Source organism: Silene latifolia, chromosome Y (genome assembly GCF_048544455.1).
Source record: "Silene latifolia isolate original U9 population chromosome Y, ASM4854445v1, whole genome shotgun sequence".
NCBI lineage: Eukaryota > Viridiplantae > Streptophyta > Magnoliopsida > Caryophyllales > Caryophyllaceae > Silene > Silene latifolia.
In genome coordinates, this window is record NC_133538.1 from 232,845,683 (window position 1) to 232,917,771 (window position 72,089).

General features: G+C 39.8%; 1 protein-coding gene and 1 long non-coding RNA gene across 6 annotated transcripts; both read right to left on the reverse strand.

The window, feature by feature from the left end:
• Window positions 1–21,025: 21,025 nt before the first annotated feature.
• On the reverse strand, window positions 21,026–23,548 carry LOC141634337 (uncharacterized). 5 transcript variants are annotated; one of them, XR_012539059.1, is made up of 6 exons: window positions 23,231–23,548; window positions 22,946–23,100; window positions 22,696–22,866; window positions 22,248–22,361; window positions 21,617–21,830; window positions 21,026–21,438 (listed from the first exon to the last, which is right to left on the reverse strand). It is a non-coding gene; the product is annotated as an uncharacterized LOC141634337 (long non-coding RNA). The 5 variants fall into 5 exon arrangements; XR_012539058.1 differs by adding an exon at window positions 22,459–22,587 and having other exon boundaries at window positions 22,696–23,100; XR_012539060.1 differs by having other exon boundaries at window positions 22,696–23,015.
• Window positions 23,549–27,922: 4,374 nt separating this feature from the next.
• On the reverse strand, window positions 27,923–28,561 carry LOC141630242 (uncharacterized). Its single transcript, XM_074443091.1, has one exon. The coding sequence runs from the start codon at window positions 28,559–28,561 to the stop codon at window positions 27,923–27,925; it is 639 nt and encodes a 212-aa protein (XP_074299192.1).
• Window positions 28,562–72,089: the final 43,528 nt, after the last annotated feature.

Sequence of the window (72,089 nt, forward strand, 5' to 3'; positions counted from 1 at the left end):
GAAGAGAATGGTGCAAAAATTAGAGGAAAAGGTTAAGAAACGAAGGAGAAATCTAGGTTTGAAAGGGTCGACTAAAATGGCGTACAGAGGAGCTCTGTTGTTTGTTGTTGTTGCTGCTGCACTTGAAATGAAGAAGAAGGAAAGTTGAGGGAGGGTGGGGACGGCAGTGTAGTAGTAGTAGTAATAGTAATAATAATAATAATAATAATAATAATAATAATAATAATAATAATAATAATAATAATAATAATAATAATAATAATAATAATAATAATAATAATAATAATAATAATAATAATAATAATAATAATAATAATAATAATAATAATAATAATAATAATAATAATAATAATAATAATAATAATAATAATAATAATAATAATAATAATAATAATAATAATAATAATAATAATAATAATAATAATAATAATAATAATAATAATAATAATAATAATAATAATAATAATAATAATAATAATAATAATAATAATAATAATAATAATGGATTGTGGCGACGAGAGTAACCAAGACCATTGAGCTAATGGATTTGGTTGCGAGGATTGAGGACCCGCAATGTGAGTTGCTTCTTCTTCGAGCTAGTACTGGTATTTCCAAGCTTTACTTCTCACTTCGTACCTGCTCCCCTAGTGTTTTTGGGTCTGTCCATCTTCCTTTTGATGCCGCTCTACGGTCTAGCTTGGAACGTATTGTCACCGCATCAAGGCCTGGTTTTGGGGATTGGCAATGGCGCCTTGCTACTTTCCCTTTTCAGCTTGGTGGTCTTGGTGTCTATGCGGCGGGAGATGTTTTATTTTATGCTTTTATTGCGTCCCGCTTGCAGTCTGCTGGTTTGCAGGCTAAGCTCCTCGGCCCTTCTGGTATTGTAGCTGCTGGCCCTGCTTTTGATGATGCCGCGCAGGTGTTTACTGTGACTACAGGATCTGGTGTTTTAGGTAACCCTAGTGAAATTGCTGCCCCCAAACTTATGAAGAAATTGGCAGACAATTATTTCGCGACGGTTGCTGCTGCTTCAGAGTCTGTTTTCTCTTTGACGCCACGCCATATTGCTTTATGGCAGTCTCAGCAGGGTTCTCACTCCTCTGATTGGTTGCGCGCGGTTCCTATCTCAGGGTTGGGTCAGACTATGAACGGGAGGACTTACCGTTGTGTGCTGGGATATCGTCTAGGTGTTCCGTTTTTCACGGTATATAGGCCCTGTCCGGCTTGCTCTCGGGTTTTTGCTGAGGATGTTTTTGGGGACCACGATGTTTCTTGTACTGGTACTGTGGGCGTTAAACATCGGCATAACCTTGTCCGGGACACTCTTTTCGACATCTGCTATAGATCTGGTATTACTGCGGGAAAGGAGGTTGATATCGGTTTGGTTGATGGACATGGTGGCTCTCTTCGTCCTGCGGATTTACTGCTTTATTCTTGGGACAGGGGGCGTGATGTGTGCGTTGACTTGACAGGTTCTTCTCCTTTGACTCAGACTGGGATGACGGATTTTGTGCCTGGCCGGGTTTTTGCTGATGCTGCTCAGCGAAAGTGTGCTAAGTATGGGGATTTGTGCGCGGTAGCGGGTTACGGTTTCCTTCCTTTCTCTTTCTCTTCACTTGGGGAGCTGGGTTCGGATGCTGTTGCCTTGCTCAAGCGGATCCAGAAATTCTCGGTATCTCAGGATGCGGGGGCTCGGGTGGCCGCTTACATTTTTACTAGACTTAGCTTTGCTATTGTTAAGGGTGTGGGAGCCCAGATTGTCTCTCGGCTCCCCACCAATTTCATGTAAACTCTTATTTTATATTTTAATGAAAGCTGCGCGCATCCCTTTATAAAAAATAAAATAATAATAATAATAATAATAATAATAATAATAATAATAATAATAATAATAATAATAATAATAATAATAATAATAATAATAATAATAATAATAATAATAATAATAAAAAAAGTGATGGTGTATAGCTAGACGGAAATTAAGATACCCAAGACAATCGTGAAAGCAAGTGGTGTGTTGTCGGTATAGGATAGGTCGAGAAAAGATTAGTCTCACAAGTGAAAAAGTGATGGTCTATAGCTAGACGGAAATTAAGACGGGAATTATTATTAATACTCTCACTATTATTATTGTCTGACTAAAATACGTATTTTTATATAAATTAAGTTTTAGAATATTCTTTTTATAAAATCCGTGCTTAAAAAAAGAATTAATTTAATTAATTTAATTTAAAAATATAAAATAAATTAATTAAACGGTTAAATAAATTTTGAATCTCAAAATGGGAAATTCGCGGGTGTTACAAACACCCCACCTCTTAAAAAGTTTCGTCCTCGAAACTTGAAAGTAGAAATCAAAGTTTATATAAAATTAAACTGGAATTTTGGAATCGGTAACCAAAACATTTAAAAGGTTAGTTATCGTAAGAATTAAAATTCTTTCAGAAGTTTCCAATAAAATTTTCCGACAATACCAGATTCTCATCAAAGGAACGGAGGTGCTCCCGTTGCGCATTTGAGAACATCACATTCCAAATCAAAGATAAGGTCAAAAGAAACTCATTTGTATAAATCGAAAATCAAAATACTTTCAAAAACATTAATGAAGAGTTTTCAAAAGTATAAGTCTCATTCATGGAACGAAATTGCTCTTGTTGTGTACACAAGAACGCTAACTTTCCAAGTCAAAGACAAATTTAAAACAAAAATCATACGTCGACAAGCGTTGGGCAAGTTATTAGACGCCTTTAATAACGAGTCCTAACATCCATCAACGTTAAAACCAAAAGAAAAAGATAATCCACTCAAATTTTCTTTTGCAAGAGCCAAATGAAAATTAAAAGATTCATTGTTAAACTTTAAAAGAAGTCAAATTCTTGAAATTTTAACATTAAACTTTGACAAGTAAATCATAAATAAATCAAAGTCATTTAGAAATTAAAAGTAACTCGGGCATAACAATCAAAAATCATAATAAAGAAATCTATACTCAAAGAACAAAATAAAATTAAATCAAATTTTCATTTTCAAACCTTTAAAATAGGTAGAGTTTTGTAAAAGTAACATAAACTCCTAACAACGAATCAAAACTGGTAGCTTGAAATGTTTAAAAAAAATTGTACAAATTGAAAAACAACTTAGAGAACATAACTACCAAGTACGATTGAAGAATTCAAACTTAACCAAGAAAAGACCTACGGCGAACATCCTAGGGGTAAGAGTTGAACTCAGGTCAACAAGGGTGTCAAAGATAGAGTTTCATAGGTTACGAGTATCAAACTTAAAGGAGGAGCATGATGAAGCGAGGAAGAGAGGTATGAACGGTAACACTTATGGTCAAAGAAGAAAGGGAATTAGACAACTAGGAAACGCCAAGGTACTCAAATCTCAAACACAACATCAACCTAGGAGGTCCCGAAAACTTCCTAACAACAAAATTCTTAACCACATCACTCCCAAGGATTTACTCAAAACACTTACGTCACCTCATCCTAAGCTATTTCATAAAACAAAGTACTTCGCTACACTTGTGATTCAACAATTCCCCATTATTAAACGTCCACAAGATCAGAGCTACTAACAAGGTTATACTCATATCCAGTTAGTGTCAACTATGAGTTTGTCAAAATGGTACAACCCTCAATCAAAATCCAAATTCAATAGTTCTTTTGCACAATCTATCATCCCAAAGAGATCTTGTTATACTCTCGAAACCTAACGCATAGATGGTGACATTCTCCAAATCACACGACAACCACCCAAAACATCTAACTCATCTCAGCACAACATCTATCAATCTTAACATATAATTACATCTCAAGAACTCCGGCTATTACCGCAAAGTGGATACCCAGAAGAGATTCCAAAACTAGCAACAACTCTCACCTAACATGGTTCCTATGTAACCATCACAACACTCACGAAAATATGCCGACTATGCTAACCTCGAGCTCAACTCAAACTTCCAAGTAATCACAATAAGGCCCAGTTCCATAACCTTAGTATCATATGCAACTCAACACACAGAATCCACCAATCCAATATACTCACTTTATCAATGAGCTAGGTATAAGAATTACTAAGTATGTCTCACCACACTACTTAAGTCTTTCTAACATCATAGCCTCTCAAAATCAGGGTTATGGGTGAACCACCAACAAACTCCACAAAGTCAAATTATCCAACCAAGATTAACATCCCACAAAAGAAAGAGTACTATCAAAAAGGCGTCAAGGGAGGATAAGAAAGGAAAAAAAGGACAAGTTGGGAGGGTACAAGAGTAACTCCCAAGGAAAAGAAAAGGAAAGAGAGTTTAGAAGAAGAAGTGAGCATCAAGAAGTAAAGAATAAGGCAAGGTACACAAAGAATGAGAAATATCCTCGAGGAAGTTGAAGCATTCTTTAAAGGTTGAACGAATCTTCAATTCCCGGCAATAGGCACCAAATCTTGATCTTTACGTAGGTAGGCTCATGGTCATTGATCCGAGGGCACAACAATTATTAATTGACAATCAACAAACATATTAGAACCAAACAAAGAGCAAACACACTACAGACTACCACCTTAGTTCCTTATTTCTACCCATCTCTCATTTATTATTCAAGGTCAAGTTCAAGTTTAAATTTGGGGTATACGTGTGTGCGTCGGGAGCAACATATGCTCTGATACCAACTGTGACACCCCACGATAAAGCGGAAAATGTAACTTATAAAATTCAAGAGAAAATTTGGAAGTTTTTGAAACTTTTAAAAATTAAAGCACGGGTTCAGTAAAATCCAAAACATAAATAAAGAATGCGGAAATAAAGTTTAAATTATACAAACGTGATAGTCAAGGTGAGGGAAAATATATCCCTCGAATGAAAATACAATAGAAGGCGAGTCTAAACAATCCTAATAAACCGACCACAAGGCCAAGGTGCTCGCTAGCTCTCACATGTCTTCACCCCATGGATGCATCAACTAATACCTGTCATTCATGTAAACATGAACGCCACAGTCAGTGAGGAGTAACTCAAGGTTCTCCAGGCCACAAATTGTCGAAATGAACATAACAAAGAACTAAAACAGGTAAATCATGTAAGATACTTACTTACAAAGGATGTGAATATCAAGTTTATATGTAAACAAGGCAATCAAATGAGATGGAACAAGATAGATCAACATTAGCATGATCACGATTAAACTATTCATGTGAGACAATTAAATAATATGAAAGACACGAATACGGTAATCTATACCAAAGCACACATTTCAAGGAAAAACAACATCGATGTGAGATTAGAATCCGAATCATGTGAAGCAGTTAAGTAAGGGATCAACCAATGCAAATCATAAGAATAGAAACTATAGCGATTATTTGGAAAACAACTTAGCAAACATTGTACGGGACGTGGCTACTAATGTCACATTCATACTTATGGCTTGCATCTCACCATAAGAACGGATGGGAACATCAATCCCGACGATCATATCGCAACTAGAGGGCTTATAGCTCACCCCTAGTATCCGATAGGACCAAGACAAACAACACAAGGCATAACTCTTACCTTGGAAGATAAATACCAATATCTTTAACCAAGCAAGACCTTTACTACTCATATATCAATATATAATTCCCCTGGTAGGACGACAATGGTACTCCCAAGACTCAGTCCTAGTCTAAATCTGGCCAGACTCTCGGGACAGCACAGTTCCGAATTCGACATGCGGCAGGACAGTCCGCATCCAAGACCCGAACCCTAAATCGGAAATCGAGAACCCACAATCGGCAGGACAGTCCGGAAGAGGTGGAAGATATGAGCTAAACCCCCAATCGGCAGGACAGTCCGAAAGAGGCATAAAGATAAGTCAAGCAATACGGTATAGCATAAAGGCTTTATCAAGAATACGACTCAACCAAGCGATACGAATCAACTTGGAAAGAGACTACTACGTGTAATGAACCGATGATAATCCGAGTGAGACATTTCATGCCAAATCATAATCATGAATATGAATAAGTAACCCATTTCCTCAATATTTACGAATTGAATAAGAAATAAATTCCACATTTATAATTAATGTGAGAAAAATATATAAATAAACGATAATTAACGAATTAAGTTATATAAAGCATGAGACGGTATTTAAATCATTCAAATGACCAACTTGCGCCAAAACCATCCATAACTACGACTCAAGGAGCTAATTAGTAACACCCACACATAGCCCTAACGCTAACCATACACGGCCTCAACCCGTGACTAGCTAGGCCACGGCCAAACCACGGCCAAGCTACTGCCAGGCTACAACAGGCCACGGTCAGGCCACGGCCAGGAATCTGCTAGGCCAACAACAGGCCACTGCCAGGCCCACGGTGAGCCTAACAAACACGACCAAAACTCACCCGAATCAACAAGCTTGTAAACCATAAGACGGAAATAAGAGCATTCTTAAGACGACCATATATATATATATGCTCATTCATATGCTTATTTCCCATACGAACTAACCAACCTTTACTACTCTCTGTCCCGTACCCAATCCGACCAAAACTGACCCGAAACAGGCCACCATTACGACCCAAACTCAGCCAACATTTGCGACAAACACCCCCAATAACCATTCATACACACCCGTTCCAAAACACTCCTAAATGCCCCAGAACGCTGTCCTAATAGCACTCATTCCTACGCCCCAAATCAATCTCGACACTTACCCGGTTCATGTCCATTTTTCACACCCTCAAAACCCTTCTCAAGCATGCATCTTTATGACTCAACTCAGCCCCAAATGGCCTCCTAACAGGCCACCTAAAGCCAGCCTGAAACAGAGCACTACACCGCCTCAAACTAGTCCGTTTCAAACATTAATCTGCGACAGGAACCAAGCACAAATAAAATACGAACACGCACCCTTAACTTCACACCAGAGATACCCAAGACAACCGTGAAAGCAACCATTTTACCCGTCATTGAGAGCTATCGACCGAGCTCAAACAGACGAAGCTCATAATAGAGTTTAGGGCTCATAACAGTCCCAACCCAACGCCAATACGAGACAAAAATTACCAAACAAATGAAAGAGAAATGTAAAGAATTGAACTTTATCAAACAAGAGCATGAAAACGACATGTAAGACGGAAATTTCGACATTTGTCGAGTAACCTATCACCGTTACCTCAAACGCTCCTTATTCTTCGAATAAACGGTCCCAAAAGCTTCAATCTTAGACAAGGTCTTCGAAACCTTCGTCATGGAGCAAGAAAACAAAAGGCTTGAGACAAAAACTGCAACTTTTATAAGACAGCAAAATTCGAAACCATCACAAAGATAAGACTTTCTTACCTTAAAAGATGGAGGAGGAAATAAAGAAGAGAATGGTGAAAAAATTAGAGAAAAAGGTTGAGAAACGAAGGATAAATCTGGGTTTGAAAGGGTCGACTAAAATAATGGTGGTGATGGTGGTCCTAACCCCTATCCCCTAAAATCATTAATAACCACTTCACACCACCTCCAAAAACTACCCTATCATTAAAAAACCACCACAACCACCTTCACCTCCATTAACCCTCTCTCAAACACAGGAAAATGGCACCAAAAAAGAGAGTGAGAAAGGGTGATTTGGCTCTCCAACAAGCGGAGATGGTGGCGGCCGTAGCTAATGACATGAGCCCCGACCCGGATTTTCTAGACCTCCAATTTGTCTCCGTCACAATGAAAGGTAAATTCGTTCTCTTTAAACAACGTCCTCTTACCCCGACCCGGTTTATTGATAGGCAATCTATGAGGGAATTAGGACTAGATCAAGTTACCTTAGAATTGTTTGAAGGCATAGGAATGAGGTATATGTACGGGATTTATGAGAAAACCTATGCCCGTCTTACTTGAGAATTCTTGAGATCCCTTGGGATAGACAAGCATCGCCAAAGCCAAAAGGTCGCGTTCTTACACTTCCGTTTGATGAACAAGGACCACTCTTTGACCCTACCGACATTTGCCTCCAATTTCGGGCTTGACACGAGCCCTCCTCACAAGGCCCCTGAGACCTTTGATATTGGGGCCTTATGGAAGGCCATAACTGGATTAGATGATAACATTCGCCTCAAGAGAGCCGCCAATACAGTCCATAACGCGGCTATTCGGGTTTGGCACCGGTATATGGGTTGGACCGTTTTTGGCCGAGAGGAAAACCATAACTTCCGTACGGAGGAGATGGAAATCCTCGGCTCCTATCTTTGCTCCAACCCCATAACCTTCAAAATAGACATTTCCCATCATATGGCCTTAAACCTCCATCGGCTTAGCTATTCCCCGGGCCAAAGGACCTCTATTGTGGTGGGTGGACTCATCACCCACCTAGCCAAGAGATTGAACCGCAAGAGGAATTTGAGTGGGATGCGATACGTTGTGGGGGACACAATGCTATTCAAGAATTACATCCACCACAACCTCAATTGGTAAAAAACTAACCCGAATGACAACCTCGACTATTGGCAAGTCCGGGTGAACGGTGTTGATAGGAATTCTATTCCCCTTCCTAATCCCGAGAAAATAAAGGTGGTGCCCAATTCACCGTATTATTTGTTAGAAATTGAGGATCCTGAGAACCCCTCCATTCCCCAACAACAAAATCCCAACCTTCTCTACGCCCGTGGCCGACCAATCATCCCCGCAAGACCCACCTTGCGGTATGCTATGCCCTCTTCCACTTTTGTTGCCGGAACCTTCCAACAAGGGGAAGGCTCCTCTAGCCATCAACCGTTCCAACCACAACAACCTCCTTCTCTTCACAATGACCTCGTCTCCTTCATGGATGAGATGAGGATTAACATAGCCTCCGCCGCTAGTGAGCGCCTCGGTCTTCAACAACGCATGGACCGGATTTATTATGACCATTCTCTTGGTCAATTCCCGGTCTATGGCGAAATGATGAGGCAACAATACAAGCATCCCTCCAACCTTCATTCCTCTTACTATCTATTCCCGGATGGCGGACATCCGAAAGACGGGAGGATCCTTTACGGTGATATCAATTTGCAGCACGACTATTATAGCGCCCCGGTCTTTCCTGCCCCGCCTTCCACTCAAGGGGAGGGATACGACACGAGGTGGTTCGGGGGTGCCCCTTCCATCTTCACTGAGGGGGGTTCTAGTGGTGCCGGAGGGAACACGAGGGTGTTCGTTGGCATGAGCACGGAGACGGGGGAGTTTGGCTCAAATGCTCCATTGAACACGGATGATTTTATTCGTGAGTCCGAGTTTGGAACCGGCAATGATGATGGCGATGATGATGGCGATGGTGATGGTGAGGAGACCGACTTCGAGTAGAGCCTAGTAATGAGGGCTCTATTCTCTCCCTTTCAATCCAAATGTCAAGTATGATCTCTCCCTTAATCCAAACTTTCTCATTCATATTTAATTTTTCGCATGCATTTAGCTTAGAAATTCATATAGTTGCATCCATCTAGGCTTCCATTAGATTTATAATTTGTAATATATCGTCACATTTAGACATTGCATTCACGTAATATACTTTGCATTGTAATTCAATATTGCATATAGAATAGACCATGCATTGCATTCTTATTTTAAAATCACAAAAAAAATTGAAAAATGACAAAAACCAACAAAAACATGTTCTTTTATTTCTCCACTGCCCTCCTATGTCTATAAATAAGTGTGGGGAGGGCCCAAAAAAAATCCCAAAAACAATCAAAAAAAAAAATCCCAAAAACATGCATTTTAATTTTTATTTTCCTCCACACATTTATCTCCATTTGAAAATAATGTAAATAAATAAGTGTGGGGAGGAAAATTCATATTTAGAAAAATACCAAAAATATGTTATTTTCAATTCAAAAAAATCAAAAATACAAAAATATGTTCTTCTTTTTCTTATTCACTCCCTATGCTTTTGTCCATTGAGGACAATGTACATTTTAAGTGTGGGGAGGGAAATATCACTCTTGTGAATATTTGTTTATAATTGTAAATACCTTTAAATTTGATAAAATTTCAAGAAAATACCTAAAAATTGAAAAATTTCAGAAAAATTACAAAAACATTTGCATTGTATATATATGTCTTATCTAACCTTTGGCATAGCGCATTGAACATTTGAGGCAAAAAGGAGCTAGAAGACCGCTTGGTATAATCCCTCCTATCTCTTACTCTTTTTTTTTTTTTTTACTATTCTTTCTTTTTGGTATCTTGGATATTTTGAAGGAGAATGGAAATTTTGTTGCCTTGGGTGTCTCCTTGGGAGACCATGTGGATTGTTTGGTGTTGATGCGTGCTGCTAGTATTGGTTGCATGTTTATTTTCATGTTCTTTTGATTCCCGCTTACATTTTGGCACATATGTTGTGGTTAGACTTAGTGCACTTAGTTTGTAAATGTTTTGCATAAACATGGTCGAGGAAGGGAATCAAGTACCCCCATGATGAGCTATATGTCCAATTGTGCCTTTCCCCTTCCCGTGACTCGCACCTGTGGCCTCTTAGTTGGCCGAAGGAGGTGGGCTTGACCAATGAGTTTAGACCGATCTTGTGAGACCTAGGGCCGTAGACTAGACCTAGACCTCGATTTAGCCACTCAAAGGTAAGGGTAGAGCCTCCTAGGGTGGGTACATACATATCCCACCCTCATCTAGGTTTGAGAGTAGGCCTCCTCGCGAGGCGTGTCACATCAAGACGCATAAGTGTGTTATTTCGTCCTTAGACCGTGGATTGCATTTCATTTTTTTGTGCACATGTTATGAAACGAAGTCCATCAACATGAACCCCACGGCCAAATTGCCTTGTTTTGTCCCTTCCATTATTCCTTTTTTATTCACCCCCTTGAGCCTTAGCCTTTTTCATTTGGCAAACCCACTAAAATAGCTACATTCCATAATCACCCTTCCATGATCAAGAATTGGTCGGTTTTGTAGTAGTGTTGAAGGAGGTGATTTGGGTCATAATGGTGGATAGTATACACATCCACTTGGGGCGGAATTTGGTTTGCATTTGGCATTTATATAAATAAGAGGTTGAAAAATTGTAATGAAAAACGAAAGAGAAAAGTGTAAAGATTATGAAAAATCAAATAAATGAGTTACTTGTGTTGTATATATGTTTTCAAGGAAAAAAAAGGCAAGCAACACCCCTCCTCATCATTTAAAGGGGTAGAAAAAGTCGTTGCTAAATAAAAGGGTAAATTGATGGTTTTCCAAATGAGTCGGGATTACACAATTTTTGCTTGAACTTGGGAGACTGAGTCCTTGTTAGGGTGTAAACGTTACCATTTGTTGAAATAAGAGGAGTATTTTCAAATTTTTCCAATTTGAGTTAGGTTTATGCAATTTTTGCATAGTTTTGGTCATCCATGCTATGTTAGGGCATAGACGTGTCTCATGTGAATAAGAAATGGGTTACGATGTGTCGACAATTCTTGATTTGAACTCCACCTATCCAAGGTGCTTGCACCAATCCCATTTTGTCCTACTCCCTAGCCCCGTTACAACCCTTGTTTCATATCGTGTGCATTGTTCCATTGTTTGCATTTCACTGGGCATAGGACGGTCTTACACATTAGATTGCGGGCACGCTTTCGCTAGTCGAGTTAGGAGAGTGATTTTGGTTACTATTTGTCACAAAAATCACCTTGTTCTTTCATTGAGTGACGAGTGAAAACCGTGAGGATGTCGTTGGCCTAGGTCCCCTTAGTCATGGGTCCTTTGGTTGAATCTTGTGTCGGTTTTGTAATTCTCGGCGGACTTGCCTATCTGCCCTTACCCCGCTCTTTAATGTGTTTCTTGAGTATTGGTCACATTAGGGTTTCTTGAGCCATGCTTAGGGGGTTGTCACCTCAGTTGGAACTTCTGAGACGGTACTCCCGACCAAGACCGTGTTTTGTTGCTTGAAAGCCCGACCACTTAGATGAGGAAGGTGGACCATTTTCATTAGATGCATTCTATTGCTTGATTATGTGCTTTCATGATGGATGTATCGCAATTTTGTAGCAAGACCCAACTTGCCTTGCAATAGGGCACTTTTCCCTCATGAGTGTCAAATTGTGAGTTGAAGGGGCGTTGAGTACACTAATACTCGATTGGCTTATTAGTAGAATAATTGAGTAATACTCTTTATACTTGTTATAGTAGTGTCTTGTACTTTGATTGAGGACTTACTCGGGGACGAGTAATGTTCAAGTGTGGGGAGGTTTGATATATGATTCTTTTGCACACATATTCCCCTTTATTTTCATACTTTCCGACTCCGTTCGAGTCGTTTTTATGCATCCTTGCTTGCATTTCCTGCCCCAATTACCGTGACTATGACATGATAGTCTCCTTGCAGGAATTGAGGCAGGAACGGGAGAAATGAAGCAAAGAAGACGTGTTTATTAGAGTAAGTATGGAAGAAGGAGGAAAAGAAGCTGAGAAGTACTCCCAGTCGGTAGGGCGGCAGCAGGTCAGCCGGCTGGGGGCACCAAATGTATACAAATGAGCTGAGTTTGAACACAGGGAATTCCCAGCCGGTAGCTCGGCAGCCGGTAGCCCGGCAGCCGGCTACCCGACTTGGAGAACAGTTGAGCATAAAATGGAGGAAAGTTACAGAAACTTCCCAGCCGGTCACAAGGCCGGCGGCCAGTCAACCGGCTGGGAACACACATTGAAGCTAGGAAGTCAACGGAAGAATGAGGAAGTCAAGCATGTCCCAGCCGGTCAGCCACTGGCGGCCGGTCAACCGGCTATGGCTACCTGATGATGCAAAAATTAATTCAACTTTCCAGAAGACTCCCAGCCGGTCATGGGACCGGTGGCCGGTTGACCGTCCGGGAGCACTTTTCCGCATTTCAAAGGCCCATTTGTAATTCTACCCTAATTAGAGTGCAACCTATAAATACCCTTTCCCTAATCAATTGTACACAAAACCCTAGATCTGAAAACTTTCCTTAATTTATCCAATCTTTCCCTAATTAAAGCATTAATCTTTCCTTAATTAATATTAATTATTATTAATTACTTAGTAAAATTAGTTTAGTAGTAGTATTTGTCAATTGTTTACATTTGGTTTCTTGGATTGTATTGGGAGATATTGAAGGATTCTCTTCATTAATTCAATCAAAGCAATCATCTTTACTCTTTGTTGGTACATCTCTTATCTTATTTACTTGCTTAATCAATTGTTTACATTTCAACTTGTCTTTTATCATTGTTAGAATCCTTACCATGTCATCTCCTTTGATTGTTTGTTCTTTTTCATTTGTTTGTTTGAACAATTTGAACATGAGTGAGTAGTAATATTTCTAGGGCTTAGGAGGAGTCTTAATGGAATTGATGGGCATGATTGTGTGATTATTTGAGTCTTTGGTGAAATTTTTTATCTTTCGTAATCTTTCACACGAGGTGTTTGATGATTTGCATGAGTGAAAGCTTGTGCCTTTTTTCATTGTTGCTTAATTCCTCTATTGAATAAAAGTTTGTTGTGGTCTTCTTGTTTGCTTAAGACAGGTGTGATTCTTAATGAAAGTTATCGGTCACCCTTAGGATAATCAAGACATTGATTCATCATCCTAGGATAAACTCTCACCATAGATCCTTTAAATCATCATGTTGCCTCTTAAACCATTTAGATGAACCTGAAAGTCCTAGCCTTTAATCAATCGTATACATTTCCTCTCAATTGCTTGCATTAGTTACATCTAGTAGTTTAATTCAACTCCCTTCCTTTCATTTTTGACTAGACTAGACTCCTAATTAAGCTAAGTAGAAACCCCTCCATCCTCGTGGTTCGACCCCGATTTACACATTAAATTGGGTTAAAATTATTGTTGGTGATAAGAGACTTGACCCTACCTACATCTTACTCATCAAATGGCGCCGTTGCCGGGGATGGCGTTAGGTTATATTTAGTTTATCAAGAGTCTTTTCTTTAGTCTTATCGCACTTGTTAGTTTGTTTTAGTAGTTGAGTGTTTCATTGTAGAGTGTGTGATTTCATGCCCTCCCCTAGTGTGTAAAGACACTAGGAGACTAACGGTTTATTGAGTGCATGCCTAGAAGGAACCACCAAGCTCTACTCTTCAATTCCGACCCCGAAAGGCTTTTTAGAACCTTGAGGACAAGGACCCTTGATAGAGTTCGGAACCTTCCATAAGCAAACATTGATCAACCAAACTCACACACCCTACAAAACATTGATACCACAACCACACTTCAACCAAACATCACAATTGAGACTCTACTAGAAAATCCATTTCATAACTTCCCTATTTCAAATAGCCCACCTCAAACACCACCCCCTCATATACCAAATCCACCACCACAAATGGCTCTACGAGATCACACTCGGCCTAACCATAATGATTCATGTAACCCTATTAATTTTGGCACTTTGGCCCCCAACAACTTTGAGATGCATCCCGCCCAAGTCGGGTTGATTGAGAAGGATTTGTTCGGGGGGCATATTGAAGAAGATGCCCATGCTCACCTCCGAAAGTTCAAGAGGAAGGTCTCAATGATGAAGAAGAACGGGGTATCCAAGGACACTCTAAGGATGATGTTGTTCCCATTCTCTTTGACGGGTAAGGTGGAAATTGGCTCTCGATCGAGTAACCCAAAGTGCTCGGTCGAGTAATATTGGTGATAAAAGTCCTCAATCCAGAGGAAATGTTGCTCGATCGAGTAACTTTGATGCTGGGGATGATAAATTGTTGTCTAAATCTAATTTAGACGATAATTCTGCAATTAAACATATGCATATAAGCCCCAAGTTCCATTTCCAGGCCGGCTATGAAGGACAAAAGAGCAACAATAATTCGGGAGGTTTATCGATCTTTTGAAAGCTCTTGAAGTTAATATTCCATTTGCCGAGTTATTTAAAGAAATTCTTTTACGTAATAGGAATGCAGATAATGTTGAACCGGTAGCTTTGACTGTCAGAAAAAGACTCCATCAAAATTGGCTGACCCGGATAGTTTTTCTATACCATGTCATATTGGAACTTATTTGATCGACAATGCTTTATGTGACTTAGGTGCTAGTGTCAGTGACTTACCTTTATCTCTTGCTAAGAGATTAGGCTTGACCAAGTTTCAGTATACTAGCATGACAGTTCAGATGGCCGACCATTCTTTATCACGGCCTTTAGGAGTTTTAGACGATATACCTGTTAGGATCGGGAGATTCTTTATCCCCGTTGACTTTGTTGTCTTAGACATACCCGAGGACACCCGTACCCCTATTATTTTAGGGAGACCATTTTTGCACACTGCTGGTGCGATTGTAGATGTCAAGGCTAGGACACTTACCTTCTGTAGAACCCGATGCGGTTCCTTCTAATCCTTCTATTGCGTCACATATTGTAGTTGATTTGACACCTCCGCCCCAGTATGGGAGCAAGTTGGAGGAATATCTCTCTGTTACTCCTTCTACAGGTCTTAACAGGTTGAAAGAACCAGAAGGCGGACATGGTATGTTGAATTTGGAGACTGGAATGGAAAGAATTGATGACCCTGGTGGAGGTTTGGACGAGGCTGTGTCGCATAAGAAGCAAGCGCGCGAGAAAGCTAAAGGTGGAGGCAATGACACTGCAAGAAGTTGTTGTTCTTCTGTTGATGCGATGGTGTGGAGGCCTAAAGTCAAGCTCATGGACGCCGAGGGGACTTCATTAAGTCAGAAGCCTTATTGTGAAAAATTAAGCTGCTTTTGAAGATGAAGAAAACAAGGTCGAGCTGGGACCAATCTTAAACTAGCGCTGACCGGAAGGCAACCCGTAATTTAAAACTTTGCAGTTGGATTTCAAACATTTCAGCTTCGTTTCGTTCTAATAATTGGTCTTCAGACTATAGACTGTGAACAATTTAGACTTGGTTTTGGTAGTTTTTGTGGTCGCTTTTTGCGTGTTTGCAGGTGCCTCAAATGACGCCTAGGAGTTCGCGCATTAGGAAGCTATCGATCGAGCATCCTGTAAAGCTGACATTTCGATCGAGTCCTTTTGTTTCTCGTTCGAACTCTTCCGTGACCCATTTTACTCGATCGAGTACTTTGTTCTCTCGATCGAGTAGGCTTGTTCTGATTCGCCACCAGTGATGTGGTTATGAAGCTATTAGCGACCTCCCATGTTACTGGCTAGTTTGGGGAGGTCCCTACTTCGCGTGTTCCTGTAAGTTTTCCGAAGCTTTATTCTCCTTTTGAGTTTGCATTTCGTTTTCCTATTTTTGGGTACAATGAGGGCATTGTACGGTTTGGTTTGGGGAGGGTATATGCATCCATATCTGTGTCTGTATATTGTTTTTATTGCATTTCTGCTATCACGTTTAATTTTTGTATGCAAAATCAAAAAATTAGAAAATTTTCAAATTTCAAAAAATTCACGTTTATTTTTGCATAAAGGTTGAGTCGGAACGGTGTATTTAGATGATGAAATTGCACTATCTTTCGTCTTTTTGCTTAAGCCTTGCATTAAACTAATATCTTTCTAGCATTGTCTTATTGCATAATCTACGAGTTTATGTTTAAATTTAGCTGAACGAATAAACTTGACCTGTAATATTGGCAACCTACTCATATTTTCTAAGATTTAGAGCATTAAAACTGGTGTCATTTATGACCAGTTCCTTGTAGGATTGTGAGTGGTTACTCCTTGCATAACATGTAACATTAACTTGCACGAGTATGAAATTCAATTGCTTTTTACCTGCATACATTCGGGTTAGTGGTTGGTGTCACATACAGGGAGGTGCTTATATTCATTTTCTTCCATTTTTACCCATTAACTCCCTTCTTGCATAACATGTAACATTAAATTACACGAGTATGAAATTCAATTGCTTTTTGCCTGCATACATTCGGGTTAGTGGTTGGTGTCACATGCAGGGAAGTGCTTATATTCTCTTTTCTTCCATTTTTACCCATTAACTCCACATTTAGCCAAATTTGCCTTTTGACCCTTAACTACATCCAAATTTAGCCTGCCTTGTCAAGCTAGTTTAGTGATTGTTTTTGCGGGTATATTGTTTATTGTTCATAATTTGGTTTGCATCAAAAGACGGGAGTTGGTAATATGAAGAAGGAGAATTTATGGAAAAAAAAAGTTGAAAAAAAAAGAAAAAGAAATGAAAATGGAAATGAAAGAATTTGATGTTATCGGTTTTTGCTCCTATGTTATCATTTTATCTTATGAGGAGTTATTTTATTATTCGGTTTAGTGAGTTTGTATGCCGAATTAAGGGCATTTGTGCGTATTTTGGAGATGGATTAGAAGTGGATGTGTTCTATTTAGTTTTGTTAGGATGCTAGCTTGGCTATAAACTTCACATTCCCAAAAATGTCTTGCCTTTCTTACCCATTATCTCACTTTCCCATAATTTTGTAAGCCCTCAACTGTAACGGGACCTTGTTTGGTTGGAATGTATGTGTACGGTAGCTAGAATTGTCTATCATACTATATTGCATGCATGTTTATGTGGGTCGTAGTTAGGTGAGCGACTTCTTTTTCTTTGTCTCTTACAATTACTTGCTTACCCTTCGCTTCATGAGAGGAGTGACCCTTGAGAGTCCATTATCAAAGGTCTTGCAAGGTCGACGGTTCAGCTTTATTATAGACATCTTACACCTCGTTTGCATTTGACAATTTTTGCTATAAGTGTTAGTTTACTTGCATTAAATTGGTTTAAGTGGGCATTTGTAGTTAGCTCTAAGTTTTTATTCCGTTCCATTAGTTAGTTGCATATAATTTGCTTGGGGACAAGCAAAGGTTTGGTTTGGGGAGATTTGATACGTGCATTTTATATAGTCCTTTTGAGCCTCCTATGCACGTATTTCCATGTAATTCCCGTAGTTTTAGGCTACGAAATGCCCCGAATAGTCTACTTTGGTTTGCTTTGTCTTATTGGCAGGAATGTACCAAAGAAGACGGAATTGAGCCTTTTTACTGTTCCTTTAGCTTGCATTTAGAAGATGGAAGAATTGGAGCAGAAATACCTACTGCCTTGGAATGCGTGAAGTCGTCTTGGAAGCAAATCAAATGTCAAAATGAGCTGGTCCAGTAGTAGATGACTCGATCGAAGGCTTTTGCTGACCTAGTCTGCTCGATCGAGCAGTTTGGCTGTTGAGAAGTCCTCGATCGAAGGTTCTGCTGTGTTCGATCGAGAGATGCATAATTGGTGTTCCTCGATCGATTAGTGATGTACTCGATCGAGAGGTTTTTGTTTGGAAGTTGATCGATCGAGGAGTTCTAATGTACTCGATCGAGTACTTTTGCATCTGACGCAAGATTTTATTATCTTGTTATCGTATCTTAGGTTAAATAAATATCTCTCCTATTAATAGGAGAGACATAATTAGGTTTAAGGAAGTTTTGATCTATCATTTCTTTTTTCCCTTTCATCTCAGTTTTAATCTGGTTCAACGTTACTTTGTTTTCTATTTTCCGGATCTTGTTTGGTGTAATTTCTCTTTACTCTCTCTCCATTTAATTTAATTCTCTTTCTTGTTTCTTAATTGCCTTCATTTAGTTTATGTTATTCTCCTTTGTTCATCTTTACATCATGCTTAGTATTGTTTTATCTTTCGTTATTGCTTTATTTATCGTCATGCATAGCTAATTTCTCTATTGCTACGATTAGGGGAGCCATGATAGTAAAGCAATGATGCGATAATTAGGTTAGGAGGTTTACATGTGAGAATTGTTTGATAGCAATATAAGTGTAATATATATATATATAAAACTGGGTTAAAACGCTGTGGATGCATCACGTGTCAACCCAGCCTTAAATACACATATTACTTACAGCTGAATTAAATACAAACGTAATAAATGCTTTATAAATCTCAGCAAAATATTAATTATAGTTTAAAAAATTTTATTATAAAATTATATTAAATAATTACGGTCATTTTATTCTAAATTTACTAAAAAGTTATTTTGATACAAATTCGAAAATATAAATAATTACGTTCATTGTGAAAAATGCTTTCAATTGAGTATAATTTTCATTATATTTATTGAAATATTTATTTTGATATGTAGATATGATTAAAGTGAGTGTCTCACAATGTTTTACATTTACGTAAAAAAAAACATTTTTAGAAAGTTATAAAACTTAAGACTATTAAATCCATTAAAAAAATATATATATTTGGAAGAGTCATTGTATTAAAAACACCTCTTTAAAAAAAACTAGTAAGAGATAAGTTTTTATAGTCTGCGAATGAAAAAAATTATATTGGACAACTTGCATATATATGAGATTTTGATAGGTTTCAATAGTGTGATAACGAGTATGTGTACGAGTGTGTATGTACATACATAGTGATCACGAGTGCATTTGAATAATCAAAACAAAAGTAATGATTATTAAGTAATATAGTATTATAAACAACATGAAAAAAGTAAAAAACACGTTTTATTTTTTTTTAATATCTTTAATTAAATATGTATAAGTCAAATATAAAATATTGATTATGACTAACCAAATACTCCGTATTACTTTTAGTTAAATATTTTATATGTTATCTTTTAAATACTTTGAAGTTAAACATCAAAAAATAATATTTGAGAAAGTTCAACCTATTATATTTACATGTAATAAACTCTTGAACATCATTATATATAATTGTTTAAAAAAACAAAAGGTGCAAATTTCTCATAGATATGTTTGACACATATTACATGCAAGACACAGTCAAAACATTTAAATTAGTTGAGTTTGAACTCTATATGTTTGATAGGTAAATGTCACATGTTATACATAAAAAATAAAAATTACATAAAATTATGTTCACATCATTTTGAATAAATATTAATTGATTTGAGACATAAAGTATCGTGAAATGATATAATTTGAGAACTTATTGTTGATTGTTGTATTGCTCGAATAAATTTTATTTTGATTAGTATGATATTTCACAAGTCACAAATTTATTTATAAAACGTCGATCATGCATAATTAATTATCACTTAATAGTTTTAATTAAAACTCTTATGTATTTTATTTTAAAACATTGAAGTTAAACCTAAAAATATTAAATTTGAGAAAAAATTATTTATAAGAGAAAATATTGAAGGTTATATATGAATTATATAAATTTTCTTCAATTATAATCATAAAATATTAAAACAAGCCGCACAAAGCGCGGGATACTACCTAGTATAACTGTAATTATTAGGTTGAATGCATGCAACTGAAGTAATTAAACTAGTTAAATTGAGACCTAGATCGGAAGATTGGAATGAGCATATCTGTTATGAACAATAGACTACTCTAATGAGGGCGGAAGCTAAGTTAGTAATATTTTAGGACGGATAGCGGACCGGAAGGACCTTTCCACTACCCTTCTCATACCAGACCGACTGACCTTGTCTTAGCTAATTTGTCTAATATCATGGTGAACCGACATCCTGGCATCTTTCTCTTTATTTGATTAATCTCTATTTCATCCTTGCCCTTTTTTTATTGCTATTACTTTTATTGCTTTTAATTCAGTTCATTAGTTTAGTTTAAACAACTCCAACCCCCATTTTGTGACTGTAGACAGACTGAACAACAAGTAGATAGTGACCGCCTCCCTGTGAGTACGATACCCGACTTACGTCTGCTGTATTAGTTAGAGCCGGTTGGTTTTATTTTCGATAGGGTTGCGACAGCCGTGTCAAGAAGAAGACACGACCTCTTTCTCCGTTGTGGTACACCCTTCCTCTACAATGAAAATCCAATACATAAATTATTGAAAGAATGTCATCCTTCATCTTCACAAATTAAGTAAATGGCCATTTACTCAAAGATAAAGGAAAGGACTGCATCTTCCTTTGTGAGTTAAGTTGTATTCCTCCCTTAAAAGGAATTATCAATGATAAAATACTTTCTGTAATATTAACCCAAAATAAAACACATCCAAAAATACAAAAGAAACCTATAGCAGTTAGGGGAGGACACTTTCGATGGGTTTTAAGATGACATCAATTAACTTTATAATAAGAATGACAACAATGAACTTATACAACAATAACAATAAAGCACACTAAAGTCAATAGCGTTGCTTTAGAACCTAGCTAATGTTACACCACCAATCATGTCAGTATTTAGTACTTCACTTTATTTCAATCTCGTTTACATTGTCCACGTCTCCTACAATCTCTAGTTAAGTACATTGTAGAATACTCCCTCGATCCTATTGATACTCTAATGGGATGGGCACATAATGTCGTACGGTTAATCTACATCAAGTCAACAGTACAAATAACATTTCATCACTAATCTCAATTAAGACATCTATCTAAATGAGGCAATATAAATATAATGGAGGGAGGAATACAACTTAACTCAACCCAAAAAGCATCATCCTTGGTGAGTTCTGAATTGTAACCTTATCCTAATAACCAATCCAGACTAACCTTCATCTATTTTGACAAATTTTTGGTGTCTTTCTTCTTGTGGACATGGGTGGTCTTTGTCAAGTGCGTCGTGATCACTGTGGACATGGGTGGTCGACAATGGTAAAATTCAAAACAAGTAAAGAAACCAATAATAAAAATCATTATCCATAAATTAGAACATTAAACCAACTTCAAATAATATACTCGCAAGTGGACAAATTTAAAGTACAAATAAGGGAAACTGAAATTTAAAGTACAAATAAGGCAAATTACCAATTAGGTTTATCATTTGTGATGGTGACTTGGTTGGTGGTGCGTTAGCTGGTGGTGGTGCGAAACATCACAACAATTGTTCAATAGCAGGTTAAGATTACTCGCAAATGGACATTATTTGAGCTCTTCATGGCAAACAGCGTTGTTGCTGGTGCAATCAGTATAATTTTCAACACCCCTAATTTGATTTCGAAGCCCCAAGTTTCTTCAAACCCTAGAATCAATTTGACGCAAAGGGTTAGGTTTCCAAGCTCTAATTTAAGCAAATTTGGAATGGATCTGTCCCTTAGTTGATGGTGAAAGAGTAGGGAATGCGGAAGAAAGAGATGGAGAGACGAGCAACAAATGACTTAATGGATAAGAATATGTGACTTTAAGCGATGAAGTAAAGAATAATTATGTCGAAGGAGATGAAGTAAGCAAATTAATCAAATTGAGAACATCTTGCAGATGAGAAACGTTCCTGGAAATAACCAATCAAAGAATAAAACTCAAAGTGCTTAAAACAATAAACTTTCTACTACAGATTTAACAAAGGCAACATACAGTCTGATGCATAAAAAAATAGCTACAGAATGATGCTATCATAGAAAGGCTCAGAGAGAAGAATATCTAGCAGAGGAACCATTACCATTTGTAATGGCACAACAATGTGCTTGCTGCAACCCTGGGCAAAGATAAAACAGCAGAGACATGTGAAATACTCTCTTCTTGGCGCTGTTTGATGTCCGACTCCTTCAAGACGCTATAATTTTTCTATAAAATGTCAAAATGAGAGAAATAGCCCAAAACAAATAAGAAACCCAAAGGAAAAATGTTAGCTGCAACGTAAGTGCACCCACCACCATTAAACTCCAAATAAACAAACAGTTTGAAGGGTTCTATAGTAACAACTATGAACTTGGGTATTAAACCATCTGTGCGCAAGAGTGATCATGTTACCGTCAATGTCCGATGAATTTATTACGAACCTGTATAGGCATAACCAAATAGACTCGTATTACCATTGGAAATGCTCAATGAGTTATGATTTTAGTATGAATGGTCAAACTTCCGTCCGAAAACAACAGAAATTTTACCTATTCAAAAATCCTCCCAGAAGTGGACTCTCACACTGAGTACCAATCTTATCATGTAACTTCTTATATGAGTTCTCCATTGGATGATCCATGATACTAGCTCCTCCTCACACATGAATGGTCTTGCCAAAGAGTTGGAATGAAGTGATAACAAGGTACTAGCTCCTCCTCCTCGAAGAACCATAATAAATAAACAATATATGCAAACAGAAATAGAGATGGACAAAAAAAACAAATTAGGGAGTAGTACCATTGTGAATGTTGTAGGCAGCCAGTATACGGTCATCTTCCAGTTGTTTTCCGCCGAAGATCAACCTCTTCTAAAAAAAAATAAGATTATGATAGAGACGGAGGGAGTAATACATGACCCACCTTTTTTGTGTAAGAGCTGAGTCTTGACAAAAACTGATTAAAGAGAAAGCACAGGATAAAAAATCCCCAATTCAGTTATTCATAAACCCTAAATAATTTAATGAAATTATTCAATTGGAAGTTTTCGTAGCATGAAGGATGAGTTGTCGTCGCAGATGTGTACCTCCGGATGTGGGAAAGGCGAGGTAGTCAGTGCACTAGAACTGGCTGAAGTCGAGCGAGAGAGGAAGACAAGTGGTCTCCGATTGGGAAGGCGAGTTGTGGTGCGCCGATGAGAGATGTAGACAGAAATACATCACGAACTTCAGATTATGATAGAGAATCATTGTGATGTTGGGGTCTTCCCACGCCATGGTTGATAAAGGGAGTGAAGGATGCAGGAGGGATTTGTAATAGTGACGATGAATGATTGAGGGTAATGAACTTAACATTCAGATTTAAGCGAGCATCACTTGTAGAACTATATGCAGCGTTTTATCATAAAAACGCCTCAAATGATTTATTTGCGGCATTATTTGGTAAAAACGCCTCAAATAGTTTTACAATTTTTTTTTAAAGAAATAAGGAATTTTCTATTTGCTGTGTTTGTCCAAATACGCCTCAAATAAAGACTCGCAAATTAATGTTTTTCTACTAGTGAAGTTTGTATCTTTGTGAGTGGAATTTGCATGTTGATCCTTGGGTTAGTTGGATTAAGCCTCCTAAAGGATTAATCTTAACTTCTTTTGTTTGGAATTGATCTTAATGCTCTTGTGGTTTTCAATTGGGTGACCATATAGGTAGGATTAACTACTCTAACTTAGGAGCAAGTAATCACCATCTTATGAAAGTTGTTGAGTGATTGTTGAGGGAAGAAAAGAGAGGATGTTTAAGCTTAGGAAGTAGTTGTTGAGCCTTGTTACTGTTTTGGTAATTTTCTACCGAATTAGGTTAAATACGGTTAAAGTGGTCTTACTCGTTGTATGTTGATTGAGTTGTTTGTGATAATGCTAAATAAGGAAATAAGAGATGCAAGTAAAGATTAACACAAGAGATTTGGTGACACGGAAAACCCAATGTGGGAAACGACCGCGGGAAGAGACGGTACCCTTCCAATGAGTGCACTTGCTTCGAATATGAGAATGAGTACAAAGGAGACGGAATATAAATCTAGCTAGCACAACGTGTTATGTATGAATGATCATTCTTGAATGAATATTCTTCCTTGTCTTCTTGGCTATTTATAGGGTAGGAACCCTAGACGTGTCCTACTCCGTTTATGGTAAGCAATATTAGTCCTATCATGCTTCTTTCCATAAACGCCTCCTTATACTCTATTCTCCTTGATCTCCGTGGAATCTCCCTGAATTCTCCATGACAACTCCACAACGTGCGGGCTTCTTCTATTCGTGGGCCTTCCATAACTTCTAAACTTTCTCGGCCCAACTTCCTAGACAAAATTAGATGGGCCTGCTTCCTATTAGACCAACTTACGGATTTTGGCCCAAACAGTTTGCCCCTAATTCCTTGTGAGATACGTCTCGAGGTGTCGAATAAGGAATTACCGATTTTTAAACCTAGCGCCGTCTTTTACACATATTCCCAAGCACTCATCATTGCCCCTACTCTTTCTCCTCATTTCTCGCGCTCCACTCCCTCTCTCCTCCTTTGTAATCTCAACTACCTACCCTACTCTTCTCATTCTAAAATTTAAAACCCCACTTCTTCTCTAAAACCCTTCTTCTCCCCCCTTGCTTCTTTGCCGGATTTTGCCATCTTCAACACCGCTCCATTTCGCCAGGTACTCCTCCTTTCTCGCAATCTTTCTTTGATCCTCTTCTTCTTTCCTTCTTTGACCATGGGTAAAACTCGTCACACTGCCTCGACCTCTACTCCGGCCGACCAAAACCCAGATCCCACTTTTCCTTCCCGTAATCTTTTCGTCCACCCCCACGACTGTAACTCCTCCCTGGCCACTGCTGATATCCCCCTGATCAAGGAGTTGCTTGGTCTTGGCGATGGGGTCGATATTGCTATCCCTGAGCCGGGCCAAAAGGCGGACGCCGTCCGTGCAGGATGGGTTTGCCTCTATCTCTACCCCTTAAGATATGGTCTCCGCTCCCCCTTCCCCAAACTCATGCAAGATTTTCTTTGAACCAACAATTTCGCAATGGCCTAAATTTCGGCCACCATCTGGGTTCTCCTTTACTCCCTGTCAGCCAGCCAGAATACTAGCAGCATCATCTCCCTGGGTGAGCTGGCTTATATGTATGAGATCCTGTCTTTGGGAAGAGGCTAATTTTCTTTTCACGGCCGTGGTGAGACTCCCTTCAGGCACGTGTCAAAGTCAAGGGATGAAAAATGGTTTGAGGATTTCTTCTACCTGAGGAAGGCCTCTATACAGCCACCTGCCGACTATATTTTCGAAGATTGGGTAATAACCTCGAGTAAGTAGTTCTCCTGGCTCTTGGTTTTCTCCTCCAATGCTTACTGGCTTACTTTTTGCTTTTGTGCAGGCCCCTGTAACTTGATCGGTCTGGGTGATAACCTCGAGTAAGTAGCTCTCCTGGCGCCTGCTTTTCTCCTCCTATGCTTACTGGCTTACTTTTTACTTTTGTGCAGGCCCCTGCAACCTGATCAGTCTGGGTGATTCAGCATCTGCCCACAACAAATTTGAAGGAAAAGTAGATCTATATACTCAACATATTCATATATGTTTTAATTTAATTGTCATAAAATTAAATGGTGGATCTTATGCATGCAAACTAATAAACAATATAAAGAAGAAACCATCATCTTACATTGTGATTTTCGGATTTATGGGCACAAGTGAGTTCACCTACTCACTTGTTCTTGAGCTTTCCTTTTGGATGAACATTCAAAAATCCCAAAGTAGAGATTCTCCTCTTGATTGAACCCAAGACTATCCCATATCCCCACTAAATAATATTAACTAGATAGTAGTTTAGTAGTTTACCTTAAAATTGATTACTAACACTCATATATTACACTAATAATTTTAGTAATCTTTTATGAACAATTTGAATCAAAAATCTCATGTTTTGATGAAGATTAAAGAGAGAAAGAGGAGAGAATAATTCATGAAATTTTGCATGTAATATCTTAGATCAATAATAAAAGAATTAATCCTCTTAATTGTAGAGGGCTCACGGTTGGAGTGGAGAAAATGGGGCATCTACTTTTCACTTTTTGTCTTCACAAGAAATAGATGTGTAAGAGTAGGTAGGTGTAAGGCTAGTGTAGTGTAGGCTTATTATTTAATTCTATCACATAAAATAATATAAGCACAACCCACTACATACTCTTCCTAATTCGGTCCACCCTCCATAATATGGACTACCATTTTATTTTGTCAATTTGTCATTTGTCACACAATATGTCTTATGTAATATACTACATGTTATTAATTAATTTAATGCATATTTATCCCATAAATATCATTTTATAAATTAATTAAATTACATACAAGAAATTGACTAGTGATACTTGATCACATAAATAAAATGGGTCATAAAATTATAATTCACAACATTTTGTAATTATAATCAACCATTCATTCTTATCTTTATTATTTCTCAAATAATAAACAATTTTAGTAATAAAGCATTTTATTACTAAAAATAAATCTTATTTAATCCCATTAAAATAAGATATCAATATTCTCTCTCACAAATTGAATTGTTCAATTTTAAGGATTTGATTAACTTGTATCGTCATACAATCAATCAACTTTACGGATAAGGGCATCATCCTTTAGGTGTGACCTTAAGGGATCAACTGACCACCACCGTCCCACGACAGTAACGTCAAACTCTAGCAAGCCAATCGTTACCGATTTATGTTGATCAGTTGACTATATAATGAATCATCCCTTACGTATTCTCTATATGAGATTTAATAATGATATTTAAATCATGTGATCGCACTATTGTTGAGGACACATTTCCCAACAATCTCCCACTTGTCCTCGACAAGTGTGCGTCACCAATTCTCTTGTCCTATTACTATTTCCCACTCAATGCAAGGTGTCTTTCGGGTCGTACTTGCAAGTGATCATATCGAGAGTGGTTTCCTCGATCTGGAGAATAACTGATTGACCGGATTTATCAATCATAGATACCTTCCGAGCGTGGCCACGCATTTCCGATTCATTACTCCTCGAGTGGCCCTGAGATATTGTTTTAACCCTGACAAGGGGGTGGACAATTCCTATCGCACTTATTCCCTTCGACTAGCCACATCCATCATAACCCAAAATATGCCCATTTGACCCCATTTACGAAGGTCTTAGTAACACAAATCAAAGTTAATCTAAAACTGTGCCATCTTAGGCGAACAGTCTTTAGTCAAAAGAATCGACTCATTAGAATACTATAGTAGCTCTTGCCACGACCAGGCTATATAAATTTGCCAGAACTCTATAAGCGGTCACTGCCCGACAAAGTGTTCCTAACAGTCTGCCTATGTGATCGACTAGTCATCTCACATGACTCTATGGCACTTGAACTTGCCATCAATCGCATCACACTCTAGTCACTTCGAGACGTCACCTCATACAAGTGACTATGGGCGAATACAATGCTAATCCGTGTTCACTTTAACGGGGTTCAATGTTGTCTCTACAACCCGTTTGGATGTAACAAAGTATAATAAAAGAGTTTTAAAGTAAAACTCGAAGGACAAATGCGATTATCACATATGAATAGTCAATGCCTGATTACTATTTCATGTTCTATAATCTAATTTGATCTTGTATGTAGTTGTTCATTTCAATTCAATTGAAATAACATGACTTATCATGTTTAGCCTTTGAGAAGGTTTTTTTTTTTTTTTTGAAACAACCCCAAAGGCGGGTTTACCTCATCTCATTAATATCACGAGTAACCAACGACATAACTTGTTCGGGTAATAAACTATCCCAAACTTGCCTACCTATTTCAGACGAACTATAATGGGCAAGCTCATGAGCTACACTATTGAGTTTCCGACTAACAAAAGACCAAATAACGGAATTAAAAGCAGAACAAAAATAGAAAATATCATCTAAAATCAAATGGAAGTCACTCTGGCCGTGCTCCTTCCTCTTTAACGCGTCGATCACCGATTTGCAATCGCTCTCGATGATTATATTCGAATGTCCCCTGCTCCTCGCCTCTTTAATGCCTTCGAGAATCGCCATGGACTCCGCAAGCTTTGGTTCCAGCTCCTCCCTCCTATGCTCCGATAAGCCCCACACCACCTCACCATTATTACCTCTGCATACCACTCCTACACCCATTCCCCAACCTTCCTTCACCCCCGCATCTATATTCAACTTCACGAACCCCTGTTCTGGTTTCGTCCACTGCCACTGCTCACCCCGCATTACCCCTGCTGCCTCCACGTTTCCCATATCCACCTCCATCTCCCTTCTCATTCCCTCTACTCTCTTCACCACCCGCAATGCATCCAACTGCTCTTGCTCAAAGACCGCTCTATTTCTTGCTTCCCACATCGCCCAACACCCGAACATAAACAAATCTATCTCACTGTCCTCCAACTCCCTCCACACATCCTCCACCCACTCCCTCACCCGCTCTGATACCCGTCGCTGTGAGTACCAAAGATAAAATTTATAAACTCCTATTAAGACTAACCTAGGCTAGTGGTAACAGGGTCGATCCACAAGGAGGCAGTTGTAAATTCTAGTTGTTCTATGATCAGTCTAAGGTAACTATTATGGGGATTGGTTGAATTGAGTTGGTCTAAGTCTAAAGCAAACAAAGATAATAAACTAAAAATACGATTTAAACAGATAAAAGAAAGGTACTAGGATATTCGGGTCATTACGACTTCCTGGGCAAAGAAACTAGGTCGGTGCGAAATAAACACAAGTAAGGCGGGAAATAAGAGGTCCTCTCGGTCCACTCCTAACAATTAGCATCTCTCGATCTCGCTAAAGGTCCCTAATGTCACTAATACTAACTTTCGTCCTGAAAAGCGACTAATGGCCTAAACTATACCTATCTTTCGATCTTAGCACAGTTTAGTCGAATTAATTGACGGTCAAGCAACCTACCCTACCTTTCGGTCTAATGGGTCAGTCACAAAAGAGGTATCTAACTGGTCGCATGCATTCGATTTGTTAAATACAAGTTTAAAAGCAATTAAAACGAGGGTAACCTTACAAGGTCAGTCGATCGACCAACTATGTCAGTCGATCGACTGACACGCGGGTTCAGTCCGTGTCTAACCTATTGCCGCCTAGCCATAAATCGCCTACATCCTAGCACAAGCTATTTAGCTACTCATGGCGAAGGTAAAAACAACAATAAAACTTATGACTATTACGGAATTCATACTTAAGATAAATAACAACAACGATGAAGCGATAATTGGCTTGGGAATGCTAACTATCAATTCTATACTAACAATGAAAGCAAAACAATGAACTTAAGATTAGGGCAGAACAATACCGAAAATTCCAGAGGAAACAATTAAGAATAAAGGCAGAATTCCAAAGCAAGATTCGATATCCAAACCCTAATTATCCGAACAATCTCTGAATGCAACTTGAATCTAAAACTTTATGTAAAATTATCCCTAAAAGACTTGATAATCAAACAGAAAGTTGTGTTACGTTATATATAAAATAAGCGCAACAACCCTTTCCTAAACCTAAACTTCACGGGCTTTGAGTTCTAAATCTCGTCTGGAATCGAAGTCTGGTCGATCGACTGAAGAGGCTGGTCGATCGACTGAATGTCAGCAAACAGTAGCTTCTGGGAACCGAGCCTTGGTCGATCGACTGAATAAGCTGGTCGGTCGACTGGCTAAGCTGCTGCTTGACTTCTTTTAACTCGTGGACTTGTCCTTTAGCCCTTGGATCGCGCACCAAGCTTGTTCCTTAAGCAGTTCCTTTACGTCATTTGCAATGCAGATTACTCGGAGAACAGATTTGGCTTGATTTTCCGCTAAATTCTCCACATTTCTGCAATAAAGTATAAAAGCACGAAAGTAGAGGAAAATAGAGAAATATGGGCATATATGGCACAATTGAGCTCTGAAATGCGTGTAAAAAGAGATGTAAAACATCATATAAATGGCACGCATCAAATCTCCCCAAACCAAACCTTGCTTGTCCCCAAGCAAGAACTAGACTCGATCTAATGACCTAATGGAACGAGTTCAAACTCAGAGCGAAATGCAAACTGTAAGGCCTAAACCAATTTAATGCACAACCAACAATCAACTAGTAATGTGAATCATGCAAACGAATTACAAAGTCGTCAAAAATCTATGAATCGTTGACTATAGAGACTTATCAAATTGGACTCTCGCGGGTCGCTCAAATCACTCAATCAAGCACAGGTGATATATTTGTAAGATAGAAAGAATTAATTTTGTAGTGACTCTCACCTAACTACGACCTATGAAAACATGCCAGCAATAAATTATGAAGACGACCTCTATGACCGTACATACGCATTCCAACCAAACAGATGACCATTGACACATGCCGAGGTGTAATTATGGAAATGTGAGGTATGGGTAAGAAGAGGCAAAACATTTTATGGTAAAGTGGAGGTACAGGTGATCAAGCTAGTACCAAAACGGAACCAAAGTAACAACATCCAACTTCTTGCTCAATATCGAACGAAACGGTGCTATAACGAGCACAAAACTCACAATCTCCAAACTATCAAATCAATAAAACTCCCCATAAATGAAACATGGGAGCAAAAATCGCCAAAGGCTAAGGATTAAATCATGCGAATTGACTTTTTTCTTTCTTTTTCTTATTTCACGCACGTCAGTCGATCGACCTGAATGAGCAGTCGATCGACTGCTTACACAGTACAGAACCTCTTTTTTTTCTTCTTTTTCGAATCTTTTTTCATCTTTTTTTTTTCTTTTCTTTCTTTCTTTTCTTTCCTTTATTTCATCTTCCCAACATAATCTCAAATAAAGCATATGCCACCAAAAACGCGTAACAATCCCAAAAACTAAGCTACTAGCTTGACAAAGGCAGGCTATGTGTAGTATGTAGTAAATAGGACAAAAAGGGGTATTTTTGGCATAGTGAAGCTTATGGGTAAAATGAGAAAAGGAAACCTCTACCACATGTGTCAACTAACCACAAACCGAATGCATACAGGTATTAAGTAGATCAAATTCATAATTATGCAAATTAAGGAAACATGCCTCATAAGGAGTACTACTCACATTCCTAGATGAACTGGTCATGAATGACACCAGTTATAAGCTCTAAAAACTCAGAATATATGATGTAGCTTGCCAATTTTCAAAGTCAAGTCTCAGGCTCAGCAAATAATTTAACGAAAACTCGTGGATATGCATATACGATTCTACTAACAACATGTTAATCAAGCAAGGCTCAGGCGAAACAGATGCAAATGCAGTGTCATCATGGAAATACTACCGTTCCGACTCGACCTATATGCTAAAATAAACGTGCGTTTTATGGAATTTTTTTGAAATTATTCAATTTTTTTTTGATTTTTGTATATATGTGAAATGAACAATGCAAAACAGAATGTAAACGTGAATGCAAGCAAATGATATGCGACGCAAAACCCTTCCCCAAACCAAATCCCACAATGTCCCCATTGTGCAAAATCATGTAATGAAGAAAAATGGAAAACGGGAGTTTGCGAGAAAAAGGGAAATAAAAACAAAGACGTAAAGGGATAACTTGGGAACTCACAAGACTTTAAGCGCAGCAAGGGAAACCTCCCCAAACCAGCGTGAGCTAGGAGGTTTCAGTAGCCAGCAGTGCTACCAATAAGAATGCCTGAAAGACAGAAAGTACCACGCATAAGACTGAGAGAAACAATTTTGGAACGTAAATATTGTGCAAAAATGAAGCAATAGAAGAAATAGACAATATGACGGAAATGAAGTGGAGTAGAAAACTCCGTAGGTCCGCATATCGACCAAACACAAAGGGGAAAGGTCGTGAATGAACATAGCAAAGAAGCGTGATCGATCGACCTACAGGGGCAGTCGATCGACCAGATGGTCGTGAACAGTAGCTCCTGTAACCCGCAACTCAGTCGATCGACCAAGGATACCAACGATCGATCGGTAAAACTCATTTCTATGCAGTGTCTTATTTCTTCGTAATTGCTCAATGATTGAGCTAATGAGCTCTAAATACCTGCAAATGCACAATAGTACGCGCCCAAAATTGCGCAAAACCCAGAAAAAGTCTAAAATGCATAAAAAATCTAAGCAAACAAAATAAAAGCGAAGTTTTCGCGCACCCAAAAGCAATAAAAAAAATAGTTCGAAAGCAATAAAATGAAGTTTATAACGAAAATTGATCAACTAATAGTTGATCAAAAAGGACCATGGTATGGCCCACTTCGTCGGCTTCTGGCTACTAGAGGTAGCCTCAATGGTGCTCATCTTATCAGTTGCACCCTTCTCAGCTTCAACAGTTGGAGAGTTCAGCTGATCAGCTTCGTCGTCTCCCCAATCAAGGACTCCCTCGGAATCATCGGACTCCAAATCTGCCCATCTCACCTTGGTTGGCTCATCTTCCACTTCCTCGTCAGTCCCATAACTTAGGCATCCAAGACCTCCTCTCGAGACGATAGGCTCATTGCTGCGTGGAGCATCCAATGATTCTTCCCTTCCCAAACCAGCTCCTGCATTATCTAAAACAACAAATTCTTCCTCCTTCTTGCTCCCAATCTGGGGCGGAGGGGTTAATACAGTAGTAGTAATAGGGACAGTCAGTTCAGGAAGCACAAAGTACGATTTCTTTTCAGAAACCGTGTTACAGGTGACAGGCCACATGGGGTCCTTTTTCTTTGCCGGCTGGGCAAAAACAATGGAGTGCTTTCCCACTTTGAAAGTCAAGGTACCTTTACCGACGTCGATGATCGCACCAAAGAAGTGTGCGAAATGGTCTACCCAAAATGATGGGTATATGGTCATCCTCAGGCATGTCAAGGACAACAAAGTCAATAGGGAAGAAAAACTTCCCTATTTGGACGGGTACGTCCTCTAGGACTCCTATGGGCTCGACCGCAGATCGGTCGACCATCCGAATGTCATCTCGGTCATCGCAAACCTGTCGGTTTAAGCTTCCTAGCTAGGCTTAAGGGCATGACACTTATGCTAGCTCCTAAATCACATAAAGCCTTTTCGATAGAAAAGGTACCTATGCTACAAGGACGGAAAAACTGCCGGGTCTTCTAACTTATGGGCGCGAGTGAGACAAGTAAGAGCAAGACTCTTTAGTTAACGCAACAGTATGAACATGTTCAAGTGATTTTTTCTTTGACAACAACTGTTTCATAAACTTAGTATATCTTTGGCACTTGGTTAACTAACTCAAGAAAGGGTACCGAACATTTAAGCTTTGAATGACCTTCTCAAATTCTTGAAGGATACCTGTTCCTTGGTTGGCACGAGTCTCTCCGGGTATGGGGCTGTAAGGAGTACCTTAGCCCTCTCTTCTAATTCGCGCGCGATGTCCTTGGACTTAGGTTGAAAGTCCGTCACCTTCTCTTTGTTGAAGCTGGACCCCTCCTCAGACCGTCTCAAATGAGACCCATTGACCGTCATTGGGTCGAACTTCTTAGTCGGGACTGACCCATCAGCATTCGGGTCTGCCCCTAAAATCTTCGGGACGGTGGTACCCCGAAACAAGTAATCTCGATTATTTGGCATTAAAGGACGAGATTCTTCAAGCATCGGCGGATGATTGTGGTCGATCGACCACCCTCGCCCGATCGATCGGTATGCATGCATTCGAAGCTCCTGGAACCCGTGTTTCGATCGATCGATCGGGTATGTCGATCGATCGATGATTTTCTGTGACGTCTTTTTCTTTGAATTGTTCATTGAAGCTTTCTCTTGGCTTGTTTCTGGCTCATCTTTCTCGACAGCATCCTCAACCATGGCAGGACCGTCAAGGGTAGACCCGCTCCTTAAGGTGATTGCATTTAGGGTCTCCTTTTGTTCGGGTTGAGTGGGTAGGTGTCCGGGAGCTCGAGTGTTACTTTTACTAGCTAGTTGAGCAATTTGGCTCTCAAGTAACTTCATTCCGGCCTCTCTTGCTTGGGACTCCTTTAGCAACAGATTCTTAAGCTCCGAAAACTCAGAATTTTGCGTTTGTTGCTTTGCTGCGGCACATAAGGAGGCTTCGGTATTGTTGTTGCTTTTGATGAGGCGGAACATACGGTTCTTCTTTGTGGTGGATGTTGGGTTGGATTTTGGACATTTTGGCTTCTCCAACTCAAATTCGGGTGGCTCGGCTCGAAGTATGTGTTCGTCTGCCTATAGTGTTGGAAGGCAGCGCAAGATTCGAATGGACTAGGGCAATTTTTCGAGACATGGCCCTCAACTCCACACCTTTCACAGACGAAGGGACCGTCTGTCACAGCGTTGACTTGGTATATCCCACCTTTAGAGACCCCTCCTAGCTCATACTTGTCAAATCTTGCGGAAGAGCCTCAAGTGCGGCTACAGAGGAAGATTCAGCACTCTCCTCGATTTCCTCTCGAATTCCCATACTCGGCCTTGTGGGTAGCGAGATCGTCAATGATCTTCCACCCTTTGGTTGCTCCCAAATTTTCAGCGAATCTCCCATTGGCGTGACATCCAAAATGGCCCTCTGATCGTCGTACAACCCATTGTAGAAATGATTGCACAAACTCCACTTCGCAATCCCATGGTGCGGTATGGTCCGCACCAACTTCTTGAATCGGACCCATGCCTCGTGGAAATTCTCATCTGGCCCTTGTTTAAAGCCCGTAATTTGAGCTCTAATAGCGATCGTCCTTGAAGCAGAGAAGTACTTCTTGTAGAACGCCAATGCCAGTGTATTCCAATCAGTGATCTCCAGAACGGTCTTGTCCAAATCCCTATACCATTCCCTTGCGGCATCACGAAGGGAAAAGATGAACATGGTCTCCTTGATTTGGTCCGCGGTCACTCCAGCTGGTGGGGGAATAGCGCTGCAGTAGTCAATGAAGGTCTCCATGTGCTTTGCTGCATCTTCATTTGCAGCTCCCCCAAACTGGTTTCTCTCGACCATAGTAATGTAGGCAGGCTTTGGTTCGAATTTCCAGCTTCTCCGTAATTCGAACCCTTTGTACAAATCGGCGGCTGTCGGCTCAGAAAAACTAGCTATACTCGCTTCCTCGGCCATGACTGAGATTTCCGGAGAGGTAACTGTTTCAGCCGAAGAGGTGGGTGAAGACTGTTGGTCTTCTTCAAACAGATCGTGCTCGAGATAGCTTGACAGAGTACTCAGCTCTTCCTCTGTCGACAATATCCTTCGTGCTCGTCTCAACCCGCGCAAAGATTTCTCTATCTCAGAGTCAAATGGTAATAATTCTCCACCCTGTGACCTGCGCATAAGAAGAAACTACACAAGGAATATAAGAAAAGTTTAAGGAACAGAAGTCCCTTAAACTAAGAAAGACTAAAAATAAAACCAACTAAAATTAGGACTATTGCCTCCCCAACAATTCAACGCCAAAATTTGATACCCGTCGCTGTGAGTACCAAAGATAAAATTTATAAACTCCTATTAAGACTAACCTAGGCTAGTGGTAACAGGGTCGATCCACAAGGAGGCAGTTGTAAATTCTAGTTGTTCTATGATCAGTCTAAGGTAACTATTATGGGGATTGGTTGAATTGAGTTGGTCTAAGTCTAAAGCAAACAAAGATAATAAACTAAAAATACGATTTAAACAGATAAAAGAAAGGTACTAGGATATTCGGGTCATTACAGCTTTTCGGCGGCAAAAAACTAGGTCGGTCTGAAATAAACACAAGTAAGGCGGGAAATAAGAGGTCCTCTCGGTCCACTCCTAACAATTAGCATCTCTCGATCTCGCTAAAGGTCCCTAATGTCACTAATACTAACTTTCGTCCTGAAAAGCGACTAATGGCCTAAACTATACCTATCTTTCGATCTTAGCACAGTTTAGTCGAATTAATTGACGGTCAAGCAACCTACCCTACCTTTCGGTCTAATGGGTCGATCCACAAAAGAGGTATCTAACTGGTCGCATGCATTCGATTTGTTAAATACAAGTTTAAAAGCAATTAAAACGAGGGTAACCTTACAAGGTCAGTCGATCGACCAACTATGTCAGTCGATCGACTGACACGCGGGTTCAGTCCGTGTCTAACCTATTGCCGCCTAGCCATAAATCGCCTACATCCTAGCACAAGCTATTTAGCTACTCATGGCGAAGGTAAAAACAACAATAAAACTTATGACTATTACGGAATTCATACTTAAGATAAATAACAACAACGATGAAGCGATAATTGGCTTGGGAATGCTAACTATCAATTCTATACTAACAATGAAAGCAAAACAATGAACTTAAGATTAGGGCAGAACAATACCGAAAATTCCAGAGGAAACAATTAAGAATAAAGGCAGAATTCCAAAGCAAGATTCGATATCCAAACCCTAATTATCCGAACAATCTCTGAATGCAACTTGAATCTAAAACTTTATGTAAAATTATCCCTAAAAGACTTGATAATCAAACAGAAAGTTGTGTTACGTTATATATAAAATAAGCGCAACAACCCTTTCCTAAACCTAAACTTCACGGGCTTTGAGTTCTAAATCTCGCCTGAATCGAAGTCCGTCGATCGATCAAGAGGCTGGTCGATCGATCAATGTCGAAAACAAGAGCTTCGGGAACCGAGCCTTGGTCGATCGATCAATAAGCTGGTCGGTCGGTCGCTAAGCTGCTTTCTTGACTTCTTTTAACTCGTGGACTTGTCCTTTAGCCCTTGGATCGCGCACCAAGCTTGTTCCTTAAGCAGTTCCTTTACGTCATTTGCAATGCAGATTACTCGGGAACAGATTTGGCTTGATTTCCCGCTAAATTCTCCACATTTCTGCAATAAAGTATAAAAGCACGAAAGTAGAGGAAAATAGAGAAATATGGGCATATATGGCACAATTGAGCTCTGAAATGCGTGTAAAAAGAGATGTAAAACATCATATAAATGGCACGCATCACGCTCATACCCCTCCGTCCTCCTTACTCCGATCCCAAGCCTATCCCAAACCCCACCCGTCCACCCACACCCCCTTAGAAGATGAAGACTAGTCTCCAATTCGCAACGACAAATAGGACACCCTGCATCCATGGACCGAACACGGGTAGCTACATTGGCTTTAGTGGCAATCGCTTCATTACAAAGCTGCCATATAAACACCTTGACCCGAGGCCAAACATTTGCTCTCCAAATACGGTTCCAAAGCCTCTTTTCCCCCGCATAGCTAGAGGTCCCAGCCCCCTCCATATCTACTCCTACCATAGCTTTATAAGCGGTCCGTACTGTGTACTCGCCACTCTTATCCAAGTCCCACATCCAAAGAATCCTCCGGTTTTGTATCGCTAATTCGTATTTTTAGGATTCTTTCTTGCTCGAAGGGTAGAAAAAGATGACTAACCTTGGCCGTGTCCCACGCTCCACCATCCGTCCACAAATCAAAGAACCCGCATGTCATCCGAAGCCTCCCCTCTATCTGAAATAATGAGTCTCGACTGTGTGTGTGGAACCCACGGGTCAGACCACACTCTCGTAGATAACCCATTGCCAATGCGTCTCCTAATTCCCAACTTCAACACCTCCCGAGCCTCCCAAATTCCACGCCATGTGTAGCTAGGATTAACCCCTAGATTTGCTTCCAAAAATTGTCCATACGGGAAATATTTTCCGCCCACAACCCGCACCATAAGGCTTGACTTGTCAGTTAAAAACCTTCATGCTTGTTTGCCTAAAAGTGCCCTGTTGAATTTATGGAAGTCCCTAAAGCCTAGCCCACCCATCCCCTTCGGTTTGCAGAGCTTCGACCAAGCAATCCAAGGTATTTTCGCCCTCCCTCGAGCTGCCCCCCACCAGAACCGTGACACTAGGGATCGAAGTTCATTACAAAAATTATCCGGGAGCTTGAAGACACTCATCGCATAGGTTGGGATTGATTGGGTGACTGCCTTTATCAACACTTCCCGACCCGCCTTCGAAAACAACTGCCCTTTCCATCCTTGTAATTTCTTCCCTAATTTGTCACGCACCACATTCGCTACCACACTTCTAGAGTGACCAACTGTTGTAGGCAGTCCCAGGTAACGGTCCTGACCATCCACCATTCGAACCCCCAACACATTAGTGACCCCCTCCTTATCTCTTTCGCGAGTACCTCGGCTGAACGAAACCGTTGTTTTATCGAAATTAATCACTTGTCCCGAGGCTCCAGCATAGTCATTTAGTATCTCCTTCACTTTAGTAGCTTCGTCCAAATTGGCCTTGACAAAGAATATACTATCATCCGCAAAGAGTAGATGTGTTACCGTAGGTGAATGAGGAGCGATCCTAATGCCATGTATAGACCCCATTTCCGCAGCTCGCCGCATTAGACTTGATAACACTTCCGCGCACAGAATAAAGAGATAAGGTGATAAAGGGTCACCTTGTCGAAGTCCTCTTTCTGGTCGAAACTCATCAGACGGAGTACCATTGATGAGGATAGAGAAACTAACAGAAGTCACACAATGCATTACTCTATCAACCCAACCCGTATCAAATCCCATCCGGATCAAAACCCGCTCCAAAAAATTCCACTCCACTCTATCGTAAGCTTTGGACATGTCAAGTTTGAGCGCCATAAACCCGTTTTTATGCTTGGAGTTTTTCATGAAATGGAACATTTCGAAGGCTACTAATATATTATCCGTGATGAGGCGACCCGGTGTAAAGGCACTTTGATTTTCCGACACAATATCACCCAAGAACATTTTCAGACGGTTAGCTAGAACCTTCGACACCAATTTATAAATGACATTGCATAAACTTATGGGACGAAACTCGGTCATTTTATCCGGTGCCTTTTTCTTTGGGATTAAAACAATATGAGTTTTATTAATACCTGTCGGAAATGGGGCTCCTCGTAATATGCCAAGAACCGTTCGAGTAACCGCCTGTCCCACTATATGCCAATAGGTCTGATAGAAGAGCCCATTCATACCATCCGGACCGGGGGATTTTAGGGGATGCATCTGGTTTAGAGCGGTCACAACCTCCTCTTCAATATAATCACCCCTAAGTATGGCATTCATTGTAACACCCCCATACTCCAAGTGCCTTACCAGGACCACTCAGGTATAAAGATACTACCATCTCGGTTGCCCGAGGTACTGAATATCATAAGACAATAAAGAAACGTACTTTTAAAGTAATTATAGACTAAGTGATTACATGTTCAAACCAAAACTAATAAAAGGAATTACAAGGTTCTCATACGGTCTACAGCTAAACTATCAAAGCTACTAGACTTCGTCTGACACAGCGGAAGACTTCTAACTGCCACGTGATGACTCATCCCGGCTATCCCATACGCGTCATATCACACTCCGCTCAATAACCGCTCACCACCCCGAATGGATCACCACGCTTTTAAAACATTTAAACGGGTCGATACTAATCACACAATTCAATACATATATCAACAATAAGATAAACAGACAATTGAACTCACACACACACACACACACCACCAACTCCCATCGTCTCAATCTTGACCGTCCACCGGACCCGCCACGCCCGATGGGGGACCGCAGCCGTTCCCACCTAAGCCCCGCTCATCGTACGAGCGATAACCCCGTCCATTAATGTGCACATCCCCTTTCGTGGCGGGTTCCACGAAGGGCGAAACTAGGGCGTGAGATCACTCCCGCAAGTGACCCCACTCAGCCGAGAACGCATCTCGAGAGCCATAGAAACCAATCACAATCACAATCACAATCACAATCACAATCATCATGTCAAACAACTAACTACAAAGACATCACCAATATCCCATTATGGGACTAATACTGAGTAGGAAATCCTACCCGGAAAGCACAACACGCAGACGGTATCTACAACAGTATCAAAACGGCTCCTCTACGAATTCTCCTCCTATCATACAAAGACACATCACAAACTACACACCAAAACCCCCAATTCCTAAATTAGGGTTTAACCAATCTTAACAAAACATTATAAAAACTATATTAAAAGCTTACCCTCGACGCAAGGAATCCAACGACACGAAAAACGACAAGAACCGACCGTCGAACTCCGGAATTGCTAAGAATGCGATTAGGAAGATGAACTGGTTGCTTTCTCTCTTAAACGGGGTTTTAGGTTTTGTAAAAGTGAATTAAAACAATGACGAATATGTTTAAATACCTTAATCGCATAATTAACAAAAACCGAGAAAACTCCCCGTAAAACCGGACACTCGATCGAGTACCCAAGGTACTCGATCGAGTACCCCTTACTCGATCGAGTATCCCCGCTACTCGATCGAGTACCCAACAGTCGAAACTATTCTAAAACGCAACTTACCCTTACTCGACAGAGTAAGGCCTACTCGATAGAGTACCCAAAGACTCATAAATACGGAGTATTACGGTCTTCCCTCCTTAAAAGGAACTTCGTCCCCGAAGTTCAACCCATACATAAAAACAACCATACGGACTCGACCAAGACACAACAACTTAGCTAAGGACTCAAGAACTCGACCGAACATAGAACATGAACTCTTAACACCCACTCCACCAACTATGTTTACTTCCACAACATGACTCACTATATCGTATCTACCACATATATATCTCTCACGACACCAACTCCATACATAACCAACTACCATCCTCTAATGCCGCTAGCTCCATAATATCATCAACTATCAAATCCAATACCAAGACACTCATAGACATCAAACGGGATGTTACATTCTACCACCCTTAAAAGGAACTTCGTCCTCGAAGTTTACTCACACTCGTAACCTCATCATCCAACTCACAACACTAGCGAAATATTCTCACACCCCTAAACATCACGCTACTACAAGCACGGTCATGACCTTTAATAAAATCACCCACAACACGAATCGATCTTTTATTCTACATCAAGACTCAACTTCCGAATATATTACCATATGTACAACCGTCAAAATCTGTTTTATCGCATCCTACTCCTCTTAAGACAAATGTTACGTCCTCGTAACTCACTAATACCAAACCATATCTATATCTCATTACCCTCTGTACCACCACATGTCAAAGATAACCGTCTATAAACCAAACACTCACCATTCTTATATCCAAGGCTCCCATACATAAACATTTCCCATTCCTCAACTCATTCGGCAACAAGCACCTAACCTATACCATAAACTCGTAGCAAATCACCATACCCACTCTTCATTATTACTGCCAAACAACATACCTCTCTACGTAAGGCACTTATCTCCCGGAAGCATAACTTACGGTCCGCACTGCTCGCATTACGTACACGCACACTAGATCCTCAAGTTCTTTCTTTCATTACCGCAAAATTCATACACAACTTAACATGACACTAATTTCCCCAACACCCTACACTCACTGTCTCAACAAAAGATTATGAACTACCTGCCGCTTTCACATCATTACAACACATGTTCCACGAATCATTTTCCATTACCATGTCTACCGATGTCTCATCTGAAAACAAGATCAAAATTACCGTAACAACCTCTCACAACCGTGTCCCATCAACAGATTATCACTATCCCATGACAACAACGAAACATATACAACTCTATTTCACATCATACTCTACCTCATTCCCAACTTAACCTGGTAAAGAAAACATGAATAAGCAAGACAACTCGTCTATCAAAGACAAAATCGAAACTCGCAGAGAGCAACATCAAACAAAACAACAATCTATGTATAACTGGTATGTACTTTCGAAACCCGAATCATAATCATCCCGCCTACTCCACCACAACCGGTGACGGTATCACAACACCGCCACCAACAACCACACCGTAGTGCGAAAATACCCGCATCACAGCACTATGTACCATGCCCGGATCACCACCCGAGGCACCACAACCACACCGATAGACATCACAACTGCATACAATTCCCATAAATACTGACTTAGCATAACTTCTCAAACAAGAAAAACTTACTCAAATCCACTTTATTAAATCACCACGCAACATATTATATGGATAAACAGATAAGCATCTCATGAACATCCTCTCTCGCCATTTCCTAATACGCATGTGTTATCAATACACATAAAATTATAACTAGCCATGTCAAATCAATCAAATTATTACCTTTTTGGATATCATTAAATTAAATTACCGTGTCCAACATATATATATTACAGAACATTCATAAAACAATTTTATAATTATCATACCATACCACTTCTTGTGAGGTCAGAACCTCACACAAACATTTACACATATCATAGACCCGTAATCATAACCAACTAGTCAATCCTGACCACGTAAGTCACCTACTCGAAAAGGTTACCTGCCGCCCGAGTTTAACTCATATGCCCCTCATAACATATTTCCCCATTCGCACGACCATCACTTCCTGCCAAATATAATCACACCTTCACTATTCAACTAATAGCGTCCGCCTCATCTAACCACATCTTATACCCTCTCACAATCATACACAACAATCAGGTCCCTACCAAATCAACCTCTTTAGAATTGCTACCTTTCTAATATTCCATCACTCTTAGCCATTAGTGATAACACCACAATGCCACCGCTGCTCGTATATCAAATCTCTTACACTCATATCAAAATAACATGGTTTTTCTACCATTTTTGGTTAACATTGCAAATAACGAACATCAAACCCATCCACAAAATTACCTCAACATTATTCCCAATGCTATCTTATTTGTATTGTCATCCAACTCTCCACCAAATATCTCGTATCGTGCCAATACTCCACCAACTTCTTACTCCCTTAATTCCTCGAAACTCATTACCAATCATGTTGCCCTGAAACTCCTATATAACCTTTAGCTAACATCCTCGTGATACCATCACATATTTCGATGATTTCTTATCTTTATATCACATAGCTCCGGTGAACATTTTCCTCAGCTTACTTTTATCCTTCTTTTCTCTTTACACTCAATAATACCAATTAATAGTTCAACTCCTTATTCCTTCTAGCTAACTCTTTAGAAATCAAGTTACCCCTTCGTTGCTCCAAAACTTAATTCCATTATATTCTACCGACATCATCTCACTCTTTCTTACCATGGATCTTCTCTTATTATGCTATCACTCATACTTGCCACTAATCTATCCATAGAACCAACGTTTATTGTTCAAACAATTGCATCCCCCTTTTTACATCTCTAGAAATCCGAATTCATTTAATACCGTTAATTACCCAAGGAAATCACACAAAGAGTTTCATCTTTTAATAAACCAAACCTCCCAAACTCACTCACTGTCTACAAATACACCTCGCGACATGACTCCACAAAGTTCACTATATATTACTCTTCTCAACCCCTTTAAACGAACTTTCACTACATAAATCCATAACCCACACGACTCCTAACCATTTCCTTCCATAACTCTTTACACATCTCAAGCTGCCACTATCCACATTCTTACTTTCAATCTTTTCATTCTCACGTTCATTATACTCACATCATCCCTTGTCTATATTCACTTATTTTTACATTACTCAACACACAATCATATCACTCATCCCGTCTCGCAAAACGTGCGCCATGCCTCAATAAACTATACCAATCTTCTTTTTCTTTTTCCACCATCTATCATAATCACATATACTCATGTCCTCCCCACCGAACTCATACTCATCATAGTGCCACTCTTTACATCATAAGATTGGGTAACTTACGCTTCAGGACCAACACATACGTAAAACAATGCATAAAGAAGTAATACAACACCTTTGAATTAAACATAATATGCAACGAATGTCAAAAGACAAACATATGACCCGAAATACGCATATGACCTGCACAGACCCCACTCGATCGAGTACCAGAACCTACTCGATCGAGTTGAGGCTACTCGATCGAGTGCCCAACATGCTCGATCGAGTGCCCCGACTCAGAACCCAAACAGGACCTTCGATCTTCGACTTACTCGACCGAGTAGCCCGGCTACTCGATCGAGTGACCCCATACTCGATCGAGTGCCCGAGGAACTCGATCGAGTGCCCAAAAACACGATTCTGGTCAAAATAACGACAAGTACCCACTCGATCGAATCAAACCCACTTGATCGAGTCAAACCCACTCGATCGAGTCATGCAGACTCGTGAATACTACCTGAATGTTATCTCACATACCCTAACGTACTATGCATTCATTATTATTTCAACATTATGATTACAACTACGCATTCAAATCTGCGCGACTCCTCATACAATTAACAAAATAATCTACTTCGTGTTATCAAGTGCCACGTTATAAACAACCATCATGCTTTTCATCCAATTTGTTATATAAAACACATATCATTGAACCTCTATTCTTCATGTTACTACTTACCAAAAGTCAAACATTACCATCTATCATGCTCATATAACATTCAACTTTCAATCATGTATTACCCGCATGTTTTAAATTTTCATAACTTTTCATAACACAAACCACACCCATACACTACAAATCCTATTTCCATGTTGCTAATACAACAACATTACAAATCCACTTCATCACACATCATCATATACGAACTACTTTCTTTTTCTACCATATCATTCATCATTCTCATATACTTTTCCAACGATTCCAACCAACATGTCAACCAACTATCATGCAACATGCTTTCAACAAACCATATACAGCACAATTAATATACACGTCGCACATATACACACGGACTCCACGTTCCCATACCATGTGACTGGCTTAAGTATCATGGGGCCAAGATTTTGAAGTGAGGGCGCCTACTCACCCAAAACCTAGCATCACCGGCTCCCATTACACATACACCAGGTTCATTTTATTAGACTCCCTATGTTCATTATGTTCATTTGTTACAGGTTCCAAAATCGTCGCTCTGATACCATTTGTAACACCCCCATACTCCAAGTGCCTTACCAGGACCACTCAGGTATAAGGATACTACCATCTCGGTTTCCCGAGGTACTGAATATCATAAGACAATAAAGAAACGTACTTTTAAAGTAATTATAGACTAAGTGATTACATGTTCAAACCAAAACTAATAAAAGGAATTACAAGGTTCTCATACGGTCTACAGCTAAACTATCAAAGCTACTAGACTTCGTCGACACACAATGGAAGACTTCTAACCGCCACGTGATGACTCATCCTGTTATCCCATACGCGTCATATCACACCTGCTCAATAACCGCTCACCACCCCGAATGGATCACCACGCTTTTAAAACATTTAAACGGGGTCGATTAATCACACAATTCAATACATATATCAACAATAAGATAAAAGACAGTGAACCGAATCACACACACACACACACACACCACCAACTCCCATCGTCTCAATATCGACCGTCCACTGGACCCGCCACCGATGGGGGACCGCAGCCGTTCCCACCTAAGCCCCGCTCATCGTACGAGCGATAACCCTGTCCATTAATGTGCACATCCCCTTTCGTGGCGGGTTCCACGAAGGGCGAAACTAGGGCGTGAGATCACTCCCGCAAGTGACCCCACTCAGCCGAGAACGCATCTCGAGAGCCATAGAAACCAATCACAATCACAATCACAATCATCATGTCAAACAACTAACTACAGCACATCACCAATATCCCATTATGGGACTAATACTGAGTAGGAAATCCTACCTGGAAAGCACAACACGCAGACGGTATCTACAGCTGTATCAAAACGGCTCCTCTACGAATTCTCCTCCTATCATACAGAACACATCACAAACTACACACCAAAACCCCCAATTCCTAAATTAGGGTTTAACCAATCTTAACAAAACATTATAAAAACTATATTAAAAGCTTACCCTCGACGCAAGGAATCCAACGACACGAAAAACGACAAGAACCGACCGTCTGAACTCCGGGAATTGCTAAGAATGCGATTAGGAAGATGAAGTGGCTGCTTTCTCTCTTAAACAGGGTTTTAGGTTTTGTAAAAGTGAATTAAAACAATGACGAATATGTTTAAATACCTTAATCGCATAATTAACAAAACCCGAGAAAACTCCCCGTAAAACCGGACACTCGATCGAGTACCCAAGGTACTCGATCGAGTACCCCTTACGATCGAGTACCCCACTACTCGATCGAGTACCCAACAGGTCAGAAACTATTCTAAAACGCAACTTACCCTTACTCGACAGAGTAAGGCCTACTCGATAGAGTACCCAAAGACTCATAAATACGGAGTATTACATTCATGCTTCCCGTAACTCTCCCTACCACTCCATCAAGTAAATGTTCAAAGTATGCCGGCTGCCCAGATGTAAACACGTCCTCGAAATACTCCTTTGCCACCCTTGAGATGTCATCCCGGCCCTCCCAAACACGCCCCTCATTATCAACCAAACATGCAATATGATTCTTCTGCTTTCTCTGACTCGCTTTTCGATGGAAAAATTTTGTATTTCGGTCTCCTTCTTTAAGCCAAATTGCCCTAGACCTTTGTCTCCAAAAAAGTTCCTCTTGTTTAAGCAGCTCCGCAATCTCCTTAACCAACCCCCGTCTCTCCTTAACCGCACCCCGTGATCTTCCCCCCGCATTCAACACCTCGAGCCGTCTTCGTTTCTTATTTAAATCACGCATCACCTTCCCTATGCTTGTGCCCTTCCACTTCTGCAAGTCCTCCGCACACTGGGTTAACAGTTCCACCAAATCCGTCCCTCCTTTCTCCCACGCTTCCTGCACCACCCCCTCACACCCATCCGCTCCAACCCACAAGTGTTCGAAACGAAACAGCTTCCCTTGAACCCGCTCTTCACGCCTTCTTTGTGCCAACCGTAGCAAGATTGGAGCATGGTCTGACCATTCCCGCTCCAAATGAGTAAGCTTCGCCCTCGGAAATAAATCAATCCAAGCCTCATTGCATAGGGCCCTATCAATTCGGCTTTGTCTATTGTCTTCCTCCGCTTGTCCATTATCGTAGGTGAACATATACCCCTCAAAATCGACATCCCTTAACCCACAATCATCCACTGCTTCCCTGAAATTATTCATTTGCCATTGGGAACGTACTCCCCCTTTCATTTCAGTCGCAAAGAGCACTTCATTAAAATCTCCTATACATACCCATGGACCATCATATTGCGAACCGAGCTCCCTAAGAAGCTCCCACGAAAGATGTCTCTCTGTAACATTTGGCCACCCGTAAAACCCCGTTGCACGCCAGGTCCCTTCTTCTCCCTGAATCTCAAAATCCATATGATGAACCGATGCCGAACGAGAATTACGCTGTATATGCTTCTTCCACATAAAGGCTAGCCCCCCAGACCTCCCCACACTGTCCACTTCCATTCCCTCATACTCATCAAAGCTAGCCCTGACTCTCCTGAATTCTTCACCGCTTAGCTTGGTCTCGGAGAGAAAGACCAAGGCGGGGGCCTCCTTCCGTAATAAATTACGGAGTCCACTAACTGCAGAGGGGTTGCCCAGCCCCCTGCAGTTGAGGCTTAAAAGACTCATTGGGCCCGGCGGGGTTGAGTGCCCTCAACCTCCGCCTCAGATGAACTTACATCCATGATTTTTCGACATTTGAATACTCCTCCCTCCCGCCCATCAGTCCCTACCTCCTCACCCCTTCTTTTCTCCCCAACCTGTGCCCAAGTAACCTCCCTCCCAACTGGTTTAATGATGCTTGGATCCCTGCTCTTCCTCGTCCACTTTCTGCCCTCCCCTCTCCCCTTCTCTCCCTCCCCATTGTGTGTTGCCCCCTTCGCTCCTACATTCTCCTCCACTTCCTCCTGTTCGATTCTTTCATCAACACCCCTGCCCTCCACTAGCATCTCCCCTCCTCCCCCCAAATGCCCTGTCATATCCCCACTCCCTTCCAGAATAGTTCCCCCTTCTCCTACCCCTTCCTCCTGCATATTCTTCTCTACCTCTTCACCCCTACCCCTTGATTCAGTAAAGCCTTCATGGAAACTCTCCCTACTCCTTCCCCGTGTTTTCGCTTTAATAGAGATGCTTTGTAACTTCGCTATCATACTCGACACTGCCTCTTCCTCACTACGCCTCTGCTCCTCTTCAAATGCACCAAATAAAACCCTAGCCTTTGAATGATCCACCTCCGACATAGTTTTTACTACCCTCCTTGGTGAAGCTCTTAAATTTTCACTGAAGCGGAGCTCCCCTTCCTCATACGGTCCATCCTCGCAATCTTTTTCTCCATGACCTAGTACCCCACATCCATAACAAAATATAGGTAGTCTTTCATACTTCACCTCAAATTCAACTTTCTCCCCCTTTGCTAGTATAATCTTCACTGAGTCACGCAATGGAGACCGTACATCATGTAAAACCCTGACCCGAACCGCTCTTTCAACTTCTGGTAGCGGAGCTTCATCCACACCCACAAAACGACCCAACTGCATCCCTAACCTGCGTATATTTTCGAGATTCGAGCGTCCTCTCAATGGCAAATCATAAACCCTAGCCCAGAATGGAACGTGAAAAAGCGGCGTATCAGACACTCTCCCATCGCTAATAGGATCGTTAAAACACCAAATAAACTTATCGAAATGCCATGGTTGACCATCGACAACCTTTGCTTTATCTGTCTCTAATTCGAACTTGAATATGAAAATTTTATTCTTAACGTCAATGAGATTCCCGACTACATTACCTTTTGAGTTCCAAAGCTTCGTCATGGTGTCAATGGCTGCCCGTGCATTTATCGCCTTCGACGTCCAAATTCTTCCAACCAGTATAGCATTAGTTTTGTCAATATTCGTCTTCTCATCCCCTACATCCCATACGAATTCATCCTCCTGTCCCATAATACCTTTGCCCTTCCTATGCCTCAACTCAGAGCTTGATGTCATGTCGTATTTTAGAGAGAAGCCTCTCCCTTAGCCACTGAATAGAGTAGAAACCACCACGAGAAGCGTAGATGATCCCTCGAAGAAAAGGAGAACCCTAAAGACGACGATTAGACGGAGGCTCTCATAGAAACCCTAGAGAGAGTTTTAGAACATGTCAAAAGTTTACTGGGTTTGAGAAGGTTTTGGTTAGTAGGTTTTATCAATTTCTTGGACCTTACTCAACCTTTCTACATACTCGTTTTCCTTTGTAATGTATGCATTTGCATCACAAAACTTTCTGAGTACGTGTCGAGATCCAATCAAGTCATAGGTCCTCTAGCCTAAGAATAGCTCCCACTGTTTTCACAGTGTGTGGGACTCATCCTCTTGCACATCTCATGATTGCAAGTGTACTCAATTTTCGTTATAATAACTCTTATTATTCTTTATTGCCTAGAACGATTCTAGAAAATCTACTTCTTAATTAACATTGCCACAATGGTGTCTTAACCATCCTAATGTGTTTTGATTATGGTTTTGTCAGAAATCATGTGCAATCTCAATTGTCAATTGTCACTTGTGTAACACCCTTACACAAAATTGCATCATAAACACTTTGCATCATAGCCTTAATGCTTCTGCAAGAACTTAAGGGTAATCTTTATGGCTTACTTGGTAAAGATTACTTAAATTCGATTTTGAAAACAATTCATCATACTCAAAGCATATGAAGTATTATACATCATTTCTTTTTAATTGATTCGGCAGCGGAAGCAAATGGAATCAATCAAATATGTTCAATTTAATTGAACTAGTCATGAATCTTATCAACATAAGACTTCTTACTGACGCTAATATCATGTGGATTTATCTTCATAAATCCGGATATTCAAGATGTATTATAATACTCCAAAAGTCTTAAATCATTCTCAATGATCAATATGTCATCCACATATCGGACGAATTAAAAATTCCGTAACTCCCACTAAACTCCATGTATAAACACAACTTCTCGACTTATCGAGAAATATTTTATCACATGATCAAAATGTTGATTCCAACTCATTGATGTCCTACTTAAGATCCTCTCTTAAGTTTCACATTATCTTAGGATTGCAAGAATCTATAAAACTTATGACATGTATTGAATACATTCCTTCTAAATGAAGAAGTGGGTTTTAGATTTACTCGATATGTATTTCATAATAATGAAACACAATCCCTAAGAAGATCCAAATAGACTTAAGCATTTCAATTAGTGCAAAACCCTTTGTAACCAATCTTGCTTTGAAATATCTCTTTATTAGTGCAAAACCCTTTGTCACTAATCAAGCCTTTTATTTCGGATTCTCATGGCTCTAAGCCTTGTATTGAGTTGTGACTTAAATTCTCTTATGTAAGTCATATGTTCATTACTTTCTAGAAGTAATTAACTTGAATCAAACAATTTCTTTTGTAAGTTATAAGCTCTTTATTTTCTTAAAAGTAGCATGAATTCATCATTTTTAACAAGTGACGAATTTAACCTCCTAGGTTTTGAAGAAACAATGTATAATGTCTTACACAAAACGTCTCATGTAGCCAAGAAAGACCAGTTTCTTGCGACATAATATTCACTGTGGCATTCTTTGTGGCTCTTGAATAATTTCTCCCACTCTGTCTTCTAAAAATAAACTTGTATTTTAGAAAGACAGCTTCACGAGCCGCAAACCCGTCGTACTCGTGATAATTGAAGAGGGAAAAATGAGCATTTGTTTCTTGTGAAAACTTACAAACATGGTACCCTTACCATTTCATATCTCATATGATTCGATTTAGTGGAAAAATAATTTAGACAAAATGATAAAATCCCCAAAAGGATCAAGTAACTCAAAGTAACTTGATCGAAGTCCAAACCTTATCGAATAGCGTTTGAATTCTTATCCAATCACACATTATATCATAATGCGTGCTAAGAGAGATTAACTTGTGATATTAGATCATATTTCCATTGGCTTATATCAAAGTCTTCACTTTGATAATCCCATCACGACTAAATCGTGATTCCTTGAACTCTTGAACCTCTTCAAAGATTTCTCTATTTACCTTATTAAGTGAACACACTAGTGTCAACTTAAATCGTTGGTAAAAGATGATGATCAACCTATTTTGGATTGATGATTTATAACCTCGATCCCCTTTTCAACCAAAGTGTACGAGATATCTTGCTTTGAATACAAGATACGCATATACCATTAACAATCTAATGGTTTCAAGAGTACTCGATAACTCTTTGCGTTCATCATTCAAAATTTGAGGTTTAATCTTGGGTTACCAATTTGAGTCTTGCATCATCTTCATGATATATCATTCTAGTTTGGTTTAGAATATAATCACCTTGATGATGGGCTAGCCATTCATCAAATCATGGTGTATAGGGTCACAAAAGTGAAACCTCTTTGTATCTTTAACAAATTGTATTCTTATTTAGAGTTTATGTACTTAATAGTCACAATTAAGTACAACTCCAAACCCGAAAACTAGATTTAGTACACAATGACTCTATCTCTTGACTTCATTGTTGCTAGTCGTCATATTCTAATCATCCCATGTATCAAACATAATGATGAAAACCACCACCGGTTTCTAATATTGACGAAGTAGTACTAACAAAATTTATGTTTAATCAAATAAACATTTAAAGAAGAAGATCCCATTAGATGTCCCACAACTAACTTGTTGATTCTTCAATAATTTGGGGTAGTTTCCTTTCTCGTGTCCAACATTTAAGACAATGGAAACTTTATCGGTTGGGATTGATAGGTTTAGTATCGTCATTCTCAACAACTTTACCTTTAACATTACCTTGTATCAATTCCTTTATAATCTTTACTTCTTGAACCTCGTCCTCCTCTTAACGGTTTAAGAGAATGCTCCCCTCATTTCAATGAGTCTTTGCTTTGAGAAACAAAATTGAATTCATGAAGATTACTCTTCATTTGTTCGTTTTAGTCTTAAAACTTTCATTGAAGTGGTTGCGTTATTTTGGTCAATTACGAATTCTGAAAATCTAATCACCAAAACAATTTATCGCTTCAAGGTACTTAATTTAATTAAGCATATGTGAAACAATACATTGTAAGTAGACATGTTAGTCAAGAATCAAAAACCTGTTTGATAATGAATAACTTTAATCTATACTCTTTACAGAGATCCTTAGCAATGGTTCATTTGAGGTTTTAGAAGCAAATTCATATTTGTCTTTAGTTACGATGTTTTAATGGAGATTTGAATCAAAAATCGAAATGATATCGTATATGAATTGTGGTAAAGAAATAGAACAATATAATAACGGAATAGTGAAAACAAAACATTTATCGTTATATTAATACTTGTAAATAACAAGTAAAGCATTTACATAGTGACCTCTACCCAACTATGATAAATGATTCCAAGACCCAAATTCATATTAACTTGGGCACGGGGTAGCCGATGAAACCCTTATCAATATAACTCGGTGGATTAACCTTTTAATCGATTTTACTTTTAGAACTCTTGGTCGATAAAATTACTTTAACATTTATCTTTAGCCCAAAACACATCCGACAAGGGCACGGTGGGGCGGATACATCCCTTATCAAATACTTTTGTTGAGTTCAATCCAAATTTCGAATAAATGTGTCCATGATCCAAACCCACATTAACTTGGGCACAGTGTGGCCGATACATCCCTTATCAACATGAATTCGATGGATAGACATTTATCACCCACTTCCCCTACGAAACAAGGTTTGTACCCCGGTGGGGCCGAGCGCACTCCCTCACGAAATAGGTTTTCATAGTTTCTACTATTTGGTAAGGCTATGTCTCAATTGTTTATTTTAGCGAGAGGTCATGTCAATTTGTTATCTATCACGTTTTAAGTGAACTAAAGCGGTGAACTACGATAATTCTAATTGACACGGTCGATAAACTCGATAAAATGACAATGCATGTTTTAGTTATGGCGATTTAGCGATGCATGCGACATATAAATAAAATGCAAAGCATAAATTTAAATAAATCCTAGTATGGCCTTTCCTAAAATAGAAAAACTATTTAACTATTACATATTCGGAAACCAACTCCATTGGTCCCTTGAACTTCGGTTGTGGCACGCATCTCGAGGTAACACCGTCTTTAATGTATCGTCATTCTTGAAGAAATCCGTCTTTGGGAACTCCGGAATGAATAAAATTACATAATAAATTACATAATTTCCTATTATACATTTGTAACTAAAATAAAATAAATCTATTAAATTACAAAACGGTGATACGAGATCACAATAAAATTACAACCGAATCGATATTCCCATACATTTCGGGAAATACCAATTAAATCTAAGGCCATACTAAGTAAAATTACATAATTCAAAAATTACATAAATTAAAATTATGACAATCATAAAGAAAATGCAGCATTATAATATGTATGAACATGCTCAATTTTATGCTAAATCGCCTTTAATTAGCCAATATCGTATATTACTCGTTTTTACGGATTTGCGTGATTTCAACATTTTACAATCACAAAAATTACATAAATTCATATTTATGCATAAGTTAATTACCCTAACCTCTTAGGACTCAAAATTTAGTCTTCACTAATAATTTGACCATAATTAACTCATATTTATAAAATTGTTCATTAATGGACTAAAATTTACAAAAATAAGCTATAAACTTCAAATAAATCACAAAATTTCAAATAAATTCAAAATTTGAAATTTAAACTCATGAACATTCTGGAAAAATACCATGACACTCATAATGTTTAAAAACTTAGGTTAAAAATTTCGAAATTTTTCGGAAAAACAATGTTGCGGTTTATCGATTTTTTTAATAAAATAATCATAAAAACATGAAAAACTTATATTCATTAACTTTTCAATTTTAGATCTGAAAAAGATAATAAAATGCAACATTAGACGTTTTTCCTTAGTCATACATTATGTTCTATTAATTTTTCACTAATAATGTCACTATTCATGCAATTTTTCTTCAAAAATCCATAAATCATGCAAAAAGACTTCTTTATAGCCAATTATTTTACACACATCTTTTAAAATTGCATGTGACAACATATTAAATTTATATGACCAGATTCGAAATTTATCTCATATTAACCTATTTTTCACTTAAATCCGATTTTTATCATGAAAAATCCATTTTTCGAGCATAAGAACTCATAAAATTATGAAAATTTTCAGATCATCTAAAAATAATATATGTGAAAACAAATCCAAAACCACTGGAAAATTCGAAGTTTAGCTAATTTTCGTCCAAAAATGACATTTTTATCATAAAAATCACATTTTAATGCCAACATTATATAAAATGAACAATAAAATCCATAAACTAACCAAAATATCCTAAATACATTTTAGGATCAGAAACTTTAACATGCAAAAATTAATTTTGTGATATATGATAATAACACAAATTATACAAGTTTTATATGTTAATCTTTATAACTCGGAAAAACTTTTAACCGATTTGCATGCAAACAACCATGGCACTTGATACCGATTGAAGGAAAAGTAGATCTTATATACTAACATACTCATATATGTTTTATTTTAATTTGTCATAAAATTAAATGGTGGAACTTATGCATGCAAACATTAAAACAATATAAAGAAGAAACCATCATCTTACATTGTGATTTTCGGATTTATGGGCACAAGTGAGTTCACCTACTCACTTGTTCTTGAGCTTTCCTTTTGGATGAACATTCAAAAATCCCAAAGTAGAGATTCTCCTCTTGATTGAACCCAAGACTATCCCATATCCCCACTAAATAATATTAACTAGATATTAGTTTAGTAGTTTACCTTAAAATTGATTACTAACACTCATATATTACACTAATAATTTTAGTAATCTTTTATGAACAATTTGAATCAAAAATCTCATGTTTTGATGAAGATTAAAGAGAGAGAGAGGAGAGAATAATTCATGAACTTTTGCATGTAATATCTTAGATCAATAATAAAAGAATTAATCCTCTTAATTGTAGAGGGCTCACGGTTGGAGTGGAGAAAATGGGGCATCTACTTTTCACTTTTTGTCTTCACAAGAAATAGATGTGTAAGAGTAGGTAGGTGTAAGGCTAGTGTAGTGTAGGCTTATTATTTAATTCTATCACATAAAATAATATAAGCACAACCCACTACATACTCTTCCTAATTCGGTCCACCCTCCATAATATGGACTACCATTTTATTTTGTCAATTTGTCATTTGTCACACAATATGTCTTATGTAATATACTACATGTTATTAATTAATTTAATGCATATTTATCCCATAAATATCATTTTATAAATTAATTAAATTACATACAAGAAATTGACTAGTGATACTTGATCACATAAATAAAATGGGTCATAAAATTATAATTCACAACATTTTGTAATTATAATCAACCATTCATTCTTATCTTTATTATTTCTCAAATAATAAACAATTTTAGTAATAAAGCATTTTATTACTAAAAATAAATCTTATTTAATCCCATTAAAATAAGATATCAATATTCTCTCTCACAAATTGAATTGTTCAATTTTAAGGATTTGATTAACTTGTATCGTCATACAATCAATCAACTTTACGGATAAGGGCATCATCCTTTAGGTGTGACCTTAAGGGATCAACTGACCACCACCGTCCCACGACAGTAACGTCAAACTCTAGCAAGCCAATCGTTACCGATTTATGTTGATCAGTTGACTATATAATGAATCATCCCTTACGTATTCTTTATATGAGATTTAATAATGATATTTAAATCATGTGATCGCACTATTGTTGAGGACACATTTCCCAACAAAATTGTTTTGCATCTTCGTGCTTGAGAGAAGGTTTCCTGATCTGCTACCTGGTTTTTCACCTGCTTCCTCTTCCAACCCTCAACAATCAGCTCACATCATGTCATCTGGTATGTCGCCTAATGCTAACTGTTTTATCTAACTTTTTTGATGCCTGGCATCTTGCTGTTTTATCTGGTAACTCGCGACACCTGACGTCTGGCTGATTGCAGGTTCCAAGGTCAATCCTCTGGAGGCCATCATTCAGAGTGCTAAGAGAAAGAGAGCCGCTGGGAGCCCTGATGTGGCTTCTGCGTCCAAGAGGAGTGCCCTTGCTGCCTCCTTTCAGTCTCCTCCTACCCATTCTAGCACTGTTCGTCCTGAGCCTCTGGAAGTCAGTCCACTGTCCCGTCATCCTCATACTCCACCTGCTAGCCATGTTGCCGCTGCTAGTGGTGGCATCATTTCTCACTTCCCTGATGGTTTTGGGAACGTGGATAAGGTGCCATACTGGCGTGAGATCGACCATCTTCTTCCCTCCTCTAGTGGAAGTATTTTCAGAATTCTCGCTGGAAGTGATGGCGGAGAATGATGTGCACAATACCTTCATGGTGAGTATTCTTCCTCTGCTACCTGTTCTGAATCATTTACACTGAATCTGCTAACTCTTCCTTTTCTGCTTACAGGCCTTCCAGTCAGCTCTTTATAATAGAAAAATGATCAATGTGGTGCAAACCACTAGCCGAGCTACCAATGCCAAAAACCAAGAGCTGTCTGGGACCATTGCTGACTAGGAGCAACAACGCTCGTGTGGTGGAGCTGAAGGCTGAACTTGCTGGCGCCAAGAAGAAGTTGAAGGAGGGAGCTGACCAGTTGGCGTGCACTCAAGAAGTGTGCAGTACTTTCGCTGACTCCCTTAAGCGCTCTGATGAAAAGATCAGCGAGCTGATCTCCCTTGCCACCAATATTGTTGCTTATGCTACCTGGCGGGGTAAGATCAGCAGGATGCGTGCTGCACTTGATGAGCCTCCAACCCTGCAGTCTATAGAGGAAGAAGAGAGGCAGTTGGAGACCCTTTATCCTGTCCAGCCTAACTTGAGCGTGCTGATGCCTGAGGTTCGCGAGGTGAAATCTCCTGCGCTGATGGAGCAGACAGCTGCCGAGGAGGTTGGTTCCTTTCAGGAGGTTGCCGTGGCTGAGGGAGCTCAAGAGGCTGATGGTACTAAAGGCGTGCAACCTGGTCCTGTACCTGAAATGGGAGGCCAGCAGGAGAAGGCAGCGGAGGTGCCAGAAAGGGAGGTCATTGATCTAGCCTCCAGTTAAAAATTTTATTTCTTTTAATGGTAGTCTGACCCTGTGTGGTGCAGATTTGTAAGAATTTTTTAAACATTTTGTTCTTGCGTTTCCCGACGTGGTGGCGGTTGACTGAACTCGGGGCCGTGTTTTAGCCATATTTTGAAATGCCCCTAGCCTAGTTTTGGCAAGTTTTGTTTATGTCACAACTTGTGTTGCTTTTTTGTTTTTAGTATTTATGCACTTAGCTTAGGAAGCTGTCGTGTCAGCCTGCTGGCTGATTTAGGCTAGTCGTGTTAGCCTAAAAAGGCTGAATTAGACTCAGCTAATTACCGTGTCAATCCAATGACTGATTTAGGCATATGCCGCATTCTGGGTGAAGTGGTCGTGTCAGCCTATGAGGCTGATTTAGACCAGTCTTGTCAGCCTGAAAAGACTGATTTAGACTCAGCTAGCTGCCGTGTCAGTCCAATGACTGATTTAGGCATATGCCGCATTCTGACTACTTTACCTTGTTCATGACGCAAGGTGTGTTCATCATGTTTAAAGCCAACAAGGGAGTACCTTAGGAAAGTTTATCGTCATTCTAGGATCAATGGAACGTTGCAGGATTCTGGTAGCTCAGAGATCCCTGCGCTCCATATGTTTGTACATGCATGCTGGGGCCCTGATTGATTGCGTCGAGTACTCGGTATTGCGAGCTACGTTTTGGGGGTGGTATCCAGGGTAGCTGGATGAGCTTTAAGATGTCAGCCAGGCTCCGTTTCGTATGTTCCACAAGCCACCTGGTGAGGGTGCTCCTACTTAGGTTAGGCATGTTGGAGTGTCATGTGCCTTGTCACCCCGCATTTGCAGTTGACAGTCCTACTAGCAACACTTTCAATGTACCATAGACATTAGAGTTCAGAGTGATGCATTCAAAGAAACATGAAACAAGAAAATTCCACCAGAGCGATGTGAAGTACCTGATGCTGTCTCATGGGGTGCCAGAGCAATTATGGTCCCGGGAAGCATACAGACCACACAACTACAGTAGTAGCTTTTAAAGTTTAAAGAAAAAAAAAAGAAAAGAAAATGGAACAAAATTGGTAGTATGCTTACTACCATTTTTTTTTTTTTGGCTTTTCTGGATACACTACTATGTACACTTAACTCTACTTATTATTAAAAGTGATACCTCTTCAGGTGATGTTCCATGGTTTGTGTATGATTTGACCGTCCATAGTCATTAATCTGTACGCCCCATGGCCAACAACGCCTTCTACCTGGTATGGTCCGTCCCATTTGTAGGCGAATTTGTCTGCCTTATAATTCTTGGTGTTTTGGAACACCTCGCGGAGAACCAGGTCTCTTACCTCCAGGAGCCTGATTTTTACGTTCTTGTTGTAACTTCTGGCGACTGACTGCTTATAGGCAGCCAGACTGATAGGGTTGATGTCGTCACTCATCCTATCAAACACATTTATAATACTCAACAAACTACTAGTTAGCGGTAAGTCGAGGTCGATCCAACGGACGGTGTGCTTTGGGTTCTAAGTCTATCTATCTCAATTTAAGCTAGTGTCACGATTGATTGGGTTTGTAGTTGTGTCTAGACTAATGCATACAATAAAGTAAAACAAGCAATAAAAGGAAAGGTGTAAGCAAATGATTCAAAGTGCTAGGATATCATGGGGTCATAGAGGATTCATGGTTTTGATCATACAAAAATGTTTACAATCATAAGCAAGCAATTAATGTTGTGGAGGAACCGAGTTGGTTTATGTCTTACGGTTCATAGGAAGGGTTGGGTCCCGGAGCCGAATCGATTAGATTGTACAACACCTACAAGTCGACTTACTTTCCTCCTATTCAACTTCTATGCATGGTCTAACAAGAATCGAGTTGGTTTATATCTTACAAGTCAAGTTGAGTAGATAAGAGATGGTTGCAAATGCAAGGATTCATAGGCTTGGCATTTCATCAAACATAACATGTGCATAAAATTGACATCACAACAAACAAGCAATTTAATCATGAAAACATATTAGATTAAGCATGAATCAATCCCATGTTGACTTCCCTTTATTACCCACTAATCCTAGCTAAGTAACTACTCACTCATCATCCTGGGAAACATGTCATTAATGGTGTCAATCATCACAACAAGTATAAACATGATAATAGAATGAAGAAATGAACAATATAGATTAAAGAGTAAAGGAATTATACCAAACTTAAGATGATCCAAATAATAAAGCAAAGAATAATAGAAGAACTTGATGATTGATGGAAGGTTGTCAATCTCCCAATAATAACCCAATAATCTTCAATTACCCAATAATAAACTTGAATAATAAACTTGAACAATAACTAAAGAGAGATTAATGTGTAATTTGTGGAAAGATTAAAGAGTAATCTATTCTAATCTACTCCTAATCTAATCTAAAGAAGGATTTTCTATTCTAAAAATTTGTTTATCTCCAATAAAACTTGATAAAAAAAAGGATCCCCTTTGATTATTTACAAGTGGGGTATTTATAGTAGAAATTAGGTGGATGCATTAGGGTTAACTAAGGGCTAAACTAGTAATTACACTTTTTAAATGGAGCAGGGAGGAGCCGGTATTTCTTGAAGGAAGGGCTTCTTTCTTTGAAGCTTGAAGAAGACGAAAATGTGCTGGGCTAGAATCCGAGCGGATTGATGTGAAGACGGGCCGATTGGTGAAGGGGAAAACGGGCGGATTGGGGTGAAGACGCTCGGGTTCTGTATAATGGTGACGGCCGGATTCCAGAGAATCCGCACGGGTTGGTCTGCAGTTCTCGTTTTCTCTTCTATTCCTCCCTTTCCTTCACTTCCATTTTATTCTTGTAGGCTTGGTCTCTAGTTCTTGCTTCCTCCGCATACTAGTCTATCAAATATCGTCAAATAGCTTCCGAATACGCACGAAAGACAGGAATTTCCGCCTTTATCTCTTCTTTCCTACAAAACATATAGAATGCGATAGAAAAGCAAATAGGAAGGTTTTGACGGATAAAATGGCCATAGAATGCTATAATAGTATGCAAAATAGGCTCAATTAGGGGACTAAATGTATGCAAATAATGGTCACATCAAATATCCCCAAACCGAACCTTTACTCGTCCCGAGTAAAGAGGTGACAAAAACTAGACCTTTATTTAAACTATCCTACTAATATAGCCGATATGAGACAAATAGCAAGTCTCACTCCGCCCCTTCAACTCACAACAAGACAACCATGAGGTAGGATGCCTTCTTGCAAGGCAAGGTGGGTCTTGCCAAAATGGCGACACATCCAATCATTAAGCACACAAAATCAAGTAATGGATGCATCTACAAAAGAATAGCCACTTTCCTCATCTAAGTGGTGGAAATTATCTACAAGGGAAGCAATTCAAGGGTACACACTCCTTCATAGATGCAATTTCTTCAAACTACTAAGCCTAGAAGGATACCAATAAATCACCTCCAAATTGTGTCAAGCTAGGGTACCTTTGTCCTCAATCGTTAAATGCTTTTGTCAAGAATAGACTCCCTATGGTGTTAGAAACACTGGAGGATCGCGGAATTCCCCCTCTTGCCTAGACAAGAAGAAGGGTCGTCCCCTCTCTACCATGCACGAAAATGGATACGATGGATAAAGGGATCAATAGATATTTGAGTTTCACTTTGGGAGTTTGCTTTTGTTTTTGTTTTTCCCCCCAATTTCTTGTGGCATTTGACATTTGAGAACACTTTCTTTGCCATTTCTTTTGATTTTTGGCTTTTCAACACTTGACAACTTTCAACTTTTTGCATTTTCTTTATGAACATTTTCAAAGTCACCCCATATGTAGTGAGGGTGGCTTATATTTGAAACTTTAGGAGTTCTATTTTTTTGCTCCTCTTTTCATTTGATGCATTTTTGCAAACTTTCTTTCACTTTTTATTTCATTGAACTCAAATTGATTTCTTTTTGTGCCCATTCCCTTTGATGACAAAATGTATGGTAGAACATGGATGATGGATGGATGCATGGTTTCAAGGGTCACCTTGGAATAAACGGTAGCCAAGGAGTTATCACACCACAAGGTACTCTTGACTAGGCCTTAATCCATGGGTCAAAGGATACTAGCATGACACATCCTAGGGTGTTTTACAAGTATTCTAACAAGCAAAGTCTTAAGAAGAAAAGGCATCTACTAGGGCCTATATACACTTGTCAAGCTTCCCAAGTAGACGGTTTCCCAAAATTTTTCTAACATGCAAACTACATGCCATGATGCAACTACCATATAAACATCCTAATGCAAATGTTTTTACCAACTAATGTGTCATATAAACTAAATGCAAGTCCTAAGTTCACATTGTTTATACCGCATCAATCAAAATAAAGCCACATAGTCATTAACATAAAGAGGAAAAAGGATATTGGAAAGATCATACCATGCGGTCTTCAATATCCTCATGTCTCGGATGTGGCGTAGTCGATCAATGTGAACAAGGATAAAACAAACACAATATATACAAGACAATATATACAAGACTACACTATAAAGGAAATGAACTTGTTTTTGGATTTTTCAATTTTTCAAATTTTTATGGTTTTTGTTTTTATGAACTTAAAAGACATATTTTTGGGATTTTTCGAAATTTTTCAATTTTTATGCATTTTGGAATATAAATTCTCATCCCCCACTTTATTTTGGACATTGTCCTCAATGTACATGTAGGAGCAGGAATAAAAAAGAACGTACATGTTTTTTGGATTTTTGAATTTTTTGGAATAAAGTACAAATGCAATGATATGATATGAATGAATGCATGCTCTAACTAAATGCAATTCTATATGACATATATAACAAATGAATGCAATCTAAACTATATTATATGATGCATGATTTCTAGTAAATTATGCTCACTTATGATCAAACCTCCCCAAACCGATTTAAACACTATTTCTAGTGTAGAAATGAATAGGTTTGTCCAATAGTAACTATGCATGAATTCTAATCTATATGTAACTATCTATATGAATCATGTGATATATATTTCAATGTAATTATACTATATGAACTAACTAATGTAAATGCAATATGGAATATAATACAAATGCATGCGAAAACTTACACTAAATGCAATGTATATACAAAAGAGAGAGGAGAAGATGGGTATCATACAAATGGAGGTGGTGAGGTAGGCCTATTTCACTCGTCATCCTCATAGCCATAACGATGAGAACTCCCGGCTTGGTCATACCCGCTTGCTTGACCCCAATACCCTCCTTGGTCAAATTCTCCTCCTTGACCCGAGTACCCTCCACCTTGGCTAGAGTGCCCTCCGTCGCCGCGACCCCAAGCTCGGTTCTCTTGATTAGGGAACAAGAGCTCCGGTTGTGCCCAAGTGGGCAAAGGGCCATTAGGGTCAACATACCCTTGTTGAGCCATGTTATAGTATTGGGGATAAAGGGCCAAGTAGTTGTCGACCCTCCCTTCATGTACCCCGAGGTCCACTCTATTCATGAGTGCCATCAAGTCATTAATACCCGGGGTATTGGGGATTTCCGGTTCAAATTTGGTGTAGGGAGTAGGGTATGGTGGGATAGGCACGTAGGAGGGTGGGCGAAAAGGCCTTCCCGGTGTTCCACGAGGTATTTGGCGGTGCGGCTCTTCCCTTTGAGGGGGATTATCAAGAATTTGGATATCAAGGAGGTAGCTTGGTGGAGGAGAGTATGGGCTCAATCTTGGGTCAATGCCCGGTATCTTCCAACCTTCAAGGATCATTGAAGTGCATCCTTTGGTGCGCCACTCTACACTCCCATCTCGAGTGTAGTTACACCATCGGTGATTACTGAAGATGGTGTGCTCATCAATCAAAGTTCTCCCCTCAAGAGGAGTATAGGTCCCTCGGTCATTGAATCCGGGACAAAGGTGGTGGGCCAAAATAGTAATTAGACCTCCCATCACGAAGGTCTTGAGTTGGGTGGTTCCTTGAGCAAAATCATAGAACCTAGTAAGTATCTCAAGTGGCGTATTGAAGTTATAACGCCTCACCGCTCGAACGTTCAAATAGGATTCAAGAAAGGTTAAGTCGATATGAGTACACCTATCTTGTTCGTACCTCCCATTGATGATACCGGCCACAAAGCGCTCGGTGAATCGAATCACCGGATGTTGGATGGCGAAGGTGTGGCAATGCTTTGGGTGGATAAAATTCCTCCCGGAGATAGCCTTCCAAAGAAGATCCACACCGAAATTATCTGGTTTTTCGGTATAGCTGGTGGGTACTTCAAGACCGAAAACATAGGCGAATTCCTCAAGCGAAAGACGATGGTCTAGGTTGCATAACCTAAACTCCATGCCCACACTGGTGTGGGTATTTGTCACAATGTGAAGGCTACTCAAGAATTCAAGGGTGAGACTAAGGTAAGTCTCTTCATGGGCATGGAAAAGTTTCCCAATGCCAAGGCCATTAAAGAACATCTCGGTAGGGTACCTTATCTTAAGGATTTCCAACACCCTAGTATCTACGAATTGAGTGGGTTCGTAGTTCTTACCTAGTAACTTGACAAAGTTTGTGCGGTGGTCATCGGATTCAAAGAGTACCTCTTGGAAGTAGTCGAGTTGTTCAATTCCTCCCCTCATTAGGGGTTGGGTGCTCCTTGGTTATACTACTTCCCGTGGCATTGAAGATGTTGATCCCTTGCGCTTCTTTCCGGTGGATTCCACCAATTTCTTGGCCTTTGCCTTGGTATTCATCAATGGTGCCATTTTGATGTGAGTGATGGGAGTGTTTATTTGAGAAGGGGTGTGTTTTTGAGGGTTGAGATGAGTGTTTTAGGGTTTGAAAAGGTGAGGAAATGAGGGAGAAAGGGAGTGATTATATAGAAGAAAGGGGTGATCCGAATGGATAAGGGTGGGTGATATCCGTTTTATCCGAAAGAACAGGGTAATCCGAGCGGATTTCCATCGGGACGGGCGGATTGCGAGAGAAGAAGACGGGCGTCTTTATTTGAATCCGTACGGATTCTAACACAGCGATCTTTCTTGGTTGAGAGGTGGGAAAAGACGGACGTCTTGGATCTGGGACGCGCGGCTTGTTCGGGATGAGCGTCTTGGATTAAATCCGCCCGTATTCAGGTGCAGCACAAAATTTCGTTTCTGGGTGACATACGGGACGGGCGTCCCGTGAAGAAAACGGACGTATTGTCCAGGACGGGCGGTTTTGCTCGAATCCGCACGTCTTCCTCTACAGCTTTAATCATTTCTTCGCCGTGGGCCCTGGTTGGGCGTCTTCCTCTAGATCCGGGCGTCTTCTGCTCCTTTCTTTCTTTTTTTTTTCTTTCTTTTTCGTGCAAAAACATACCCTTTTCACCGATTTTCTCTTTTTCCTTATCTTTTTCTGAAATTTGCTCATTTAAACATGTAAAATGACTCTCTCTCTCTCTCTCTCTCCACTCTTATGTAAGAAATTAAATGCAAATGCAATAATGTACAATATTATACAAAGTAAAGGGTCCAAGAAATATCTTACAAATGGTGGTTTGAGATAGGACTCCACCAAACTAATTCAAATTGTAGAAATTCTTATCCATAGAGCTCAAGGCTCTTAATAAAAGATCAAAAGCTTGTGAACAAGCTCCAAATAAGCACAAGTATGGGTTGCTCAATTTGAATATGAAATTTTGCCAAGGAAGCTTGTAAAATGTTCTTTTTCTTGCTTTGTCCTTAGCATTAGAGCTTTCCCGATGCTTCAAATAAATAAGCCCATGATTCTTGTCAACACTAAGCATGAAGTGTGGTTCATTTTCATCCGTAGACTTCCACTTACCAACTTCTTCTTCAATTTTGGTGATGATGATAGCATTTTGATTTTTCAATCCTTCCTAGGTAGACGGAGAACTTTCATGGCATTGATGATCGGATACCTTAGGAGTTGAGATTGTGGGTGCCGAATCTTCACAAGTAGCTTCGCGAGCAATTTTCTCTTTGAGCTTTTTCACCAAGTAGCTCTTGTAAGAAACTTTTGCCTTTTGAAGGAGGTCTATCATATCCTCTTCAATGATCATTGGCTCAATGATAGGTGTCAAGTGGTCTTCATGAGGAATAAAGGAAGGACGCTCTTCTTCATGATAGGATACCTCAAACGTCTCAAGGATAAGCTCCTCAAGCAAGGTGATATTGTGAGTCCATCCGTTAGGTTCATCATCATTGTTGCTATCTTCATATGAATCATAGATGGGTGCTTCATGCAACTTTTTCTCCAACAACCCAATATTCACTTCAAAGGACACACCCTCATACTCACAAAGGTTAAGAGTGTTTGGCTTACTCAATCTCATGTCTTCCTCATCAAACACTACACTTTCATAGTCACAAGAGCTCAAGGAGATTGGCTCTTCCCATTTCTCATTTTCCATATCAAAGGTTACTACTTCAAATTCGCATTCTTGCTCAATGTCCAAAGAACGGTGGGGAGTGGTTGCTTGGGATTCTTTTAATTGGGCAATTTGAATTTCCAATTCCTCTCTTTGGACAACAATGCCTTGAAGAACATTATCCCTTTTTTGGCTCTCTTCTAGCATTTGTTTGAAGAAGTTTTGTTGATCTCCCATCATTTGGAGAATCACTAATTGAATGGGTTCATTTTCTTGATGTAGGTAGGTGTGAAAGTGGTTGTATTGTGACAATTGAAAGTCATTATGAAGTGGGTATTGAGTGGGTGGTTGTTGTGGATATTGGATGTGGTGATTTTGGTGGGAAAAATTGGGGTAGTGGTTAGGATTTTCGTTGTACATATAGTAAGGTAGGTTTGTGTTGACTTGCTTCTCAAATTCCCCATACCCATAGTCATGCTCAAAAGATCCACTACATACTCCATATGTCAAGTCTTGAGTCATAATCATGGTTAAGACAAGTAAACAACTACAAGCATGGAAACTACACAAAAACGGTAAGAACAATCCTTGAGGAACAAGTTTCTCAAGGTGGAAGCAAAAATCAAAATAGACAAACAAGTAAGAACTTAATCACATAGCACCGTCCCCGGCAACGGCGCCATTTTGATAGGGTTGATGTCGTCACTCATCCAATCAAACACATTTATAATACTCAACAAACTACTAGTTAGCGGTAAGTCGAGGTCGATCCATGGGACAGTGTGCTTTGGGTTCTAAGTCTATCTATCTCAATTTAAGCTAGTGTCACGATTGATTGGGTTTGTAGTTGTGTCTAGACTAATGCAAACAATAAAGTAAAACAAGCAATAAAAGGAAAGGTGTAAGCAAATGATTAAAAGTGCTAGGATATCATGGGGTCATAGAGGATTCATGGTTTTGATCATACAAACATGTTTACAATCATAAGCAAGCAATTAATGTTGAGGAGGAACCGAGTTGGTTTATGTCTTACGGTTCATAGGAAGGGTTGGGTCCCGGAGCCGAATCGATTAGATTGTACAACACCTACAAGTCGACTTACTTTCCTCCTATTCAACTTCTATGCATGGTCTAACAAGACTCGAGTTGGTTTATATCTTACAAGTCAAGTTGAGTAGATAAGAGATGGTTGCAAATGCAAGGATTCGTAGGCTTGGCATTTCATCAAACATAACATGTGCATAAAATTGACATCACAACAAGCAAGCAATTTAATCATGAAAACATATTAGATTAAGCATGAATCAATCCCATGTTGACTTCCCTTAATTACCCACTAATCCTAGCTAAGTAACTACTCACTCATCATCATGGGAAACATGTCATTAATGGTGTCAATCATCACAACAAGTATAAACATGATAATAGAATGAAGAAATGAACAATAAAGATTAAAGAGTAAAGGAATAATACCAAACTTAAGATGATCCAAATAATAAAGCAAAGAATAATAGAAGAACTTGATGATTGATGGAAGGTTGTCAATCTCCCAATAATAACCCAATAATCTTCAATTACCCAATAATAAACTTGAATAATAAACTTGAACAATAATTAAAGAGAGATTAATGTGTAATTTGTGGAAAGATTAAAGAGTAATCTATTCTAATCTACTCCTAATCTAATCTAAAGAAGGATTTTCTATTCTAAAAACTTGTTTATCTCCAATAAAACTTGATAAAAAAAAGGATCCCCTTTGATTATTTACAAGTGGGGTATTTATAGTAGAAATTAGGTGGATGCATTAGGGTTAACTAAGGGCTAAACTAGTAATTACACTTTTTAAATGGAGCAGGGAGGAGCCGGTATTTCTTGAAAGAAGGGCTTCTTTCTTTGAAGCTTGAAGAAGACGAAAATGTGCTGGGCTGGAATCCGAGCGGATTGATGTGAAGACGGGCGGATTGGTGAAGGGGAAAACGGGCGGATTGGGGTGAAGACGCTCGGGTTATGTATAATGGTGACGGCCGGATTCCAGAGAATCCGCACGGGTTGGTCTGCAGTTCTCGTTTTCTCTTCTATTCCTCCCTTTCCTTCACTTCCATTTTATTCTTGTAGGCTTGGTCTCTAGTTCTTGCTTCCTCCTCATACTAGTCTATCAAATATCGTCAAATAGCTTCTGAATACGCACGAAAGACAGGAATTTCCGCCTTATTCTCTTCTTTCCTACAAAACATATAGAGCGATAGAAAAGCAAATAGGAAGGTTTTGACGGATAAAATGGCCAAAGAATGCTATAATAGTATGCAAAATAGGCTTAATTAGGGGACTAAATGTGTGCAAATAATGGTCACATATCACACGTATCTTTGCGCTCGCTCGCAGCTCGTCTATCGTGTCCAGGCTCCTGATCATCTCTGCACTATTCAGTTCCCCTGTCATACATCCATACCCGTGAGTTGGAACTAGAACCTCTGATGGAATCACTGCTTCCGCGCCAAACACCAAGCTGAAGGATGTCTGGCCTGTTGCCGTCTTTGGTGTCCTTCTGTCTGACCATAGCACTAGTGGCAACTCATCTGCCCATTTTCCTCCTAACTCCTATAATCTCCTTCTTAAGTTCTCCATGATGATCTTATTGTTGGATTCAGCTTGCCCGTTGGACTTTGGAGTCCTGGGTGCTGACTTTTTCAGAGAGATGTTCCACCTGGCACAGTATCCTTCCGCGTCGTTTGAGATGAATTGTGATCAATTGTCACATATAATTTTTGACAGGATACCAAACCTGCAGATGATATTACGTTTGATAAAAGAGATGACTTATTTGTCTTTTACCTCTGTGAAGGCTTCTGCTTCTATCCATTTGGAAAAATAGTCTATCATTGCTAGCATCCATATTCTGTTTCCTGTAGCTCTGGGCAGAGGGCCCACGATGTCCATTCCTCATGTCATGAATGGGCAGGGAGAAATGATGGGATGCAGGGGCTCTGCTGGCTGATGGATCATTGGCGCTGAGCGCTGGCAGGCGTCGCATTTCCGGGCATATTCTGCCGAGTCTACCCTCATTGTGGGCTAGAAGTAGCCTTGTCTGAGGGCTTTATTTGACAGACTCCTGCCCCCTACATGGTTTCCGCATTCACCACTATGGAGGGCATGCAATACAGTCTGTGCTTCTTGTTTATCCAGGCACCGCAAGTAGGGTCCTGCCTACGACTTCCTAAAAAGCACATTGTCAATTAGTACGAATCTGGAGGCTTTCATTTTAAAGCCCATTACCTCCTTCTTGTCATCTGGCAGCTTATCGTGTCTCAACCAATCTAGGTATGGCATCCGCCAGTCCCACTCATCCTGTCCTGGTCACCGACGATCGTTACGGACAAATTGTCGATCGTTTGATCGGACAAGCCAGATGGCCATCTGTGGTAGGTAGAACTGCTACCCCATATTGCTGATCTTCCAGTTCTCCTTTATCTGCTTCTTCTAATTTTTGGATAGATGGTTCCAGCATGTGTGCGATGGGGATGTTAGCCAGCTCGGCCGGTTTGAAGATTGCCACCAGAGTTGCTAGGGCATCTGCCTCCACATTCTGGTCTCTGGGGATCTGCTTGAGCTTGCAATCTTTGAACTTTTGTTTCAGCTCCTTTGCCACCTTTAAGTAGGCGATCATCTTTGAGTCTCTGGCTATGAATTCATCATTCACATGGTTAACTATCAGTAAGGAGTCACTGAATATCTGTAGGTTCCTGACTCCTAACTCTAGAGCTAGCTGCATTCTTAGTATTAGGGCTTCATACTCTGTTTCATTGTTAGTTGCCTTAAATTCACACCGCACTCCCTGCGCTATCAGATCTCCCTATGGTGATCGCAGGATTAGGCCTACGCCTGCCCCCCTTTGGTTGGAGGCTCCATAGATGTGCATCTGCCAGACTTCTACCACCTTGTTCCCTTTGAGGGTTAGCATCTCCTCGTCTGCCAGATTCTGGATAGCTGGGCTGAAATCTGACACAAAGTTTGCCAACGCCTGTGATTTTATCACCGTTCTTGGATCATACCTGGTGTCATAGCCAATAAAGTGTACGGACCATTTCAACATTCTGCCTGACAACTCAGGCTTCCTCATTACAGATTTTAATGGATAAATGGTCACGACATGTATGGTGTGGGACTCAAAGTAGGGGCGCAGTTTGTATGATGCAGTAACAAGTGCTAGTACCAATTTTTCAAGAGATGTGTACCTGGTCTCTGTTGGTAGCAGAGACTTGCTTACATAGTAGACTGGCTTTTGCTCCTTGTCCTGCTCTCTGACTAGAACTGCACTTACTGCTACCTCTGTGACAGCCAAGTAGAGAAACAGTGGTTCTCCCTGTTCTGGCTTTGATAGTAGCGGCGGGGTGCTGAGGTAGTGCTTCACCTCCCTGAATGCCTGCTCATGGTCTGCTGTCCACTCGAACTTCTGGCTCTTCCTCAATATATCATAGAATAGCCAGCACTTGTCTGAGGATTTTGAGATGAATCTGCTTAAAGCTGCCACTTTTCCAGCTAGCCCTTGCACATCCTTCGGTTTTTCTGGTGACTCTAGCTGTAGTACGGCCTTAATTTGCTCGGTGCTGGCCTATATTCCCCTTTGAGTTACGATGTAGCCCAAGAATTTTCCGGATGAAACTCCAAAGGTGCATTTGGATGGGTTTAGCTTCATTTTGTATTCTCTGAGGGTGCTGAATGTTTCTGCCAGATGTTGCATGTGATCCTTAGCTTTCCCTGACATCACCACCACATCGTCGATATATACCTCCATGGTTCTTCCTATTTGTTCTCTAAACATCCGGTTGACTAGCCTTTGATATGTAGACCCTGCGTTCTTCAGGCCGAAGGGCATGACGTTATAGCAGTATATTCCTCTCTCAAACATGAATGCTGCTGGATCCATTTTGATTTGATTTTAACCACTCCAGACGTCTAAGAATCTTAATATTTCATGTCCTGCTGTCGCATCCACCATTGCGTCAATGTGTGGTAGTGAGAAGGGGTCCTTGGGGCATGCTTTGTTGAGGTCGGTGAAATCTACGCATACTCTCCACTTCCCATTCTTCTTGGGTACCACCACCACGTTTGATAGCCACTCTGGATATTTCACCTCTCTTATCTTGTTTGATGCTAGTAGGCTGTCTACTTCCTGGTTGATCACTTTATTCGTTTTAGCTGCGAACTTTCTCCGTCTCTACTAGATGGGCTTGCATCCTGGGTCTACGCTGAGTTTGTGTGTTATGATGGGTGGATCTATTCCTATCATGTCATCATGGGACCATGCGAAATAATCCATGTTGGATTGTAGGAACTTGATTAGGTGTTGTCTGAGGTCTCATGTGCATCCTGCCCCTATTAGCACGGTTCTCTCTGGGTGCAGCTTGTCCAGGTTGATCTGGTCTAGCTCCTCGGCTGGAGGCTCAATGTATTCGTGCTATACGCGTTGTTTCTGTAATTGTTATGTTGGAGGGCTGGCAGTGCACTTTAACGCCTTATTGTAGCAGCCTCTAGCTTCCTCCTGGTCTCCTCGGATTGTTTCCACTCCCCATGGTGTGGGGAACTTTACACATTGATGATATGTTGAGGGGACTGCTTTCATTAGATGCAATCATGGTCTTCCAAGGATAACATTGTAGGTAGATGGTCCATCTATGATCAAGTACCTTACCTGTTTATTGACTCCTTCTGCATAGGTTGAGATCACGATTCCTCCCAATGAGTTAGTTGTCTCTCCCCTGAACCCTACCAGCGGGATGGTTTTCTTCTGCAAGTCCTTCTCACTGAATCCCATGTTTTCTATGGTTTTCAGCATGATTAAATTGACTGAGCTACCAGTATCTACCAGAACCTTTCTAACTGTGCAATTGGCCATTGACAGTGTTATGATAAAGGCATCATGATGTTCTTGTCCGTCATGTACATCTTCTTCGTCGAAAGCAACAGCAGGCAGGTCACTGTGAAAAATTCTACAAGAAGTTTCTGGTCTATCTCCCTTAGTCTCAGTAGCACGCCTTTTAGCTACTGAATATGTCAATCCGCTTAAGTCTGAGCCGCCTGTTATCACGTTTATTATCTTGGTGCATGTAGGTGGTGCTACAGGCTTTGCGGAGCCCACCTTATCCTGCTGCTTGCCCCCAGGTGGTAATAGGTGGCTCAGTTCCCCTTGGTCGTATAGGCGCCTAATCTCCCTACGCAGCGTGTAGCAATCCTCCGTGTTATGCCCGATGTCACGATGGAACTCACATTTTTTTTATTGTCTTTTCGCCATGATTGTCTATCTACTGGTGGCCTGGGCCACTTTACCCCATCTCCTATGTCTCTGAGTGCTTTCAGGATTCCTCCGATGCCAGTTGTGAATCCATACTCTGCTAGTGTGGGGAGTTGCTGATTCTCTTCTCTATTGTCGATTCTGTTGACTCCCCTACCATATGGCCTATATCTTTCCTCCTTCTTGCTGGTGGATTGATTTCTATTTGACTTCTCCATGACTGATGTGCTGGATACATTTGGCATACTTGGTATGTTGGCTCTGGCTAGGATATCTTCCTCTAATTTGATCGCAGCTGCTGCCTTTTCTTGTACTACTTCAAAGCTATGGTGTAGGCCCCTTCTGAAGGTTTCCACTGTTGTGGACACGTCACACTCCCGTACCGCCACCTTATCATTTTTAAATCTGGTGT

Coding starts and splice junctions, on each gene's coding strand:
- LOC141630242 (XM_074443091.1), bottom strand. CDS start 28,561: ATGTGGGAAGCAAGAAATAGAGCGGTCTTTGAGCAAGAGCAGTTGGAT.